Source organism: Ambystoma mexicanum, chromosome 7p (assembly GCF_040938575.1).
Source record: "Ambystoma mexicanum isolate Mex_15411 chromosome 7p, UKY_AmexF1_1, whole genome shotgun sequence".
Classification (NCBI taxonomy): domain Eukaryota; kingdom Metazoa; phylum Chordata; class Amphibia; order Caudata; family Ambystomatidae; genus Ambystoma; species Ambystoma mexicanum.
In genome coordinates, this window is record NC_090939.1 from 691292537 (window position 1) to 691364625 (window position 72089).

General features: G+C 47.7%; 1 long non-coding RNA gene across 1 annotated transcript; it reads right to left on the reverse strand.

Moving 5' to 3' along the window:
• Positions 1-3430: 3430 nt before the first annotated feature.
• Positions 3431-47341, reverse strand: LOC138526259 (uncharacterized). The gene is made up of 2 exons (XR_011283530.1): positions 46556-47341; positions 3431-3936 (listed from the first exon to the last, which is right to left on the reverse strand). It is a non-coding gene; the product is annotated as an uncharacterized lncRNA (long non-coding RNA).
• Between the last annotated feature and the right edge of the window lie 24748 nt (positions 47342-72089).

A 72089-nucleotide genomic window follows, 5' to 3' on the forward strand; every position in this document is an offset into this window, starting at 1 on the left:
CTCATCCGCCTCCAACTCCCTCAGGGTCAGCCGCTTCTCGAAGCAACGAGCTGGGGGTAGATCTCTCTCCGCGGCAGGGGCCTCCCTCTGGAACAGCCTTCCTGCCTCCCTGAAACTTGAGGAGAACCATCTCCGGTTCCGGAAGCACCTCAAAACCTTCCTCTTTGCTTCTGCTTTCTCTCTCCCTCTCCCCTGCTGAACAGCTAATATTCTTCACTGAAACTGCACTGATTCTGCAACTGGACCACTCTTAACGGCCTCGGTCCTGGGCCCAGCCACTCTCCACTTGCACTGATGCCCTGGAACCCCTCTGCACTGCGGGACTGTCTCTGTATCCCTACAGCCCCCCCCCCCTTTTCCAGCACTTGTTCTGCACTTACCTTGCACTTGCCACCAGCTGGCCCTATTTATTTATTACTTTACGCCACTTACCTTGTACTGCACTTCCCCCCCTCCCCTTCCCCTTGCACTTTTCCCCCTCCCCCACCCCTGCACTTGCGCGATCTGAATGACACCTGGCCTAGTAGGATCGTTGTCTGTCTCCCCTTGTTCCTCCCCTCCCTGCCTCGTCGCGCCTTGAAACACCTGTGTATAGGCGCGTTACAAATGCCATATCATATCATATCATATCTTCAAGTGCTCGTCTAAGGAAACTTCATATTTTAAGATACCTTTGGTGATACAATTTCTGAAGGCACTCATTAGTGTGTTCCCTCCAACTCTTTTAATGGGACCTTAATGTTGTGTTAAAGTTTCTTACATGTGCACCATTTGAACCACTCCATTCATGTCCTTTAAGGCTACTAACGTTGAAGACCATCTTGTTGGTAGCACTAAAATCAGCCTGTAAAGTGATTGAGTTGCAAGCACTATCCTCTAAACCATGTTTGCAGTATTTCATAAGGACAAGGTCGTCCTGAGGGTCAAACCTTCATTCCCCCCTAAGGTCATATCAGACTTTCATTTAAGACAAAAGCTTGTGTTACCCACTTTCTACCCTCCATCTCATCCTGGCAAGGAGGAGAAGAGGTTAAACAGGCTCGACTCACGAAGGGGTCTGAGTTTCTACATTTTAAGGTTGTCAAAACTTTGCCTGGATGACCAACTATTCATAGGATACACGTGTCATAGACTGGGACAGGCTGTAACAAAACAGACCTTGTCCAGATGGATTATTCTAGCTATTTCCGAATGCTGCAGGCTGTCCAACAAGGATCGCCCAGAAAACTTGAGAGCCCATTCCACTAGGGGCATGGCTACTTCGTCTGCTTTGCAAAGAGGTGCTCCTACTAAAAACATTTGTGAGGCAGCCACTTGGTCTACAATTCACACTTTTACTAAGCATTTGCTGCCTTGATTCCACCTTAAGTCAGGATGGAAGCTTTGGGTAGGCAGTCCTTCATTCCGTTCATGGAAACCATTGTTGACAACATTCTTACTCTGTCCTACAAAGCAAACACTGCTTTGGGAGTCTATCAAAGATGAGGAATACGTGGGAGGACACAATTCATTCGAATGAACAAGTTACTTAACCCTGGTAAAGTTCTTTTGACTAGATGTTCCTCCCACATACTCCTCATCGCCCCTCCCAGCATATCCCTCAGTAGAATTTTCCATGTTATTGCAGCTTTCGCTCCTTCACAGACTACTATGGTCAAATCGATTTGATGGGGGTAGTTCTACTTGAGAATGACACGAAAGAAACAGAACTGATGCCAACAGGTCCTGCGCATGCTATATATGCCTTCGAATATATCATGTTTTATTGCACGGTTTGTTACAATGTCCACCTTGGACACATCTTTGTTGACTGTCACTGTTTCTGCTCAGTACTCCCATTTTCTAAGCTGTGATCATACTCTATGTCTCTGTGAGGTCCTGTGACCCCATGTTACTCTGCACCCTTCCTTCCTTAACATACTGTATAACTCAAGTCAAGTGTATTTGATTGCTACAGTTACAATCATAAATATACACAGTAAAATGCAGCAAATACAACCAAGACTACACATATTTCACTTCTATTTTAAAAATTCTGAGATGAGACAAAACTAAATGACATACAACAATCTCATCACTCCCTACAAATTTGATAAATCACACCATTCAGATATATATATATTTTTTAATTATAATTAGGTTAATTGACACCATTAACCAAAAGAAAAGTACATTAAAAAATAAGTTAATAAATAGTTGATATATTTAATTACATGAAACGTAAAAATGATTATTATAAAAAACTAAATACATACTATAAAATTTACACATTTAATTAATTCACTAATATTAAGATACTCTTTCTTGGTCAATTGACAGATCTAATATACCAAATAGTATAACTTTAGAGTAGTTCTGGAAAAAAGATGGTCCCAAATTGATCTGTTAGCATACTTTTTAAGTCCATTACTAAATTAGTGCAGCCCTTGGTGTATATTCCTATTAGGTCAGGGCATAATGTTAATAAGTGACGTGCAGATTCAATATCTTTGTTGCAGATGCAGCAGAGTCTTTTGCCGTATGGAATATTCGCCTAGCCTCCGTGTCTTTTCAAGGTTGGCAATTGGTCAAATCGAATCCTCATAATGATGCGTCGAATTCTGCTGTCCCACAATTTTATTATATATTCAAAGGTGACTCCCCTCAGAAATCCTTGAGTACTATACTTTTGATATGAGGATTTGGTGGACAAATGGGCAATATTATTAACTATATCCCATTCAATAGCTTTTTTTAATCTGCTTTATTCCCAGGCCTACATTGGTTGAAGACTCAGCTATAAACCCTATATTTATATGGAATTTCCTTATGTCCATTAGCCATTTTCCCAATTCCCCAGTAGGGCCTTCCAAGTCCAGCTCTTTTCTAAAGAGGCCATATATGTTGTTGCTCTTTTCACTTAATTCAAGGATTTTCAGATAGTATATACTACATCAGATTTTGCAGGGGGCAGCATAGTTGTAAGTCCCTGTTCATTACAAATGGCCTCTACTGGAGTACTCGGGGAAACCTCAAGAATGTTAGGCCGGAGCTCACCTTCTAGTACCCTCAGCCAATCAAGTTTGTTATCCTGGAATATGTCTAAACCATATGCATGCATTAAAGATTTTAAGAAGCTCTTCCATCAAAAACTCACCATTGTATGATATGAAGTTTTTGGTTGCATAACGTTTTTTGTCACTTTGTTTGCAATATCATAAGCCTTCAATTTATAGTTAAATGTATCATAAATCGGTGTGGCAAGGTACATGTAGCGATTTACGGTTGCAATGGGAGTTCCATCAATTTTCCACACAAAGTTGTTTGATCTAATATCTTTCATACCATTGATAACCATTATTTTAGTTTTCCCCAAATTAATGCTTAATGAAGATTGTCCAGGCTTACAGCTCAGTCAGTCTTGATTCTATTAAAGACAAGGAGGCGAGCATTATGCTTTACTTCTTTATTACTGTCCCCAAAGCAATTTAAAGAAACTTTATATATAAGAAATTATTTATTTATTTATTTATTTATTTATTTAAACCTTGTAACATTTTGTTTCCTCCAAGGAGACTTGGAGGAGTAGTAAACAACATAAGGTTAACACGGTTTGAAAACATTTTCATAATACATCCAATCCTGAAAGAAAAATGTCTCTGGACTACTACCACCCATAGTCCACTGGGTCTTCTGTAGTCCTGTCTCCAGTACCTTAACCAATCCGGGCAAAGCTGCCCCTATAAGATAGTCTTGTCCCCTTCTCTACTCCTCTTTCTTTTGCCGCTAGTCTGTGCCTGAGAGTCTTTAACCGGTAACTTAAAACCATTGGAGCTCCATCTGCAACTGCGCATCACTCCAGAACTTCGGCTGTGCGTTGTCCTCTGACGAACTCCGCTATGCAACTTGTGACAATACGGATGCTTGACTGTACTCAAGACGTCTTCTGGTCATCTCCTGCAATAAATGGAGACGTGATTATAAGGGTGGGTCCTTACTTGACACATGGTCACCATAAGTAACATGATTGTCTTCTGTCCCGAGGGTGGGATATAATGCTCGCCTCCTTGTCTTTAATAGAATCAAGACTGCCTGAGCTGTAAGCCTGGACAATCTTCATTCTATGACAAGACGGAAGCGAGCATTATGCTTGTTCAAAGCTATGCATCACTCTGTTTGCAATCTGAGACACAGGGTTAAAATAGAAAGTTTTAAAAGTACATTCATTTGACCAATCGGCTGCTTTCATAATGTCCTGTAAGGGAACGCCTGCTGCAAATGCGCTGGATGCCATTGCGCCTCTCGCTGAATGTGCGCCAAATTGAGATAGATCTATCCCAGCCCACTGCATGACTTCTCTAACCCATCTTGCTATGGTGGCTGTCGCTACTGCATGGAAGGGTTTTCTACGCGCAATTAATTGCTGCGTTACTCCTGCGGGTCTAAGCAGTGCAGTGACTCTCTCATACTTTTTGATGCACTGCGCTACGCATAACTTTGCATTGTCTGGAAAGTATGGATAAGAAATCAGTGTCAAATCGGTTTTTGTCTTGTTAGTCACATTGAATGCAACCCGTTCGGGGTAGAACATTTTTCGATCTATTTCAAGGGCCTTGACATCCGACACTCTCCTACATGCTATGAGGCAGAGAAGCATAGCAAGCTTGCCAGACAACTGTGATCTAGAAAGGTCTTTGTTCTCTGGCCAGTCTGCGAATAGTTGAAAAACTTTGCGCACGTCCCATAGAAATGAATACTTGGCCTCGGGTGGCTTCCTTAACTTTATACCTCTTAATAGCCGGACCACGGCAGGGTGTTCTCCTATCGGGTGCCCCTCTAGCTTGTCATGTCCCGCTGAAATCGCGGATCTGTAGACTCCTATTGTCCTATAGGCACACCCGTCTTCGAATCTTTAGGCTAAGAAATTTAGCAAATGAACTAGAGGTGCAGAAACGGGATGAATACCGATGGACGTACAGTACGATTCCCATCGGTCCCAAGCGGCACCATAGCTCCTAATGGTGGAAGGCGCCCAGGAGCTCCTGATGCAATCTGCAGCAAGCTGCGAAATTCCTGGCAGCTCCCAACGTTGCCTGAAACCCGGCATGCTAGTAGGATGAGCGAGCCCTCCACTACGAGTGGGTGATACTGTCCGTCGGGGTTCTGTAGAATGTTCGTGTCGTGAGGAATCACTCTCGGAAAATCCGTAGAAAGTTCCATCACTACTGGAAACCACGGCTGGGACTTCCATAATGGGACTATGAGCACTAGCTCTGCTTGCTCTCTCCTCACTTTCGCTGCTGTCCTTGTCAACATGATGAATGGGGGAAAGGCATAGTGGAGAGCACCTGACCACTGCTGAAGGAACGCGTCCGTCCCTGCCGCCTCCGGGTCTATCCTCCAGCTGTAGAACTCGGGGAGCTGAGAATTGAGCCTGCTGGCGAATAAGTCGCGATGCAACGGCCCCCAAAGCTGTCGGTTGCGGTCGAAGATGCTCGGGAGAAGTCTCCAATCGCTGGAGTCTACCAGATAACGTGAATTCCAGTCCGCTATCGTATTCTGAACGGCTGCAAGTATTCTGCTGATACTGATATCTGTTGTTCCAAACAGTAATGCCAGAAGTCCTTGGCTAGTTCCGCGAGCCTCTTGGAGGACGTCCCTCCGAGTTTGTTCACATAGCGGACCGCTGAGATGTTGTCCATCTTGAGAAGGACACAGCAGGTCACCCTGTCTCTGGTGAATGCTTTCACTGTGAAGGAACCCGCCAAAAGCTCCAAGCAGTTTATGTGGAGTTTGAGCTCTGCTCGTGACCATTTCCCGCCTGTTTGCAGTCCTCCGCACCGGGCTCCCCAGCCTATTCTGCTGGCATCCGATTCTATCACCAGATCCGGAGTGTCTCCGAATATCGCCCTGCCATTCCAGGCCTCCATATTCTGTATCCACCACTGGAGCTCTGTAATGGCGTCTTGGTCTAGGGAAACCAATTGGTAATAACCCAGTCCGCCTCTCAAAAGTCTGATTTTTAATCTCTGCATGGCTCTGTAGTGTAGGGGCCCTGGAAATATTGCCTGAATAGAGGCTGCTAAGAGGGCCACTACGCGGGCCAGGTTGCGAAGGGAGATGACTCTCTTCACTAACACTGTCCTCAGCTCTTTCCGAATCTCTCGAACTTTCCGAGCTGGTGATTCTAGAGAGGCGTTTTTTGTGTCTATCACGAATCCCAGAAACTCTATTCGTTGAGCCGGATGCAAATCTAATTTTTCCTTGTTGATGATGAAGCCGAGGGAAGTTACTAGGTTGCTTACCCAGGCAGCTTGTTCCCGAAGGAGTGTTGCGCTCTGACCTAGAATCAGAATATCGTATAGGTAGATAATCATCCTTATTCCCCTTTCTCCGATAGCTGCCGCCACGGGCCTCATGAGCTTGGTGAAGGCCCAAGGGGCGGACGCTAGTCCGAAGGGAAGGCATGTGAATCTCCACATCTCTGCTCTCCATCTGAACCAAAGGTATTTTCGGTGATGTTCTGTGATAGGGATGGTAAGATAGGCATCTTTGAGATCTAGTCGGACCAGCCAGTCTCCCGTCCTGAGAAGATCGTGTAGAAGGTCAATCCCTTCCATCTTGAAGTGCCTGTATACCACCCATTCGTTCAGGCTTTTCAAGTTTATTACTGGCCTGACTTTGTCTCCTCTGTGTACCAGGAACATATTGCTGATGAATCCTGGATCGCTCAGCGTCTCTCGCTCTATCGCTCCTTTGATTGCTAAACTGTCTAACTCGCTGTGTAACAGTGTCTCCTCTCTCTGCGCCATATCGGAGTTGGCTCTACAGTTTGAGAGGGGGTACCGACAAACTCCAGAGTCAAGCCCGATACAGCTTGCAGGATCAACGCATCGCTGGATAAATCGCGCCATGCATGCAAAAAGTTGGCTGTCCTGCCCCCAATCTTGCGTGTTACTTTCTCTGTACTCACCAGTTGGGGCGTTTTGGTGCCTGTAGGCTCCTCTTCCTCTCCTGTTCCTTGGGAAGCGGCTGCGCGCTGGGAAGAAATTATCTTGTTGTCATGACTCCCAGTACTTGGATCTCGGGCCTTGGGGCCTTCTTTGATTGGGGAATCGACCGGACATCCGACCCCCTTGGCGCCTGGTCCCGGAAAAAACACGCCCGGGAAAATGTTTCCTGATGAAAGATTGGGCCTTCTCTAATGCGGAGTATGTGCCTACAAATTGGCTAATTTCTTTGGCAAACGCCTCTCCAAAGAGCATGCCCTTTGCGCCTTCCCCCGCCTCGTACGAGGCTAGGTCGCTTAGCTTGCTGTCGATTTTCAAAAGTACTCTGTGTCTCCTTTCTGATGAGAGGGCGCAATTCGCGTTCCCTAGAAGGCAGACTGCGCGTTGGGCCCAATTGGCCAATACCTGAGGATCTACTGGGGTGCCAGTATCGATCGCCCTTTCCGCCAAATCCATTATTTTAGCCAGGGGGCTGGAACGGTCTAAAAGCTTGTCTTGAGAGCCTCGCCAAGCTCTGTCCACCCCTTTTCTTATGTCTTTGGTGGTCTTCGTGACAAAGGTGACCATCTTAGGGTCCAGATCGGGAGTGTCCATGACTTTACCGGGCAATTCTGGCCTGGGGCATTCCACCCTCATTCTGGACCTGACCGCTCGGTCGAGTGGTTTTCTTATGTGGAGTGTCATATATTGGGCTACTCTGGGTGATGGTACCCAGTCCGTCAATCTTGGATGCCGGATCGCCTCCGGATCGAACATGTTTCCCAAGTTCTCTTCATCTGGAAATTCTACCGTCGGCTGGAGAGAGGGAAAATCTTCCTCCCCACTTTCTTCATCCGGTGTGTAACCGGCATCCAGTTCCTCCCCCACATTGTACACCCCTGGGGTCGGGGGTCGAGAGCCCGGCACTGTTGCCCTATTCAAGAAGGCTTCTTTTAGCCTGTTTACTGGGTCAACTGGCTCTTGGGGTCTTAAATTTACCCCTCCTGCTTGACTCGGGGGCGTCTTAGAGTCTGAACTCTTCCGAGTCTTCTTACAGCCCTTGGTATCAACCCTCTGCTCAGGGTGTCTTGCTGAGGTGCCCTCGCCAGGGCTGAGCGCCCTTTTCTTGGATTTCTCCTCTGCTCTCTGCGCATTCAGGATGGCCTCTAAGTGGTCAAGTCTCTGTGCAAGAGGAAACAATCCCTTGCGCCACAGCGTGCGAGAGCGAGTCTCCCAAGACCATCTTAAAACTCTGGGAGAGGTCTTGCTCATTGTGCGTGGGCTCTTCCACCCATTCCTCCAAACTCCATTCTGGGGTAGTAGACCTAGACCCCCTGGGCTCAGTATATTGTGCCATGTTTCCCAAAGGCTGGCTCCTCAGCTTTTTATTAACAAACTTTATTATTATTATTTTTTTTAATATATGCCCAGTTAGTGTGCCCTGTAATATGACCTCACCACCAACAAACGTATCTTTCTGCAGTCTGTGCGACCATGTGCAGTTTTCACTCCTAATAGGGGTGGGACCGCTGTGAAGGTCCGTGTGTGCTCACTGGAGCGAGTCCCTGTGATCAAAAAAAGTCTGCAGTGTCCGCTGCGGTCTTCTATCAAAAGGAAAAGCTTTGTTCGCTGCGCGCTCAACCGTATTCCAAATCGTCTGGAATGACGGTTATGCGCACGCAATGGCTTCTGCGGCGCGATCTGCGCCCGCCGGCTCCTGCTGAGTCCTAACCCCGCCGAGCGGGAGCCCGGCGGCTTATTCAGTTGCTGAAGAAGGAGAGAGGGCCGGGAGCCTAGCGCAAGTGCGTTCGCTCGTGGCTCCGGCCCTTCTCCTTAGTTTTTCCCGCTACCTGCCTGCCAATACCACAGACGTGGAGCGGAGACGCTCCTCAACGGTATACACGTGAGGGGATATGCTGTAATATTATTATTCAAATATAATCCGCGCGCGCTCACAACGCTGCACTACGCGCATAAAAACGCAATGAAATACACGCTAATGTAAATATGTAAACCTTATAATTAGACAATGAGATTACATCCCAATAATGCTAAGGCACTTATCTCTGTGAGGATCAGCAACAAAGAAAGAGGAGTAGAGAAGGGGACAAGACTATCTTATAGGGGCAGCTTTGCCCGGATTGGTTAAGGTACTGGAGACAGGACTACAGAAGATCCAGTGGACTATGGGTGGTAGTAGCCCAGAGACATTTTTCTTTCAGGATTGGATGTGTTATGAACATTTTTTCAAACCGTGTTAACCTTATGTTTATTACTCCTCCAAGTCTCCTTGGAGGAAACAAAATGTTACAAGGTTTTAAAAAAAAAAAAAAAATCTTATATATAAAGTTTCTTTAAATTGCTGTGGGGACAGTAATAAAGAAGTAAAGCATAATGCTCGCCTCTGTCTTGTCATAGAATTCCATTTTCCTTTGAGTAGTCTTGAAGAGCATTCAGACTTTGTTGTAGTCCTATGAGAGTACAGTCTAAAATGACTGTTTAATTCACAAAGGATAACCAGCTAGTGGAATGATTGCCTATTTTCGGGAGGAAATGTTGGCAATTGTTTAATGAGTCCTCTAGATCTGATACGTATAGGTTGAAGAGTACCAGGGCCAAGGTACACCCCTGCTTAAGGCCATAGTTCATAGGGATGGGATCCCCCATTAGACCATCCTGGTTGAATCTTACCTGGACCGATGTTTCAGAATATAATTCCATTATAAAATGCAGTGTAGTGGGATCCAATCCCCAACACTGTCGTTTCTGCCATAGCCTATTTCTGTCTACAGTGTCGAAAGCCTTGGTATAATCTCTCAAACAAATACATAAGGCTTTGCCTTTTTTGTAATGTGCAGATCGAATTAAATAGGTTAAACTCCATAGGTTAGCCAATGTGTTCATTCCCTGTCTAAATCCTATTTGATGTTTTTTCAATAAATTATTGGTAAAAGTACAATTATTAATTCTTTTAAAAAGAAATTGCCAGAAGATTTTAGAAAGGGAATCGGCCATTGCCAAAAGTCGATTATTTTCGGGTAGTCACCTAGGCACCTGTTTGTGAACCCGAACAAGAATGTACTTTTTTCCATGAAATTGGTATGTGTCCTGTGCTTAGTGTCTGAATAAAGATGTTTTCTTCTATAACTCTACACCATTCACTGGGGTTCGCTTTATATACTTTATTCGCCACTTTGTCTGGGCCTGGGGCTCTAGCGCCTCTCAGTTTTCTTTATACAAAATTAAATTTCTTCTGCATCATTGGCGAACTCATCGTCTAAGTTTTTCTTGGTTAGTTCTAATATTAATTACCCTAGTAGATGCACAATGGGAATTTAATTCTATGATATACTTTTCCCAATTTTCTGCAGAGATTGTTTTTATTTATTTATTTTATTACAAGTACCAAAGCATGCTGTTTGTAAATGGTCATAAATGTATGAGAGTTCATATGGCGCAATGTATTCTACATTAATCACCACTGGACTGGAACCATAGATTGCTTATGCTGTTTAAACCAATTTCTATAATCTGTCTTTAGTTTAGTTAAAGCCATTTTAGTAGGGTTATTAGGGAGCCTTTGTTTCTTTATATTAGACATGTTCCTTCTGAATTCCTTCTTTTTCAATGCTATTGCCATATTGTAGATTGTTCTGAGGTCTAATTCGATCATAGTTTCTTTTTTTTGTATTTTCACAGATCACATCGAAAATAATTCCAATTTTTTCAGAGTATTCACTAAGGTCTAGTTGGACAGTGTGAGAGAAGAACAAGTTACTTGCCAACTGTAACGTTCTTTCGACTGGATGTTCCTCCCACGTATTCCTCATCTTAGATATATTCATCAGCTTGCTGATTCTTTCGGAAATGTTTTCGCCAGAGGGCGCTGAGCTCGAGGCCGCGTAGCTTGGTCCCTCGTTAGCTGCCGTCTAGCATCAACGTCATCTGTCGTATAAAGGGCTCGAGCCGCGCCCCTTGGTTCAGTTCTGTTTTTTCAATGTTAATGGTCGCATCAGTTGTATTTTGTGTCGGCAGATGTCAGGCTCTTAAGGAAGTACAAGTGCAAAAAGCATAAGAACTGTGCAGAGGGGTAGGTTGGGAGGGTCAATGAGGAATACGTGGGAGGAACATCCAGTCGAATGAATGTTACAGTTGATAAGTAACTTGTTCTTCGAATGGATTGTGTCCTCCCACGTATTCCTCATCTTAGATAGACTCCCATAGCAGTTGTTATTTAGAGGAGGAGGGAGTACATTAGTTCTTCAATTATGCACAGAATGAAGGACGGCTTTTGCAAAAAGTCCTCCTTGGTAAGAAATGGTGTCTAAACAATAATGTTTTGCAAAAGTGTGCATTGATGACCAAGTGGCCGCAGCACAAATATCTTGCACTGGGAAGAGCCATGGAAGTTGCTATGCCCCTGCTTGAGTGAGCCCTTAAACCATCTGGAGGCTCCTTCCCAGCCAATTTGTAACATTCAGATATTGCTAGGATAATCCATCTGGATATAGTTTGTTTGGACACACCAAGGCCCAATTTGTGTCCAGCATACCCGACAAACAACTGATCTGTTTGTCTAAATCTTTCCAGTCTAGATATGTAGAAACTGAGAGCTCTTTTAGGGTCTAGCCTGTGAAATCTTTCCTCCTCTTTACTAGCGTGCAGAGGAGGATTAAAAGATGGTAAAGTGATTTTCTGTGACAGATGGAAATCCGAAACTATTTTAGGTAGGAAAAAAGGCTTGACCTTTAAAACAACATTATCTTTATGGAAAACCGTGTGAGGAGGCTTGCAAGAGAGCACCTGCAACTCACTCACCCTGCGGACTGAAGTTAGAGCCACTAGTAGAACCGTTTTTAAAGTTAGGAGTCTTAAAGGACAAGAATGTAAAGGCTCAAAAGGGGCACACATAAGAAACTTTCAAACTAAATGTAAATCCTGAATGGGAACTTGGAAAGGAGTAGGAAGGAACACATTTGTTAACCATTTAAGAAATTGGCTAACTAAAGGCATTTTGAAATATGAAACTTCTTCTGAGGAGCGCTTGAAGAAGGATAGCGCTGCCAAATATCCTTTAATAGTTCCAACTTGGAGCCCCGAGTTGGCTAAATGTAATAGAAAGGAAAGCGCCATGGGAGTGGTACATTGAAAAGGATCCACATTCTTATCCCTGCACCAGTTACTGAATTTCTTCCAACGACAATGGTATAACGATTTTGTTGCTGGCCTTCTGGCTGAAAGCAAAATCTCCATAACGTCTTCCGGGAGGTCCCAACCTTATATCTCAACCTCTCAGAAGCCAAGCGTGAAGTTTGAGTGTCTTGACCTCTGTATGGAGAACCCGACCTTCCTCTTGCGAGAGAAGATCCTCTCTTTGTGGAAGACGTATTGGAGGGCAGATAGATATGTGCAGAAGGTCCGGGTACCACGTTCTTCTGGCCCAGTCCGGGGCAATGAGGATCATGGTTTTCCTGAACTTTCTCAACCTCCTGATTACTTGAGGAATCACGGGGATTGGAGGAAACGCGTAAAGGAGTGGAAATATCCAGTCCACTACGAACGCGTCGCCTAGAGCTCCTCTCAGGGAAAATCCCTTGAGCGATACAGTTCACACTTGGCACCGGTCACGAACAGATCCACTTGAGGGGTTCCCCAAAGGGTGAAGATCTCCAGAAGGACTTCCTGAGCTAGTTCCCACTCGTGGGAGACTGTGCCCTGCCTGCTCAGAGGGTCCGCCGGTGTGTTTTGCTCTCCGGCTGGGTGAACTGCCGACAGAGAGATTCCTTCTTGCATTTCCCAGAACCAGAGTTGCATTGCCTCTCTGCACAGTGGGAGTGATCCTACGCCTCCTCGTTTGTTGAGGTAGTACATGGCCACTGTGTTGTCCGTCATTATCAGGACATTCTTTCCCTGTACAGAGGGCAGAAAGGCCTTCAGCGCCAGTCTGATTGCCCTCAGATGTGAAGTTTGGACTCCGATGGAGACCAACGACCGCTGATTGTCAGATCGTTGGTGTGGGCTCCCCACCCTGTGAGTGAGGTGTCCGTCACTACAGTTATCTTCGGTTATCTTCGGCCATGGTTGCCAAAAAGGTTCCCGTCTGAGGATATTTTCCTTGTGAGCCCACCAAAGGAGATCTTGAGCCACATTGGATGGGACTTGTAGAAGATCTGACATCTCCCCTGAAAACTGGGACCATTGAATCCTGAGGGCCCATTGAAGGGGTCTCATCCTCAGTCGAGCCTCTTGCACCAGAAAAATACAGGATGCCATGAGGCTTAGCAACCTTACGAAGTCGAACGCCGGTAGATATTGGGCATTCTGAAATGTTGTTACCATCTGCAGAATGTGGTGAGCTCTTTCCTCGGGAGGTGAGGCTTTCCCTGAGGTGGTATCCAGGACCGCTCCGATGAATTGGAGTCTTTGGCTCGGAATCATTTGTGACTTCTTGTTATTGAGGGAGAAGCCCAATTTGTGTAGGAAGTGACAGGCCATGGCCAGATGTTCTTGGGACAGTTTGGGTGAACTTGCCCTTATTGGCCAATCGTCCAGATAAGGGTAGATGTGAATCCCCTCTCTCCTGAGACTCGCTGCCACTACTGCCATTAGTTTGGTGAAGACCCTCGGGCGGAGGTCAGCCCAAATGGCAGAACTCGAAACTGATAGTGAGATCCGCCAATTGCGAACCTCAGGTACTTTCTGTTTTTGAGATGGATTGGCACATGAAAGTAAGCATCCTGAAGGTCCAATGAAACCAGCCAGTCCTGAAGCTGACAAGCCTGAAGGATCTGAGAAAGGGTCACCATCTTGAACATGTCCTTCCTGAGGAATTTGTTTAATTTCTCAAGTCCAAGATGGGTCTCAATTCTCCGTCCTTTTTGGGAATGAGAACATAAGGGGAGTACCAACCCTTGTTCCTCTCCGCTACAGGTACATGTTCTATTGCACCTTTCTCTAGCAGGGTTAAAATCTCCTGCACAAGGAGCGGGTCTGGAATGTTTACAGAGTTGGCTCCTGGTTGGTGATCTTGAGGCCTTTGATGAGAAGGAAGACAGTAACCATGGGTCACTATCTCTAGTGCCCAGGCATCCGACGTAATGCCCCGCCATTTGTCCAGATACCGAGTGATTCTGCCTCCCACCGGGGTCTTGTGGGTTAAGGCTTCAAAGTGGCTTTAAAGCGGCTGCAGCAGTGGCTGAGGAGGTAGTAGCCGCTGCTGTGTCTGATCTAGCACCTCTCCCTTTTCCACCACAAAAGGGTTTTCATTGTTGTCCCCTCTGACTGGCCTGCCCTCTCCCTTTTCCAAAAGAGGAATCAAGGCGAAAAGCGTGACTCTTCCAGGAAGATAACCCTGCCTAAAAGTGCTGTTGAGGTTGCCGTATAGCGGCGCTGAGTGACTTTGCTGCCGCTTTCGAGGTCTGCAGCTTCTCCAAGCTCTCGTCTGCCTTGCTGCCAAACAACCTCAAGCCGTCAAAGGGCATATTAAGTAACCTGGATTGAACATCAGATGCGAAACCAGATTTTCTTAGCCATGCGAATCTACGCAAGACTGCGCTAGATGCCATGGATCTGCTTATACTGTCTTGAGTCTCCAGTCCTGACTTGAGGCACTCCTCCATAGCCTCCTTCCCATCCTTTACTATCGCCAGGAAACCATCCCTCCCCTCACCCTCCGGATGTGATCAGCCGCTGCATCTAAACAGCTCCACAGGGTGTAAGTGAACCTAGCTAATGTACACGTCACATTAGTAGACTTCAGGGGCATACTACCAGAAGTAAAAGACTTCCTCGCCCAGGCATCAATCCTTTTATCGTCCCTGTCAGGGGGCATAGAGGGATAAGCCAACTGTCTATTCGGAGTTGCAGCTTGAATTACTAAACTTTCAGGCGAAGGATGCTTAGATAAATATTCTGGATCCGAGGGAGCAGGTCTATACTTCCTATACATTTCTTATTCACAGTTGGTAGAGATTCAGGTGTCTCCCAATTTGTCATAACTCTCTTTTGAAGAGCTTTGTGGAAGGGAAGGACTGGGTCTTTCTGAGGTCCTTCATCAATAATGTCTGTTAAGTCGTCCTGGACCTATCTTGGGGACACTGATTTCCACCCCATAAAATCTATCACTCTTCCTATACCCCGGTTCAGCATGGTCTGTGGGGTCAGGCCTTTCAAAATCTACCTCAGGTGAGGTATCTAGGCCACTGGCCGATTGTAGGCAGTCATAAAGGTCTGACATTTTTGAATTAGGATCTACCAGTTCCTCAGGGACTTCTCTTGTCCACCAGCTGATGTAATTTCCTCTTTGTTCCTCAAAAATAGCAGACATAGATTTTAAAAATTCCTGCCTGGGCTGAGGGTGGAAATTTTTTTCTGGTAAAGGTGGAACAGACCTAGCCTTAGCCATAGTTATCATCTTGGGAACCGGTATAAAAGATTCCCCAGATAAAGGCGTCGAAGGAATCGACACCGGCTCGACGTACTCAAAGGAATCTCCGAGGTCATCGAGGATTGCTTTAGTGTCGAGTAAGACTTCGACACTGAGGCCGAAGGTATCAACGCCATTTTTGGCTTTGGCGTCGTCGAAAGACGCGTCGAGTCGATAGTTGACTTCAACGATGAGGACGCCATTTTGTCCTCAGGCTACCTCGATTTATGCACCGAAGGTTTCTGTACAGTGTCATGAGGCGCTGGAGAATCATTGTCTGAGGACTCCCTTGAGATTTTGTCGGATTTAGTGTGAGACATTTTGGATTTCCCTCTGTCACCTTTAGAGTGGACAGGGGCATGCTCTTCATGCAGCTTTTTTGAGGGCGTCTGGCCGCCTTCTCAAATTTCTTTTGCATTGAAGCCGTAAAGGCCTCCCATTTCTTTGGGGAATCATGCTTTGAAGGACAAGAAATTAATCTTCTGTCGGGCGAGGAAGAAGAGGACGAAGATCTATGACGTCGCTTTTTTGATTTTTTCGAGGAAGAGGACTTCCTTGAGTGACTTTTCGACCTCGATTGCCTCGACTCATGACGAGATTTAGATTTCTATCTCGAGTCTTTTAGCCTTTTAGCTGACTTGAAAGACTCTTCCCCCACCGCTAGATTACCTTAGTGTTCCTTAAGAGCCTTGTTCGACATCACCTGACACAACACGCACTCGTTGACTCGGTGATCAGGACTAAGGCACCAAAGACAGTTGCGGTGAGGATCCGTAATGGACATCTTTCTTCCGCATTTGAGACACTTTTTAAAACCCGTCTTGGGTGTTGTCGGGGTTGTGGAAGAAGACATTTCTCGATGAGAAAAACTGACGTGCTGTTTTAGATACACGAAGCAGAAGCTCGGAAAAACAGAACTGAACGATCGGGCGCGGCTTGAACCCTTTATATGACGGATGACGTTGACGCTCGACGGTAGCCTTCGAGGGACCAAGCTACGCGGCCTCGAGCACAGTGCCCTCTGGTGAAAAAATTTCCGAAAGAAGCAGCAAGCTCACGAATATATCTAAGATGAGGAATACATGGGAGGACACAATCCATTCGAAGTAAGTCATTATCTGTTTGGTTTCTCTATTACATTTTTCAAAATGTTTATTTCCCCATATAATGCGATTGGCAGCATTGTTAGTACTATAGGTGCCTTGTAAATCATAACCACAGGAACTGACATTTTCAATTTACATGCACTATGAGCACTTGGGATATTCAAGATAAGATCGAAGTTATCTATGTACCTAAAGAAGTCCCCATGGAGCAGCATGCAATCAATCCAGGAGTAGTATTGGACATTATTCCATGTAAAAGAAAGTCTCTGAATTCTTCAGGTTAGTGTATAAGTACATTTGAAGTATATTCCAATTAGAAATAAAGTCTTCCCATTTATTAGTATCTCCATAGCTACAGGCCTCATTGAATTCGATGTCTAAAGTCACCACTTCATGTACATTTTTCTTGAAACAAACACAGCAGTCCTGTTCCAAGTTGATCGGCCTGGAGGGATACCTTTGGAAGTTAAGGTCACCCATTACTAGGTATGTGCCTCCCGGATTGATTAATAACCATTCGCTCAAAATGCGTTCCACATCAGAGATAATTTGTATAGTCATCCCATTAGCTAGAGGATCATATACATTGATCAATAGTGTCTTACCCTGGGGTAGTTTAGGTTTAATGGTTATAATTGCAGCTATAACGCGTTGGTTGGCCAAAGTAGGCTTAAATTCCACTAACGTGAGATCTTTTTCTGCTCCTATAATAAAGCCTCGATGTACTACCCCGATGCTTTAATAACGCGGGTCTCTGGACAATTTGGTATCCATCCAGACAATACTCGTGTTTCTTGGAGTAGGAACACATCAGAATCAAGTAACAGATTTTGATCAATGGGATTGGTTACAAATGAATTATAGGCCTGAGTATTCCAGGTACTTATCACTAAGGTTCTCATGGGGTACAATCACACCCCCTTTTGTACCTTTCCCTCTAAATGTGTCCATGATCCCTGTAATACCCTCTAAGGCCAGTGCAAGTTTTCCCATACTACCCTTCAGATCATTACTTTGAGTACTTTCTTGGCCCTTTGTCAACCCTTCTCCACTTACTGATTTCTTATTTATCTCCATTGGCCATTATAAGATTCCACTATTATTGGAGAAACAAAATATACAATGGCCCAGTTTGCATCATAATAATTAGGTGGAAGTTCTATTTGTAAGAGATCTTTGGTTGAGATAAGTTGCAATTTTGAAATGCTATGCAGTATCTCTAAAACACATTTGCGATTTAGAAATGCGCTATTATCAAAAGCTAGCACCTCATGTATTCTGATTTTATAACATGCAACAATTTGGAATTTGTCTTCTGCCATTTTTAACTCTGCTGCAGCATTTCTGTGGTAACTTGGTGTTACCTTTGTGTTCTCTGATGGTAAATTCGGTCTCTCCTTAGATAGATAAGCATCTAATGTTTCCTTTTGAGCCGTTTCCGTAGTTTGAATTTGGTTAGGACCGGGATAGCTGCAGACAAACTTTGGAAACAATTTGATTCATCGGTTAATGCAGGATATTGTGTTTCATTAACTAAATGGAAGCCTGGCGGGGGTTACAGTGTATGCTCATTCTTGGCTCCTCCTGTTTTAGTATTAATACGCTAACGTGTAAGTTCAGCTCTTCTCTGTTTTTGTACTGCCTTCTTGAACGACCCCGCTTTGTCGATGGAATCTCTTCAAGGCTGACCACCTCCAGGCTATTATCCTGTTCAACAGCCACAGTTCTATTCTTAGCTACAAGGGATTTTCCCTTAACCTCTTCTATAACCGCAAGCATACTGTCTTCAGTTAGGATTGTTTCTTTCCGGGTACTCGGTGCCACTAACCCAGTTAATGGCTTCACTTTCTTCAGACGCTCTTAGATCATTTATTAATTTGCGGGATTCTTGTGGGTGTGCTGCCAATACCACATCAACCAACTTAGTGAGGCCAGATTTCAACACCTGCTGATCTCTATATAAGTTGTGGTAAATAGAGAGAATAGTTTTCAGTATGATCAAAGTTTCAGCCAGTTCAGAGTTTTCGTCACTGGAAGAATCCATTGAACTGGCGTGAGGAAGTGTTGTATACTGGTAATAATGCATAGACACTTTGATATTCATACAATATCAGTAGATTTAGATAAATTAGACACATTTGCAATACCAATGATATTTCCGGATGGATTCGGGCATGGCATTTTAGATGCATGGAAATGTTCGCCTATAGATTCTCTTTGAAGGTTTAAACATAAATTGAGCAGCAAGTTACTGTACACCAGGTTAGACATTAGGGTTTCTCATGTACTGGTACGTTGTTGCTGTCTGCCGGCCTTTCTACTTGTGCCAGAGTTTCAAATGGTTTCATAAATGCAGTCATTTTACTTTGATCACTGCGTGGCTGGCACTGCGAGCGGGAGTCTTGCACCGTTGCTACAATGCCTAAAATGGCCATGGATAAATATCCTGCGTTATTTTATGCAGATGATGCTGTTTTATTGGCAACAACCCCTCCAGGCCTGGAAAAAGCGCTGGGAATATTTGCTGCTGTATGTAAAGAGTTGGAGCTGCATTTGAATATCCATAAATCGAAGACAATGGTATTCAAGCCCCAATTTGCGAAATCTAAACCCCTAGTGTTAAAGGTGAATGAAACCCAATTAGATCAAGTCAAAAATGTTGACTACCTAGGGATTCGCTTTCAAGAATCAGAGGGATGGACAGGCCAGGTGAAAAGATCCGTCATTACCCCCTTGTGGGGGGTCTATCCAGGCTTTCCATGCTAGTCATGGAAAAGGAGCTACCTCACCGGCATTAGATCTCTAAGGGAAACAGGCCGTTCTGGCTGCTTCATATGTGGTGGAATTATGGAGAACTGACAATGTGGCAAAATTATCATCTAGTGAACTAATATTTTTGAAAAGATCGGATTTGTTACCCAAAAGTACCCCGTTGGGACTGCTACTTCTGGAGCTCGAAATATCCCCACTAGCCACATCTATTGGCCCAGTTATTTACTGGTTAAGGCTTTGGAACCAGGAAGGGCTGTAGAAATACAGAGATGCTTTTATGCCATGTGTTTACATTGGATGGTGGGAAGACAATACACTGGTTATGTCACGTAAAAGAAACTCTCAATGAAATAGGAGGTGGTGATTTATGGGAAAATCCTCATAACCAGACGAGTGGAGTTAGGAGATGTTAAGCAAAGTTTGTATGCAGTACCCGTTGGGACCACTACACACAACTAGGACTACAGGTGTAAGCAAAAGCAACCTTTGGTATAAGTCTGTACTACACAGTTTTGTGGTGGCATTGCTGAGCAGCCAGGCTTATCTCAAGAGGTTTTGTGAGCTGTAAGGATGTTACACAGAGGTCTATAATTACAGGTATTCAAATAGACTCTTATACTCAATGTTTCCTGGTAAAACACTTATTAATTTATTTCACAGTCAGTTATAAAACATTCACTAGAAGGAGGCAATCTATATCACACACAAATATACTTCAGTACTTCACAATATCAGGTTCTCAGGCATAAGAAGCAAAAAGGCATAAGTTAATAAAACAAATATTACAGTTACTCTTAAACAGTGCAAATAGTTTGAGTTCTCCAGAGGAGGTGATTTAATGCAATAGGTTAGGCCAAAGTCAATAGGCCAAAGTCTTGTATAGGATAAAGCAGTTCTGGAGGTTAAACGGAAAAGTCTTTGCCAAAGTTCTCAGAAGTAGTTCATAAAATAAAGATTCATATGTTTGGTCACAAGCTGACTAGGCCTGCAAGTTGCCAAAGTTTCAAGCACTTTCGCAGTGAGAGGTAAGTTCTCTCGGTCACGTTTTTTCACAGTACCTCACAAGGAAGAAAAAGATGCAGCTGAAGACGTCTGTTCTGGCAGTTTCTGCAGATCTCGCTGTTCCTGATCCTCAGTCGTGGGGACAAGAGGGAGGACGTCGGGGGACTCCTGCACTGCCCGCGACTGGTCAAAAAAGCTCGCAAAGGCAAATCTTCAATTCCGGTAGCTGTAGTCAAGCACACAAACTGGTGTCCTTCTCCCTGGCTATTCGGTTTCCTGCAGCACTCTGAGGAAAATACAACCAGCTCCGAGAATGGTATCCAGGTGGCTTACGAGTTGATTGGTCCCACCAACTCAAAGGGAGAAGTCGTCCTTGAAGGGCTTCTCTGTTGAGATGAACTTGGCGATTCGGAGCTGCAGCAGGTCTTCCCCGGGCAAACCAACGGTCCAGGAGTTGCAGCAGCCGTCCTCTTCCAGCTCGTCTTCGGTTCTTTTGTTCCATCGGTCGACTCTGCCTTCCAAGCCCAGAGACTCGCCTTTTATCCAGTTTGCTCCCATTCATTCTAGCCTAGCTGCCACTCACCCAGCAGGGTCGCTGTCCTTGCCAGACAGTCAGCCAGCCAATCACGCCAGAGTGCATTTGGGTCTCCTAGGAGAATAAGGACAGGGAGTTTCGGGCACCTCCCTTACTTCCTGCCCACCCCAGACACTCGGGCGCCAGAGGCAGTCTTCGGTCCTGAAGCCCGCCAAAGACGGAGGAACAAAGGGACCAAACCCGGTTTGGTGCGCACAGACAAACTCTTGAAGGACTTTTCCAAAAAGAAATGGCGAAAAAAGAAGACCGGGACCTGTTCAAACAAAGGGGGTCCAGACGCTATCTTCAAAAACATGGCTCCTGTGATTTAACGCTACCAGTGTTCACGGTCGGGAAAAATCATGGTAGTTTGTTGTAAAACCACTGTCACCAGCCATTTCGAGAGGAAAGGGTAGCATTTGACTGCTACATGAGTTTCTAGACATAGGGGATACTAAGTAACCCCTCCAGCACTCTATGGTAAAATAGTGTGTGCTGGGTCTAGGAATTTGGAAAGACTAGTAAAGTTAATTTCACTTTCCTTTCTCTGGGAAACAGTAGTTTATCCCAGAGAAGGTATTTAAACCTTCGGAAAGCCTAAAAAGGTTTCCCTGTGCCACAGCACTGAGGGTGCTGTGCGACACACATGAAAAGATGATGCCTATGGAGTTGTCTAAAACTCCACAACCAAAGAAAACACACAGACACACAGTAATTTGAAAGGTTCAAAGTCCCAAAGTTTAGCAAAAGAGCTGGAGGGCTCTAAGGTGGGAGGAATTGGCACATTTATGAGAATTCTTCCTAACAGGAGAGAGCAAAGGGCGCGAGCGGCACAAAGAGCAAAAGACCAGTTGATGACAGGTGCCCTGAAGTTACAACTAGGCCCTGCATACCTTGAATTGATGACCCCCGGTAGGAAAGTATATTTAGACGTAATAAATCCCCCGTATGAAAAGTCGCTATACATGCAGGTGAGACAGGGAACTCGTCCAGTGGCAGGTTTTAAACAAACCTGTAAAGAATCATCCTGACACCTATGTATGATGTGCAGGAAAAAGACTGAATCAATGGTGCATTTTATGTTGACGTGTGAAAAAACAAAGCATTTGCGCCATATGTACCTGAGGCCAGTCTTGAGGGAAGCAGGAGTGAGAGATACAAGAACAGCAATGTTATTTTTGCAACAGAGCACCCTACTGCATGTAGTTTACGCTGTGGCCGATACACACATAGGGCTTGGTTACTGAGAAAGAAGATGTCGAATTTCATGATAACAAATTAATTGGGTTATAATTAGCACAGAGGCTGCGAGCTGAGCTCTCCTCTGTGCTTTGTTCTTAAAAGATTGTCTGTTGGCTTAAGTTATGTTTTAGGATCTATGTGATTATTGCGGCGGCCGAAAATGTTGATTTTTTTTTTTTACCCTTTACACCATACATAGCCCACTCTGCATTCCCCCCATATCAATATTATACTCTAAACCCCCCCCCCACATATATATGTGGTGTAAGGGGGGGGGTTTAAAAAAAAGGAAAAGTCGGCATTTTCGGCCGTCGCATGTCCAAGGTCGACATTTTTGTACGATTCCATGTTTTATACACTGTCAACTTTGATTCCCTTTATATGAATTTTATGTACTGTATTGTATTTATGTATTGGCTTGAAGATTTTAAATCGAATAACAGTGTGATTACTGACTGACAATGCCTTCCGCTGTTACATTCGCATGTAGTTTACTATGTACACGCTTTTTGAAGCTCCTGCTGGTGTCAGTTGTACGTTTTCCCCTGGCATTGTTGTCACTACGCAGTTGATATAGTTTCTGTTCTGGCGGCATTATTTAGTACAAGGGTGGTAAATAATCACCAAAGTTTCAGACTACATAACTGAAGACTAGGGACTGTCTCAATGCTGGAATTTGCCAGACTTACACAGGGCGTTACTTGTCTCTGGAGTTACAGAAACAAAAAGCTGTTGGCACACTAGTGCAGTTAGTGTAATAGATTCAATTACAGTAGTACTTATTCTTCCATAACTTTCATTGGACACCCTGGACTCAATAAAATTGAGGTTTTCTGCTTTTGTTCTGCCTTATTTTCAAGTTTGTACAAAGGGCTCAACAACAACCACACTTACAGCTGGCAAGTGTTAAGCCCCCCAGCCGCAGGAAATACTGGAGGCAATAGCAGCACGCAATATCAGTACACCTATCAGCTGAATGGTGGTGCCCAAGCTGCTTCACACTGTTTTATGCTGTGCACTAACACAAAGTATAACAGACCAAGATCAATGCCTGCTACCAATAACGATGTGCGTAATTAGTAAACACTTTGCTACAGCTTATAAAGATTTCACTGAGCTAGACCAGTGGCCCGCTCCATCTCACCGCTTCACATTGGGGACCAGAATAGGTCAATATGATGTTCGCTTCCCACACTTTTTACTCTGCAGGAGGAACAGGGGCTCACTACACTTCGGTGCTGTGTAATGGGTACAGAGCCGATCCTGGTTCATAGTTGCCAGCCAGCGTTACAATCCTCAGCCCGCAAAAGCTGTGCGTCTCCTGTCCACCACTGTAGCCCGTTTGCTTTCGCAGAAGCTTTGCACTAGAGGAATGGACCTCGTGCCATGCCGTCAAGCCGCACTGCTTGTCTCAGCATCTCACAGAAGCCACCTCCAACAGCCCACCACAATGCTCCACAATACATAGGATATTATACAAATCAAATAATGAAATACACGACAAATGTGTGTACTACTATAGTTAAAAATCCTCCATGTACAAATAGTCTTATTCTGGCCTACAGAGATCCTTCATGAGACTTTCCCTGTTACTCAATCCCCTTATATTGGCCCAATGCCTATGAAATGGTATTGTCTTGCATCACTAGGCAATAATACAGGACAGGCCTCCACTGAGAAAGCCCTCTTTGTCTCAAATCTGGTATTATGGTTTTCATACAAATGTGTTCATAGATAGAGCGGAAAAGAAGGAAGTGACCAAAAGATTCAAGCTCCATTGGGCCGGAGGCCAGAAACCACTCTCGCTCCTTGACCCCTTCCGGCTACAGACAACTGTATTTAATATTATAAGGTTGAATCTCATTAGGACCAAGTTCTTGTGCTAACCGGTGTTAGAAATCACTGCCGCTGCCTTGTAACCTGGTCTCTATGGCAACGTTGGCAACTACATTGCCCAACACAGCATGGCGGGCCCGAAGTACACACTGGGCCTCATTCCGAGTATGGAGGTAGCCATGCTGCGTTTAGCGGCATGGCTACCCCCAAACCGGGTACCGGGTCCGGGTTCCCTGAATGGGGAAATACTGGGCCATTCCGACCTTGGAGGGCCCAGTATATCCCCTTTCAGGGAACCCAGACTCGGTGCATCCCCATTCCCATTTGAGCCCCCATAGGGCTCAATGGGAATGGAGGATGCTAACAACGAGCCCATTAATGACAGGCCCGTTGTTAGCATCCTGGTCCACTCGCGGGACCCGCTAAGGACGTCTGGTAAAACCAGGCGTCCTTAGCGGGTCCCGCGAGTGGACCTCGTAATGGTGTGGTATGGGGTTAACGGTGCCGCCAGCTCTACCGGGGCCGTTAACCCCCTACCGCACTCCTTGTAATGAGGCCCACTGTCCTTTTTCACATAATAGCCTTCCCTCTCGATGACGTCATCGACATCCCCGAACAAGGAATGGTATTTGCAGCTGCCCGTACCTATATGGGAGAGTCTGGTGAGTCAGTAAGTCGCAACGATCTTGTGGCCCTGGTGCTACTGTCTTGCAGTGCTTCCCTTGCGCCTTGCTTATTGCGCCTTCCTTCCTCCTTCCTCCTGGCTCCTCTAACACCTGCCTTATCTCTCCTCCTTTTGCTTTGGACCTCCCTTCATTGATACCTCACTAAGAGTCCAAGTCGGACTCTACCTTCAGCTTCTCTTTTTCCACGGAGTTCCCGCAATCCTACTCTGCTGGCAGGTTTTTTCCCCCCAAATGTTTTTTTTTCTTGCATTTTTCTACGCCGCCTGGACAGAACAGAACCAAGGCCTAGTACTGCTCTATAGGCTGCGGTGGCCAGCCAGGGGGAGGGATGCCATTTACACCCACACCTCGCCTCTTTCAGTGCAAAGGTAAGGCATGATTCTGACAGTTTGCGACGCCTTGTTCAGAATGAAAACGTGAACCAACTACAGGAGTTGGTAGCTGGCGTCCAAGGACTGACCACTGAGGTCCAGCGGTTAAAGGCTGAAAATGTCTATTTACACGAGGTGCTCATAAATCGAGATTCTGCACCCTTACCAAGCCTTTCAGGACATTCCACCATTGATAAATTCCACAGTGATCCCAAGAAGCTAAAGGAATTGCTGAACGCATGCATTGTATTATTTTCATTTCGACAAGCAGCCTTCCCCAATAACAGTGCTAATGTGGGCTTCCTTCTTACACACATGGCCGGAATCGCCCTGGCCTGGGCAACTGCATTGGTAACCACATAAGATCCACTTTTAGGTAATTACCAAGGATTTACCACAGCCTTCAAAGGGATTTTTGATCGACCAGAACTCACATACATCTTACAAGATACACTTCTGGACTTTGTCCAGGGTGGTATTGTATCGCACTTTCTTGGCAGATGAGAACCCCAAGGAGATTAACTTTATCACTGAGGCTTCCTGGGGCCAACACGTTGTGAATTCATACTGGAATTATATCCTGCCCTGACCGAGATTTGTGTGGATACTTATATGCATGATCAGGGTTCCCTGGTATTTCACCTAGATGACATTGTAACCATCATTGGCAAGCTAAAAGCGGCAACAGCCCGGGGTCGACGTCCTATCAAATGTAGTCATTAAAGGCATGGTCTAGTAAAAACGTTATTAAAAAAATAGATAGGCAACATAAAAAAAAAAATACTAGCATTCTCTTTTTTTAAACTTCCTATGTAAAATTTTGAGCTATTCAAGCTCAAAATTCGCAAAAGCAAGCACATGGGCGCATCCATTTTGTGAAATGGATGCCCTCCTGTGCTGGCTTTTGCTTTTGTGGCACTAATGAAGGAAAAGCCAGCCAGCTGTAGTAAACAAAAGCTACCGCTGGGTGGCTTTCCCTTCATTAGTGCTGTACGCGGAGGACGGGGACCGGAGACCAGAGCAGGAAAGCTGCAGCTGAATCTCGGTAAGTGCTATTTATTTTTTTAAAAAAATAAGCACTAGCTGCGGTTTTTTTTCTAAGTTTTCCGGGCTGGAGGAGCCCGGAAAACTTAGAAATAAAACCGCAGCTTTAAAAACGTTGTATTTATGTTTGCGGTCGCTTTTGAAAGCAGATTCAGTCAGAAACAACGCGGCATTGCGGAAAACAACCGCGTTGTTTCTGCCTGAATCTGCTTTCCCATTTGGGGCTCTCGGGCTCCCCACGGGGAGCCCGAGAGCCCCAAATGGGAAATCAGCTGTAGGCAGAAACACTACGTGGCATGTAACGCTGCGGTTTTTCTTTCCGAGTTTCTCAGGCTCCTCCGAGCCGGAGGAGCCTGAGAAACTTGGAAAGACAAACCGCAGCGTTTTCCAACACAATAACGTTGTATTTATGTTTGCGGTTGCTTCAAAAGCGACCGCAAACATAAATACAACGTTTTTAAAGCTGCAGTTTTATTTCTAAGTTTTCCGGGCTCCTCCAGCCCAGAAAACTTTTAAAAAAAACCGCAGCTAGTGCTTATTTAAAAAAAAAAAAAAAATAGCACTTACCGAGATTCAGTTGCAGCTTTCCTGCTCTGGTCTCCGGTCCCCGTCCTCCGCGTACAGCACTAATGAAGGGAAAGTCACCCAGCAGTAGCTACGGCTGGCTTTTCCTTCATTAGTGCCGCAAAAGCAAAAGCCAGCACAGGAGGGCATCCATTTCACAAAATGGATGCGCCCATGTGCTTGCTTTTGCGAATTTTGAGCTTGAATAGCTCAAAATTTTACATAGGAAGTTTTAAAAAAGAGAATGCTAGTATTTTTTTTTTATGTTGCCTATCTATTTTTTTAAATAAAATGTTTTACTAGTCCATGCCTTTAAGAACAATCCCAGCTTCTGGGCTCCTCTGCTGTATGAATTATTCACATATGTCATAATACGTGGTGAGATTCCCAGGAGTTCGCGAGAATCTATATTTATCCCCGGTTTTAAAAAAGGGCCACGCTCCAAGCCCAGCAACTATCGCTTGCTGCCCATGTTAGACTCAAGTGGTAAAATATGTTGCACCCTTCTACTAAATTATCTAAGTTAGTGGATTGAAGCCTCCAATCTAATCAAATATCAGCAAACAGGTTTTAGAAAAGGATTAGGCACCATACATAGTATATGGACGCTACAGTACCTTATTGCAGATACCCTTCATATTTCAGGCTGCCACCTTTCCCTGTGCTTCATAGATTATTCAGTGGCTTTTGACTGTGTGTCGCATTCTAGGCTCTGGGGGAACTGGCCTCTTGGGGCATAGACCCCTTGCTATTGCTTTTTATTAGGCAATTCCACACGGATACCTCGTGGCCATCCGATTATCACAAGAAGGTTATATATCTAAATGGTTTGCCACTTACACCGGTCTAAAGTAAGGATGTGTGATGGCCCGTTCACTTTTTAACTTGTATGCGGCTGATATGGACGAGAGGCTTCGCTCTTGTCAAACTCAGCAGTGAGAGCATTGTTTGGCACTCATATGCCGACACACAGTGTCAAACACCTTTGGGCCTGCAGTGTTGCATGGATGCTCTTTGTAGTACATACGCGACTGCTAGCAACTTAAAGATAAACCAGAGCAAAACAGAAATCATGATAATTGGCAAAAAACGCACAGTATAAAGTAATACCCATGGCAAATGTGGGGCAAACATCTCAAAATGTTTAATTATTATATCTTCCTGGGATTGCACATGAGGAACTTTCCCACCATTGCCTTTTACATGGAGGCTTTCCCCGCCAAGACTATTAGGAAGTGGTAGGTTATTAAAAACGTAATGTCCAGGAAGGGTGGATACTCTGTGCAAGGCCTGCTTGAAGTTTTCAACAAGTGTGTAATTCCAGGCATATTATACAGTCTAGAGGTTCTGCCAGGCAGAGAGCAGACTCTAATGGGGCGTATTACCAAGCATGAATGCCTTAAGCATGGGAATCGGGCTTATAGTGACCTGGTTGACACAGCAAGAGGCCACTTAGAGGCTATTGGAATGGACTTGCCGGCTGACGGGGAAGCCCTGATGTTCCCTATTAAGTTGACGGCAAAAACACTTGTATGGGATCGTTCACAATCGATTTCGAAATTGTCTTTAAAAAAGAGGTATGTGAAATATGCCACGCTGTACTTCTGCGCAGCTATCTTACTAAACCGTGCAGCCTTGACCTTAGACGATTCATTTTATCTTCGATTTAACATCCTCCCGCCCTTGGAATACTGTGGAGCATGGAAGGAAATCCCCCTGGAAGCCAGGCTCTGCCGTATTTGCAGTAAAGACACTGAAACTGCAAGGTATATTTTGGCTAGCTTCCCCAGTCTAACGGAACAACATCTAAAGGGATATGGGAAATGTGTATGCTCAGCAGACAGCATCGGTAAAGATCAATACTGGGCCACTGTTTATTCTGCTCAATCCATGGTGGTTGTTACGTTCCGCCCTGCGTCCCGCTACGCGGTGACGCAGGGCGTCCTAATAAAAGCCCCGCCCCCGCGTTCGGGAGGCAGTTCCGGGGCAGACCTGACATCAGCGTGGGTGTATGTTATTTCAGCTCCCGCTGGAGCTGCGCCACAGGCCGCGCGGCCTAATCGCATTACGCCAGCCCCCGCGCGCAGGCCGCGGGCCCTCAACTTAACAATGGCGACGAGGAGAGACGAACTCCACGACAGGCTCGGTGCTCTGAAAGCACCATAACGCCACACAGCCATCGCGGCTAAATTTTTGGACACCCGGTGGGGGTGCCATCACACACGTGACCCCCCACCCCAAAAAAAAAAAAAAAAAAAAAAAAAAAAAGATTTTTTTTTTTTCTCTACCTCATCCATTCATGCTCTCTGCCACTAAGACCGTAGTTCTTCCCTCCGGAAACGGGAGAACCAGGTGGCATCGGACATCCAACACAAGAGAGCAGCATCACGGCGTGTGGGGAGTGCCAGGCCCTGAGTCGTAACACGGTGCCTGGATACGGCGGCACCTCCAAGGTAGGCCCAACGTCGCAGCATTGGTGGCCGTCAGAGGCACCTACGACAACACGGATCAGGTCCACGCCAACATGGCGGCCGGCACATCCACGCCTGGGCCCTCCACGCCGTCCAGAATTGCGGCAAACCTGTCCATGACGCCACCTCCACCTCGAACACAAGGCACTTCGTCGACACTGGTCCAGCCGTTTGACCCTTTCACGGATCCGTCGTCATGCGGACCCAGATGGCAGCTGTGGATCCAGAAGTTCGAGATGGCGATGGAGTGCAAAGAGATCACAGCGCCCAGGAAACTGAAGGCACACCTTCTACTCAGCGTGGGTGACGAGGTACTGCGCATTTTCAATTCCCTGAACGTTGATGATGGCCAGGATGGGTACCGAAGCGCGAAAGAGGCCCTCACTGATCACTTCCTCCCTCAACTAAACCCAGACTATGAGACGTTTCTCTTCTGCACCACCTCACAGGCAGCGGATGAAACCCTTGATGCGTACCACACCCGCCTGAGAAAGTTAGCCATGTCCTGTGAATTCACGAACGTGGAGAAGGAAATCAGGAGGCAGATCATCAACGGGATTCATTCGGAAAAATTGAGGCGCCTGATACTTAGTGAGAAGGGTATCCCCCTACAGCGGATCCTTGAACTGGGACGTCAGAGGGAACTGGCACACACCAGAGCGGCCAACATGGAGGCTACGCTACACAGGCTGCAACCTGCTCTCAACACGGCTATGGTGGCCCGCATCACCAACAAACAATCCTCGAGAGATGACAACAGTGGTGGATACGGCCAAAACAGGTGGCAACCGCGCATTCCGGGACCCACAGAGTGTGGCTGGTGCGGTGGCCCTCGACATGGCCGTCGCAACTGTCCTGCTCAAGGCACCACATGTGGAGCATGTGGCCGGAAGGACCATTACGCGAAGGTATGCCGATCAACGGACACCCCCATACAGCCCCCGCAGAACTAGCCGGAGAAGGTCGCGACTAAGAAAAAGAAGCAAGCCAGTGCCAGAAGGGTCGCAGTGGCCAGCTCTTCCACGGAGGATGAAGGGGATGATATCTCGGCGATGCTGCAGGCCCCCTCCAAGGACACAGACGGGAAAGGAAGGAAGGTATACCTGGTGTCTGCACTATGCCAAGACCGAGGACCTCGAAGAAAAGCCGCCCGAAGGCGCAAATGCATGGTAACCATCCAAAACCAGTGCATTCTGATGACCATCGACACAGGCGCTTCGGTGAACGTCATGCCTGAAAGCATTTTCCTGACTCTAAGTCCTACACCAGAGCTGAAAAGCACCGACACTCTGTTATATGCATACGGCTGTCGAAAGCCCCTGCCGGTAATTGGCAGGTTCCGCACCACGCTGGAACACGGAAAAAACAGACTATGGTCCAAAGTCTATGTTGTGAAGGCAGATGTTGAGAGCCTCCTGAGTGGGGACGCAGCGGAGGACTTGGGAGTGGTCCAATTTATCTGCCATGTCAACGAAGAAAAGGAAGTGGAGCAGATGCTGAACCAATACCCTGACTTGCAAGAAGGCATAGGCTGTCTAAAAGGCAAAACCATCAAACTTCATATTGATGAGACAGTGCAGCCGAAAGCCGTCCGGCACCGGAGAACGCCGTTCCACATGAGAGAACAAGTGGAGCAGGAACTCAAGGCACTGGAAGAAGCGGGTATCATTGAGGAGGTCACAGGGCCCACACCGTGGGTCTCTCCAATGGTGGTAACACGGAAGCCCAAGCAGCCTGGAAAGGTACGGATCTGCATAGACATGCGCCTCCCCAACACTGCCATCAAAAGAGAACGCCACATAACCCCAACAATCGACGAGATTGTGGCTGACCTCACAGGGTCGAGTATATTTTCAAAGATTGATCTCAAGGCGGGGTATCATCAACTCAAACTCCACAGAGACTCTCGATACATAACAACGTTCTCTACACATTTGGGGCTGCGGAGATACAAACGCCTAAGTTTCGGAATATCGTCTGCCGCGGAGGTGTTCCAGCAAACCATCCAGGAGGTCATCCGGGGCATCCCTGGTGTCCTCAACGTGAGCGATGATATTCTGATTCACGCCCCCGACAAAGAAACACACGTCAAGAGGCTTCACGCCCTACTGGGCCGACTACAAGAGGTTGGGCTCACAATACACCGGGAAAAGTGCGAGTTCCTCAAATCCGAGATCACTTTTTTCGCATACAAGTTTGGCAGCACAGGCATCTCCCCTGACCCGCAGAAGGTCGCAGACATCCAGGCGGCAAGCCCACCGATGACCCCCACAGAAGTGCGCAGTTTTTTAGGCATGGCCACTTACTGCGGGAGGTTCATCCGAAACCTGGCCACACTATCTGAGCCGCTGCGGGAACTCACGAAGGCCAACGTCAAGTGGGAATGGGGGCCAACATGCCAGGACTCGTTCGAGAGCATCAAGGACTCCCTCTCAGCTGACACCAAGATGGCCTACTACAACACTGAACTGCCCACAGAACTATTCGTAGATGCCAGCCCCGTGGGGCTCGGAGCCATCTTAATGCAAGTCACGAAGGAAGGGGAGAAGAGACCGATTGCATATGCATCGAGAGCCCTCACAGAGACCGAACAAAGGTACTCACACATCGAAAAGGAGGCCATCGCCGTGCTGTGGGGGTGCCGACATTTTCACCTCTACCTATATGGGCGTCACTTCACGACGATCACGGACCACAAGCCCCTACTACCAATCTTCATGGGAACATCAGCACCCCCTCCGGCACGAATCACGAAATGGTTACTGCACCTCCAGCAATATGACTTTACTCTCGCCTATCAACCAGGCAGCGGAAACCCAGCGGACTATCTCTCCAGGCATCCGCGAGAGGCCACTCAACAAGAGATCCAAGTAGCGGCAGAGACAGAGGAACATATATGCCAGGTAGTGCGCGCAATGAGGCCCAAGGCGGTGAGCATCGAGGAAATCGAGGCGGAAACGCACCAGGACCCGTGTTGTGACTTAGTGAAAGATGCCATCCTTTCCGGTGATTGGAAGACTTTCATGAGACACACACACAACAGAACAGCGGAAGCGAAAGGGTTTTTGTCCGGCATATTCACAGTGCGGCAAGACTTGTCAGTCACGGAAGGTGGACTGTTACTACGGGGAAACCGCATCGTGATCCCTCTCAAACTACAGGACAGGATAGTGGCCCTAGCACATGAAGGACACCAAGGACTGGTAAGGACGAAAGCCCGCATTCGGCACCGAGTATGGTTTCCCCAGATCGAGGAGCGGGTCGAGACACTCGTTGCCACGTGCCTATCCTGTCAGATAACGGGGGCCCCGCCAGACCCGGAACCCATCATATCAGCAGAACGGGGCCGCTCTCGCTGGGAGGCCATCAGCATTGACTTCTGCAAGCTCCGAGAGGGCCTCCACCTGTTGGTGGCCGTCGATGATCACTCTCGATACCCGGAAGTTGAGGTAGTTGAGTCCACAGCAGCTGAAGTGGTCATTCCGGCCCTAGAGAAAATGTTCGCAACCCACGGGCTACCTATCTCAATCAAAAGCGACAATGGGCCGCCGTTCACAGGGGAGGACTTCAAAAAGTATCTCCAGGAACTCAATGTGAAGTATCATCACATCACTCCAAGACACCCCCAGGCAAATGGGGACGTAGAACGATTTATGAGGACTATCAATAAGGTGCTCAGAGTATCTAAGGCTAACGCCAGCCCCTGGAAGGTTGACCTCTTCCGATTCCTCCGAAATTACCGGGTCACGCCTCACAGCACAACCGGCGTTCCGCCAGCGGACCTCATGTTCGGCACCGTTATCAGATCCTCGATCCCGCATCACCCAAGCAGAACCCCGGACACAGTGAACGAGGAACGCACAGAGAGAAGGAGAAGGGATGCCAACGAACACATGAGTGGCAAGCGGAGAGCGAGGCCGTCCCATCATCAAGTGGGTGACCAGGTCATCATGCTACGAAACCCCTCCAAGTCAAAACTTGACACCAGGTACGAGGAACTCCCATGGACCGTCAGCAACCGGCATGGAACCATGGTAACTGTGACACGAGGAAGACGCCAAGTGACGAGGAACGCGTCATGGTTCAAGGCCGTACCACGTACCCTGTGGACCGATAAGGAGGGCCATCGGGAAGGCGAGGACACTCCTCCCAGTGAAGAAGAGCCGGAGGCCATCCCTGAGGAGAATGGAGCGCGGGATGGAGACTGGGAGCCGGTGGATGAACCCGGCCGCGAGGGCCCGAACAGCGAAGACGGGACAGAGCCGGAAGCAAGGGGGAATGACCCCCGCAAAGGACGATACAGACTGAGAACAACGACGAGACCGCCAGCCAAGCTAAGTGACTATGTGTGGTAGCCGGTGCACTGGTGCCATGAACCCCAATGGCAGGGTGGCTGAGTGTTGAAGACTGAAAGTTTGTTGGACTTCGCCGTTGTTTGGCAGTTAGAGTTATGTGTTTTGCTTTGTTTTATAATAAAGGAGGAATGTTACGTTCCGCCCTGCGTCCCGCTACGCGGTGACGCAGGGCGTCCTAATAAAAGCCCCGCCCCCGCGTTCGGGAGGCAGTTCCGGGGCAGACCTGACATCAGCGTGGGTGTATGTTATTTCAGCTCCCGCTGGAGCTGCGCCACAGGCCGCGCGGCCTAATCGCATTACGCCAGCCCCCGCGCGCAGGCCGCGGGCCCTCAACTTAACAGTGGTCACGGCAGCATCCTTTTACATTTTCGAACGGGTCCTTAAAGATTTTCCTACGGTATCTGCTGTTTGGCCCTACTAAACGGCCATAGCCTGGGGCTTGTATAAATGAAGGCCATTTTGATACTGTGGGACTGTCACTTTAATGTATTTTATTGTACTTTTTACAGACATTGTATTGGTAATGTATTATAATGTCTATTTAATTGGATGAACATTGTTTTGTAATATGTGTTAGTGCAAAAGGCTTATTCTGTTAGCCAGAGGCACTTAATAAAAAAATAAAAATACAAAAAAAAATATTCACTTATTCCACCACATTTAAACAGCTTGCTCAAACCAATGCATGACCCGAAGAGGCCTGTTTCACCTTGTTTAGACGAGGTCTCAACGACAAGCTGAAGGTCAAATTAACCTGTGTACACCGTCCCCGGTCCTTGGGGGAATTGATAAACAATGGTGCTTCAAATCGATTATCAATTACAGGAAAGGAGACATGAAAGAAGAAAAGGAAGAGGAACCTGTCCGCGGGACTCCCATGTACCCATTTCTCCATCCTTGGAGACTAATACCTCCAAACCTATGCATATTGGTGCAGCAAGGGCACCTTTGTCAGAAGTGGAGAGAAGTCAGGAGCCCACCTAAAACACTTGTGTATAGGCGCATTATAAATGCCATATCATACCTAGCCACACAAAACATTCACATCCACCAACACGCCGCCGATACACAGCTATACCTCAAGATCAACTGCATCGAGGTCATTCACAAGCTCAAAACCTGAGTCTCACTGCTCCAGTCTTGGACATCCAGTGCCTACTTGAAGCTCAACCGAATTCCTACTCCTCACCAACAACACTGAATACCCATACTTACAGACCTGGCTATAAACCATGAACCCTGAGGGCTTCACACGCGTGCTCGCCTCCTGCGCCAAGTCCCTCGGGCCCCACATCAACAAACACCTCTCCTTCAAGACACAGCCAAGAAAACTCGAGACAGCTCGTCAAGCCCTTCCTCTCACAGATCCCCTTTTTGGTAAGATCGAGACCCCAGTCCTTTTCAAGCCATTCGTCCCTCCCAGACAACTCCGATCTACCATTCAAGCACTGGTTCTATCTCACCTAGATGGGGATAATGCTGTCCTCCAAAGCCTCCTGTCATCCTCCCTTGTGCCCCTCAGAAGTGTCCTACATACGGCTGCATGCCTCATCAAGGATCTACGCAGATATGACCACATTACCCTGGCCCTCATCGACATTCACTGGCCCTCACTGCACACACAAATCACCTTCAAGTCTTGCTGCATCATCTATAAGCCAGTCACCCTCAAGTTACCCAGCTACCTCGGAGAGAAACTCAGCATCTCCAGCGGATCATGCACCACCAGAAGCTAGGACATGTGCAGTCTTGAAATCTGCCACTGCAAAAACGAAAGGACCAAAAAACAAGCCTTCTCTGCCTACGCTTTAAGACTATGGAACCTCCTCCCCGTCAGTATCAGACTCGCCCGACGCTTATACAATTCAGAAAAGAACTCAAGACCCACCTCTTCAAGGAGTCTCTCTTCCTCAACACTTAGGTCACCATGTACCCCGTCCCACCTCACTTGCTAAATGCCATCCGCCCCTCGATTCCCCGCCACCCTGTAAAGTTGTACCCCTCCTCTGTGCACCTTTGTATCCTAACCCCGCTGTATCTCTATTCTGTTGTTACCTCTGACAAGCACTCTGTTATGCATCTGTACTGTTGTATATCTATGTAAAGCGCTCTGTTGTGTATCTGTATTGCTGTATACCTCTGTAAAGCGATCTGTTGCTTCTTTAAGCTATGTCCGCGCTCAATAAATACAATAATAATAAAAACCAAAGGACTATGTATGTACTGTGGCTCTGCAGATCATTTGGCTAGGGCCTGTCCCTTGGCACGACCCAGGAGGTCGGGAAACACCCGTTCTCAACCCTAAAGGGAACGATGGTTTGGGAGATAGTACGAAGTCCCCTACCAGCCTCTAGAGGTAAGCAAGAACACACAAGTACCACAATATTGGTGTTGAAAATCATTCTTACGGATCCCCTTTTTGGTAACATCGAGACCCCATTCCTTGTCGACTCAGTAGCAGCGGGGATGTTCATGGATAGTTCCCGGGTTAAAAAGAATGGTATACCTATCCAGCAGAACGATATGGCCCAACTTGTAGAGGGGGTCGACGGACAACCTTTACCAGCCGTCATAGAGTACACTGTGCCTTTGCAAATGAGGGTAAACCACCTGGCTGAAATTTAGTTTTTCGACTTGATTCAAGCAGCCCATTTTCCAGTCATATTAGGGATGCTGTGGTTGGTGAAACATAATATATACATTAACTGTAAGGCCCACAGCCTTTGTTGAGCTCCGAGAATTGTATCTCAAACTGCCTGTCGACTGGCAATGTCGACAATTGAGTTTTTGACATATCAGGGGAAACAATCAACAGCCCCCTCTTTGTACTATTCCAGTTCAATACCAGGAGTTTGAGCAGATGTTTACCAACGACAGAGAAGGTCTTGCCGCTGTCATGGCCACAAGACAATGGCCATTATCTTTTTCACCTAAAGGGTCCAAATGGACCCAGTCCTGGCGCCTTTGGCGCCAGGCTCATGTGAAAGTGTGCTCTGCACACTTTGTGTCGAGGGCACGTGCATCCTGGCCGGGCATGGCCATTAGGGAGCACGTGCAGCAGTCCCTGGGAGTGGGAAGGTGGGGCCACTAGGCGGGGCCAAAGGGGAGTGGCTGGGGCCAGGCTATTTAATCCAGCCCCACCCGCATACAAGCGCTTCGCGTTAGTCTGCTTTCTGCAGCATAAAGCGCTCTTACCTGTTTCCAGCTCATCATCTCAGCACGTATCTCATCAGGTTCCAGAACATCTTCTTCAGCGCACACCTACCTGACTCCAGCCACGCCATCGCTTGAAGCGCAGCTTACCTGATTCCAACACTGCTTCATCAGCGCGCATCTTGACAGCCTCCAGCAATATCATCGCTCGACGCACAGCTTACCTGACTCCAGCGACTCCACCGCCGGACGCGCATCTTACCTGTCTCTGCAAGCTCATCGCCTGCAGCGCATCGCTTCTTACCCGATTCCCATCGTCATCGGAGTCGGGCCGCATCCTCACCTGTTCCGGGCATCTAGCTACGCGGGAGCCTTCTTCTCGCCCAGCATTCTCACGGATCCATCCATCCAGCAACCCCTGGCAGTTCTTCGGATAGCCGCTCACCATCTGACGCCGCCAGACCATCCCGGCAAGAGAAAAGGAACACACAAGTTTGGAGACTGCATAAATACCTTACGCTTGGCGGCGCTACACATAAGCCTTGCATACAACCTTGAAACCCTATTTACTTTCTAAGTGGGAACCCCACAAACCCCTCTGGCACCATTTGGACTCGCTTCCAACACTGCGACTCCACGTTGCCATCTTCACACCTATTGGGGAGAGAAAAGACATTGCAAGGGTTACAGACAATAATCATTGGAAAAAGACTTAGCAAAATGATACTAACAATCATTGCAAACAGATACGGAACAATAATCATTGCTAAGAACACTTACCTTCAAAGTGGCACGGTCACAGCCGGTCTGGGCCGCCACACGTACGGACCAGTGAAGCAACTAGGTCCATCAGAGGCGCCCCTGCTGATGAGAAGCAGGACGGAAAGCTCATCCATGAAAGAAAACAGGCGAGGCTATATGGGTAAACGCATGCTCACTTCATTCTGGAACGAAGGGTTAGAGGGAAATCACAATCCAACCACAGCATTCTCATTGCCTCTCGTATTCTCTCAGGGGCAGTGTCAGCGACCCGAACAGCCCACATCACAGCAGCTGGGGAAGGACTTCATTACAGGGGAGCCAAGTCGAAGGAGGGCTCCAACCGTGCCCCAACGTCCCCACAGAGACCAGTTAAGCGTAACAGCCAACTCACAGACCACAGGACTGCGTCTTAGAACTACTTCTCAATACCGAAGTTCCCTTTAATCGGATGTTCCTTGTATCACCAACCGAAAAAGAGGTACTTGGAAACTATCTACATGTGAATTAAAAAAACAGGCTAATAACTGAGTCTAAATCTTCTGCAGAAGCATCTCTCTTCTTCATCTCCAAGAAGGAGACAGCAGAATTAAAACCTTGTATAGACTATTGTGGATTGAGCTGCATTACGAAGAAGGACACATATCCACTTCCCCTCATTCAAGACAGACTAGAAGCAGTGCAAACTGTGCAGGTCTTCACAAAACTGGACCTGAGGCGAACTTACAAGGATCAGATAGGGTGAACATTGGAAAACGGCCTTCCGCACACCCTTTGGCCACTATGAATATTGGGTGATGCCATTAGGTGGGCCAACACTTCTGTGTTTTCTTTGACCTGCTCTTACATACGATAATCGTCTACCGTGACAACATTTAAGTGTTCTATCAAAATTAAGAAGAACATCAAGGGCATGTCAGCGACATCCTCCAGTACGTGCAAAAACATAATCTTAAAGCTAAACTGGAAAAATATGTGAATGGAAGTGGCTTACCTAGAGTAAAAACTCTTGTGCAAAGTCATTTCTATGGGCTGCAGAAAGGTGAAGGCTGTCTTAGAATGGAAGGTCCCCCAATCCACTAAAGAAGTCCAGAGGTTTTTAGGTCTGGCCAACTTCTATCGAAAATTAATACCTTGTTGTTTGCAAATAGTTCTTCCTGTTACCGCTTTACTCAAGAAGGAGGCAATTTTTTTCTGGTCTAAAAACGGTGATCATGCCTTCAGTGAGCTAAAAGAGAGGTTCACATCTGCACCCATACTGTGTCAATCCAAAACAGATTGTGCCTTCATTCTAAAAGCCAATGCTTCAGACTATGCAGACGGTGCCGTATTAAAACAAGAACAGGAAGACGAACAGGAACATTCCATAGCCTTTTATTCCAAGATCTTGTCCTCTGTGGAAAATAACTATTCAGTTCTAGGAAAAGAAATTCTAGAAATCAAGTTGGCCTGCCAAGAGTGGTGTGACATTTTCTGATGGAGACAACATATCCCACTCTGGTCTGCACAGACCATCAAAACCTTCAATACCTTCAGGATTCTGAATGCCGAAACAGTAATTTCTTCAACCACTATGATTTGTTTCCCACGCTTATCTAGGGTTCACAAAACGTGATAGCGGATGTCTTATCACAAAGTGAGTGGACTCCAAAGTATGTTACTCTCCCGGAAGAAAAGATGTTCACACAATCCTCATTCGTTGTAACAATAGATACTTTTCACCAGCATGTTTAGAAGGCTTGAATTGACAACACAGTAAACTCATCCATTATCGACAACACATTTACAGAAAAAACAAATCTCCTTTTTCATGGAAACCAACTATATCTACCCACCAAAAAATATAGCATGAAGGCCTGGAACTATGCCATGACTCCTACGTCGCCGGACATCAGGGTCCCGACTGACTATGTCGAGACCATGATACTACAGGAAATCGGGGGAGGTGCCCTCACCCAAGGGTTTGCGGTTGAGACAGCACATAGAGCCCTGGTCAGGAGGCCACTGCCGGTAGCCCTCCCGACCCCCACACCCAGTCATCGTCAAAATACTGAATTATAAGGACAGGGAGAAGATCCTGGAGCACTTTCGAAAAGGGGGAACAATAAACAGAGCGTCAGCGACCATCACAGCGTATCCGGACTACACCTTCCTGGTACAAAGACGGCGACTGAACTACGGGGCGATTAAAAGGAGGTTGCGGGAAGCAGGCTACAAATACATGTTGATGTACCCAGCGAAACTCAAGGTGTTTCACAAGAATAAGGCCCTTTTTTTTAGACTCCGGAGGACGTGGCAGAGTGGTTGGACGCACAGAACTACCCAGCAGGAGCGGATAGCCAGACGGATAGTGGAACTGATAAGTGAATCTGTACTTTCTTGCGCTGTAATGTTGTATAAGAAATAGACTTTGGGACTTGATTATAGTACAGCATATAACGAGTCGGGGAAAGATGTTACGAATAGAGATGTAAACTGAGCGACATACTGTTAGCACAATTCGGGAGACACACGTGTGGCGTTATACACGCAGTGCCAAGAGACACACTATCACCCCCCCCTTAGGTAGTTTAGTCGAGATACTGGTAGTACTGTATGCTCCTGCTGAGCTCCGAGTAGCGGTAATTCCAAGAAAAGGGCTAGATGCGGGATAGCCTGAGATCCAGGGATGGAGCTGGGCGACAGTTAGGGGAAGTTGGGACAGGAGTGGGGCTAGTTCAAGCAGGGGGGTGGGATGGGGTTCGGGGAGTTAAGGGGAACAGGGGGTCTGGGGAGTTGTTGAAGGGCGAGCCTACAACCACAATGCACGGGGCAAGAAGAGGTCAGGAGAAGAAGCGGGCAGTGTAGGAAATGGATAACATGGGAGACCTTAGGAAAGTGACCTGGAATGTCCGGGGGCTCAATAATTACTTGAAACGGAATAAGGTCATGATGTACCTGAAGAGACAGAAAATAGGCACCGCCCTGTTACAAGAAACTCACTTGACCAAAGATAAACAGGAGGTAGTGGCGAGGAAATGGAAAGGGACCACCATAGGAGCGACGTATTCAGCATACACCAGAGGGGTCATAACGTGGATAGCACCACATGTCCCGTTTAAGCTATTACAGTCCACCATAGAATTGGACGGGAGGGGGGCGTTTGTGAGAGGGATGGTAGAAAACAAGGAGGTGAGCATCATTAACGCGTATGCCACGAATCAGGATGCCACGGGCTACTTCAGGACCTTATACGCCAAGGTTAGTCTGTATATGGAGGGGGCAGTTATATGGGGGGACTTCAACTGCACACTGGACCCCAAGCTAGACAGGTCAGATGAGAAAATTGAGAGACCTACCCCAGTGGCTAGGGCGTTGAGAGCCCTATTAAGAGATTTTCGATTAGTGGATGTGTGGAGAATGCACCATCCACAGAACAGAGAATATTCCTACTACTCTGCCCCACAAAATCTACACACCCGACTAGACTACATATTTGCTGCTTCGGAGTTAACAGGAGAAATTATGAAAGCTGAATACAAGGCTGCAGTCCTCTCGGACCACGTGCCATTAAGAGTGATATGGCAGTACCTGGCTCCTAGGGCGAAGATCCCGACATGGAGATTAAGAGCCGAGGCACGGAAAGATACCGGATTCAGGGAAGACTTCAGGAAAGAAATACGAGAGTATTTTGAACACAATACTGGGAGCGTTGAATCGGCTGGTACACTATGGGAAGCATTAAAAGTGGTAGTGAGGGGAGCTGCTATATCTAAGTCCAAAGGGTTCCTGAGCAGCATAACACAGAAATTGCGTGATGCAGAGAAGAGAATAGAGTCTAAGATGAGGGAGAGGGCGAATTCCCCAGAGGAGACAGAGACCATACGCCAACTACAACAGAAGTGTAGGGATCACTGGGAAAGACTATGCAACCTAACCACTACAGGAAATATGTAGAGAGGCAACATGCAGAAGGAGACAAGCCAGGAAGATTATTAGCCTGGCTATATAAAAGCGAGACCCCCCGACAAACTATCAGAGCAGTGCATGGGATAGATGGGCAGATATCGGACACGCAGGAAGGGGTGAATTAATGTTTCTTGGAGTATTACCAGCGACTGTACACGAATGCTACCAGGGGGTGGGGGGGTGGATGCGCTGGAGACATTGGCAGAGATTAGTCTTCCCAAACTGAAGGTTGTGGAAAAAGAGAATTTAGAGGCCCCAGTTACGTTAGAAGAATTAGAGGAAGTGATCAAGCTACTGCCCACTAATAAGGCCCCAGGGGCGGATGGACTCCCAAGTCCCAAACATACAGGTCAGACTTGCTACCACGATGCTCGCAATGTTGAACGAGGCGTTCGACAGCCAGGGTCCCTTAGGGAGGCGATTATCATTCCGCTACTTAAGCCCAATAAACCAAGCACAGACTGCGGATCCTACAGACCACTATCAATGGTTAATCACGACAGCAAAATACTTACAGCAGTGATGGCCAACAGGTTGCGACCAATGAACAATAGACTTATACATCCTGATCAGACGGGGTACGTTCCGCACAGGAGTATATCGACAACCTTAGGAGACTCCATCATGTCATAGAACAGACGGAAGGAAGCTCCCAAGAGGTAACAGTAGTCTCATTATATGCAGTGAAGGCCTTCGACTTGGTCAAGTGGCCCTAGTTAGTGGCGCCTTGAAGGAATATGGTGTCAGGCCCTCATATTTGAAATGGGTCCAACTGTTGTATAGCAGTCCATTGGCTCGAGTTAGGACAGGAGCGACCATCTCAGAACAGTGGAAACTTAGTAGGGGCCCTAGACAAGGATGCCCATGGGCCCCGATGCTTTTTATACTAGCACTCAAACCCCAGGTGATATACTTGAGGCAGGCGTACGGGGAAGTAGGGATCAGCACGAACGGAGGACAACATCTGATATCAATGTATGCGGATGACATGCTGCTGTAGTTGAAGTACCCCGAGGAAAACCTCCACTATATATTGGAAGTTATCGAGCGATACGCAGAACTGTCTGGCATAACAGTGAGCCCCAAGAAATCGTGTATATTGCCCCAGGGTAGATACATGGGGTTACCACGGGAAGAACTTCCGGTATTGCAGATAAAATGGCAAACCAAGACCTTTAGATATTTGGGGATGGATGTGCACAATAATGTTGAGGCTGAACACAGGCAAAACACAGAGAAGGCGCTGTCTAAAATTGAAAATAGCATAGTGTTTTGGGCCAAGCTCCCCCTGACCATGATGGGAAGAGTGGCACTGTTGAAGATGGTGGTACTGCCCAGGCTATTACACTTTTTTGCGAACATACAATTCTTTGCCAAAGTCCAGAGTATATGTAGGGGGTTCATTTGGCACAAATCCAGAAATAGAAAAGCATTATGGAAATTACAGAACCCATACGACCAAGGAGGCATTAGATTACCCATTTTTGAGGTATATTATTTAGCTAGCCAACTCCAATATGTAGCAAGGTGGCTATCACAGGACCCTACACCAGAGTCTACACTGCTGAATTCTGGATGTACCCCATATTTCCTGAACAAGTGGATATGGCTGTCAAAAGTGCAGCGGGGAGAAGGGACGAGATTGCTAGACTTGGGCTGGAAAATGTGGCCAAGAGCCTGCCATGTAATGGAAAACCTGTGCCTGTGTTCTCCACAGATGCCGCTGATGGCATTCACAGGGGCTGACAAGCAAATGAGAAAGGTGATCAGGAGACAGTGGGAACGGATGGGTATAGCAACCCTGGGAGATGTGTGGCTAGATGGCAAGGCGGTGGAGTTTGACACACTGGTGGAAGACACCGGCTTACACCACGGGCAATATATCACATATGCTAGGTTGGTAAAGAGGATAAAAGGCATATGGCCAGAGACAGTGTTGACCCAACAGCTTGATACGGCCATTGAAACATTTCAGGATGTGTCTGAAGGAGAGCACGAGGTCTCTCGCATATATATGAACTGTTGATGTCTTGAATTGTGAAGGAGGTGATCCAGACAAGGAGAGATTGGGAGGAGGAAGCCAGGGAAGCAATGGGTGATGGGCAGTGGTGGGCGAGAGCTCAAGGATACACAAGAAGTATCAAGGAATGTGAGACTACAAGAGATTCAGTTATATGTTACCCACAGAGCATATATGACCCCCAAGAAGATAGCCAAGTATAAAAATGCGGGCACACAAACATGCCCAAAATGTGGGGAGATGAACGCAGGTATGATACATATGTTCTGGGCATGCCCTGAAATACAGAGATTTTGGCGGGTGGTAGCCCACCGTATGGCGGAGAGAGAGATAAATCTGGATGTCGCCTCCCTGTGGGCGTGCATGTTGGTGGGGTTCCCCAGGCAGCGCAAACTGAAACACCTGAGTAAACTCAAGGATCTGGCTTATATATTAGCGAAGCGCAGAATAGCTATGAGCTGTAAAGGTAACAAAAGACCGAAAGTTGAAGTTTGGTGGCAGGATCGGCAAAAATGGGCAGACGGCGAAACTGTAGTGTGGAATGAAGCGGTGAACAGAGGGGGGAGGAAGAAGGGGACACGTTGGTATCCTGGAGGCAAATAGTTGCTACACTATCGGGGCATGACCAGACAAGCCCAGAGGAAGATAGCTCTTCAGAGGGAGAAGCGGGAGAAGCACCAGTGGAAAAGGTTATGGAAAGGCGTGATGTGAGGTAGGCTCGATAGGGGCGGGGGATAGCGGTTGGGGATGGGAGAAAACAACATGAAACTGTACTGAAGGCGGAAAGGCATACTTGTTGTTATATTGTATGGTTTTTTGTTCTCTTAAGTTGGAACTAATAAAAATTGTTTAAAAAGAAAAAAGACGAAAACGAACTGGCAAACACTTGGGTGCATTTTCGTATACACTCCTTCCCCAAGTCGACAGTAAAATAAATACAGTCATCTGTGGCACAGCCTTGGCTGCCATGCAGTCACTAGCCCTGTATTTAAAGTGCATATAATGTCCTCCTGCCGCCAAACTTCACCCCTTATAAAATATATACTGTACATGATACAATAATGAAGCCAGGAACACAGCAATCTGGTATTACTCCAATGCGGATAGACAGCAAAGTTTCTGTGAATAGACCAAGACAATAATCCCAGAAACGCCACGACCGCCGTCGGGTAGAGGGGAAAGCAAGCATTGTGGATAGAACCAAACACCCTAGGCCACATACAACAAAAGCAAACAAGATGGATCAAATAAAGAAACTGTAGTTGTTGAGATAGAACAAAAGGATTTGACAAAAAATCCTCCCCGACTTCACTGCTAGAAAATGCATAGAATGTCGGATGACATATATAGCTATCGTATAGATATAGTAGTTCCTACCCGATCACAGGAGCACCCTTCCAGCACAACCTACCTGGCTGCCATCTTTGCAATGATTGTCAAAATGTGTAGAAAGTTCTAATGCAATACAAGAAAATGTACTCGCTCTGAAGGTGTGAAAGTGGTGCCAAGGAGGCACTGATTCCCTATCCATATGCAGCCTGTACATCCCATGCTCAATTACACTTAAAACCAGAAATGGTTTAGTTAATCAATCAAAACTGAAATAACTTCGGGTTTTGACCACTATTGTGGGGCCGGCGGCAGTCACGCGGGTGGCCTCACTGCTACTGGGGGGCCCAGCACCATGTTGGTGTGCCAGGGTCACCCGGATTTATAGCTGTTGCAGGGCCCTATGAGGCTGTGGGGACACATCCTGGGTGCCGTAGCACCTTGGATGCCGGCAGAATCCTGGATGGTGGGTGCCTGGGCTGGACCCAGGGCACCAGGCTGGTCTGGGAGGCCCAGGCCAGCAGGGACCTGCAGGGCCATGATCACACGGCGTGGGCCTACAGGCCCAGAATGAGAGACAGAGACAACAGATGTTCTATGGTTGGAGTCTGCAGCCATTCTGAGGCACGGCCCTGAAGTTGCTCCTTTTATTAGGTTGGGACATGACATAGTCACCCCCTTTTATTAGCCATGCTCCCCAGGCAGGAGTGTCACGCTACTGCAGTGGCACAGGAGGGCGCACAAGCACTCATGTAGAGCTGCAACCCTCACTTGCCCATTGCACTACTTCTTGGTGGTGGGTGTCAGGGCTGCATGACATTGGTTGGCTGGACATAGGTTGGCAAGGTGTCTGGGCCACCTCTTCTCCCCCAAACGGGAGTGCTGCTCTCTTTTTCCTTTTCCCACAACCACTGTCGCAGGGTGTCACTGGGGACAGGGAGTCTCTGGTGGCAGGGTGTTGGGGCCACTTGCTGTGCAGGCATGGTGACACTAGTGGCAAGGTGCCAGGGCCACCTGTAGGGCAGGCAGGGCAACACCAGAGCAGGACATTGAGGCCACTTGCTGTTTAGTCCTCTCCCCCAGACAGGAGTGTAGGCAGGAAGCTGCCAGCAGCATAGGGTGCACACCAGTGGTAGGGTGATACTAGTGGTATTACTGTGGGCACAGCGCTGCCCGTAGCAGAGGGCGTACACCAGTAGCAGGGTGTTAGGGCCACTTCTTTATTCAGCTCCAACCCTCACGTACCAGTGATTCTTCTTTGCGGGTATGTAGCCAGGCCTGACATGTGTCAATCTAATCTTTTTCCCCATTTAAACACAGCTGGTATGCTTTGTTTGCTCTGATGACAGGAGCACTATACATTTCACCGCCAAAGGCCCGGGATTTCCCCCTTTCAGCTACAATGCCGCGTCATCCACAATATTTGCCACCTCATGGCCTGGGGTCTGCAGGGGGCCATTGCGCCATCCTGGAGCAATTCTTTCTTTCACCGCCAGCAGCCCGGGATCTGTGAGGGCACTCTACATTTCTCCATTGCTCCGACACAGAGCTCTTTCTATTTTCACCACCACATTGGCCCAGGGATCTGTAGGGGGCTATCTCCTCCTGCTCCGACGTGGTGCATACTGCTGTGGAGCCCTGGGATATGTCACCCCTTGCTCCACTGATGGGAGCTTCTCACCGCCGAGGCTAGGGAACACTGCAGGGCTATGCCTTCCTGTTTTCATTGTACGACATGGAGCACTTTAATTTTCACTGCAGAGGCCTGAGAACACTGCGCTACCTCTTTGAATCTTTGCTCCGACACCGGAGCACTTCAAGGTAGTCACTGCTCCCCAGCCCGGGATACTACTTTCTCCCACACACGCTCTGGTGCCCGGAGCACACTGCTGGGAATCTCTCTGGAGGGCGGCAGCGGGCGGGCACTCACCTTCCCTTTTCCCCGGCGGGCTTCAGCTTATGCTGGGGGTGGGGCGCAGCTCCTTTCTCGCTCTTGCAGTGGATGCTGCATTCCCTCTGGTGTCCACATGCGGCAGCTGCTGCCCGGTTCTCCCTTCTTTTCTGGGCAGTTAACGCTGCCAGGGCTTCAGGGCCCACAGGGACTGCAGGCCGACCCTCGCCTGGCCGCACAAGCACTCTCCTCACAAAGGCCCGTGGCCACGGAGGATCTGCCGGCAGGACTCTGGTCTCCCAGCGATGGATGCCGCTCCTCCTCCTTTCTCCCTCCTTGCCCTATCTCCTTCCTCTTTTTTTAAAAGAAAGAAAATAAAATGAGGGACAGCAGGGATGCCCGGTGTTGTATGCTATCCTGCCTCCCATGGTAGATTACAACAGGTGTTGTATGCTATCCTGCCTCCCATGGTAGATTGTGGGAGGCAGTGTTCGGCAATCTTCGGAGTCACGCCCACTTGATGGCTCCAGCCATACATGCAGCACGAAAAGAAAAGCTAATGTCATAGCCCGCCTACAGCCCGCCCTCCAACATCTCTATTGAGGGATTGGCCAGAGCTACCAGGTGGGCGTTGTTGCAGGGCCTTCACTCTGTCATGGGAAGCCGAATATCATACAGTATGGTATAATATACGGCTTCCCATGTTTTTTTTTTTTTTTTTTAATACTGTGGAAAGTCTGGGAGCCTAGCATTCGTTCAGTTGTATTAACCTTTCTATATTTTATTCCAACATCACACTACAGTCAAAATAAGAAAGGTTGTACTGTGACAGCACATAGGGCGCACATGTTATTATTTTAAATGGTATAATTATAAGAAAGGTTATACTGTTACAGTAGATGGTGCGCTTAAACATGTTTTATGGCATAATTAACCTTTCTATATTTTATTCCAACATCACACTACAGGCAAAATAAGAAAGGCTGTACTGTGACAGGCGCACGTATTATTTTAAATGGTATAATAATAAGAAAGTTTGTACTGTTACAGTAGATGGGGCGCTTAAACATTTTTTAATTTTTTATGGCATAATTAACCTTTCTATATTTGATTCCAACATCAAAGCACGAGGAATCACTGCCGGAGCCTCTCTTAAGGATAAAGGGGCAGGTTGGGCTCAGTCACACAACTCTGTCATAATGCAGGGGGGTGCACGGTAGGGTCTCCCTTCAGCATGTGTTATTGGGAAGGGAAGTCAACAGTATTTTACGTAATTGGTGTTAAGCTCCCTGTTCACCCGCGGCTTGGTAAACTGCACACTATTACACACTGCTGCAAGTGACTGGTATGGGCTGCGCTATGTCATGGATACAACACCACTGGGTTAATGAGGCTCAAGCCCCCTACCTAAAGTTTGGGCTGTTTGTATGGGGATGAAATGCAGACTAGTGAGAGTCTTTGTAATTCCTTTCCTTTTTTCCTCAGCAGTGCTGTTCTTCAGCATGCATTCAGCCATCACACACTACAATGGGGCATTTCCAACCGAAAGATGCCCTTCCATTTACAGCTACAACTATCAATTCTGTGTCTGCTTCCAAGACGGATCTATGTGATTACTGTGCCCCAATTACTATGACCCCCAAAATGTTGACTTTTTTATTTCAACCCCATTTTCACCTCATATATATGCTGGGAGAGACACCATCAGCACCCCTACATGTATTATGGTAATTCGCATCCCCTGTCTCCCTGGGGTTAACTCACAATGACACAAGTCGTCATCCTGTTTAACGTTTAATCTGGTCCCTACCAATGTATGGGCACCACCTACCTCCTCCCTTGACACCCCCATACCTTTTCATTGTTGGGGTGCATGATATCATGGCCTGAACGCAACTATGGTAATTCACAAAACCTGTAACACACATCCTGTTTTATGTTTACTCTGGTCCCAAATGATGTAGAGGCACCACCTAGCCCTTCCCTGGATACCTCCATACCCTTTGATTGTGGGGGTGCAAGATATCATGGCCTGAACACACCTATGGTAATTTGCATCCCCTATTTCTCTTGGGGCTATTCACACTAGCGCAAGTGGTCATCCTGTTTTATGTTTGATCTGGTCCCAACAAATGTAGAGGCACCATCTACCTCCTCCCGGAACACCCCCATACCTTTTGATTGTGGGGGGCGCAAGATATCATGTCCTGAACACACCTATGGTAATTTGCATCCCCTATTTCTCTTGGGGCTATTGACACTAGCGCAAGTGGCCATCCTGGTTTATGTTTACTGTGATCCTAACCAATGTAGAGGCGTCCCCCTAGCCCGTCCTGGAACACCGCCATACCTTTTCACTGTGGGGGGTGCAAGATATCATGGCCTGAATGCACCTATGGTAGTTCGCATCCCCTACCCCCCTGGGGTTAACTCACACTAGCGCACGTGGTCATCCGGCTGTATGTTTAATCTGGTCCCAATCAATGTAGAGGCACCATCTAACCCCTCCCTGGAGACCCCCATGCCTATTGATTGTGGGGGGTGCCAGATATCACGGCCTGAATTTACCTATGGTAATTTGCATCCCCTATTTCTCTTGGGGTAATTCACACAAGCGCAAGCGGTCGTCCTGTTTTATGTTTACTCTGGTCCTAACCAATATAGAGGCATCCCCCTAGCCCCTCCCTGGACACCCCCATAGCTTTTGATTGTGGGGGGTGCAAGGTGTCATGGCCTGAACACACCTATGGTAGTTCGCATCCCCTACCTCCCTGGGGTAAACTCACACTAGCGCATGTGGTCATCCTGTTTTATGTTTAATCTGGTCCCAATCAATGTAGATGCACCATCTAACCCCTCCCTGGAGACCCCCCATGCCTATTGATTGTGGGGGGTGCCAGATATCACGGCCTGAATTTACCTATGGTGATTTGCATCCCCTATTTCTCTTGGGGCTATTCACACTAGTGCAAGTGGTCATCCTACTTTATGTTTACTCTGGTCCCAATCAATGTAGATGCACCATCTAACCCCTTCCCGGAGACCCCCATGCCTTTTGATTGCGGGGGGTGCAAGATAACAAGGCCTGAATGCACCTATGGTAATTTGCATCCCCTACCTCCCTGGGGTTAACTCACACTGACGCAAGTGGTCATCCTGTTTTATGTTTAATCTGGTCCCAACCAATGTAGATGCACCATCTAACCCCTCCCTGGAGACCACCATGCCTATTGATTGAGGGGGGTGCAAGATATCATGGCCTGAATGCACCTATGGTAATTTGCATCCCCTATTTCTCTTGCGGCTATTCACACTAGCGCATGTGGTCACCCTGTTTTATGTTTAATCTGGTCCCAATCAATGTAGATGCACCATCTAACCCCTCCCTGGAGACCCCCATACCTTTTGATTGTGGGGGGTGCAAGATATCATGGCCTGAATGCACCTATGGTAATTTGCATCCCCTATTTCTCTTGGGGTAATTCACACAAGTGCAAGCGGGCATCCTGTTTTATGTTTACTCTGGTCCTAACCAATATAGAGGCGTCCCCCTAGCCCCTCCTGGAATACCGCCATACCTTTTCACTGTGGGGGGTGCAAGATGTCATGGCCTGAACACACCTATGGTAGTTCGCATCCCCTACCTCCCTGGGGTTAACTCACACTAGCGCATGTGGTCATCCTGTTTTATGTTTAATCTGGTCCCAATCAATGTAGATGCATCATCTAACCCCTCCCTGGAGACCCCCATGCCTTTTGATTGTGGGGGGGGTGCAAGATATCATGGCCTGAATGGACCTAAGGTAATTTGCATCCCCTATTTCTCTTGGGGCTATTCACACTAGTGCATGTGGTCATCCTGTTTTATGTTTACTCTGGTCCCAGTCAATGTAGATGCACCATCTAACCCCTTCCTGGAGACCCCCATGCCTTTTGATTGTGGGGGGTGCAAGATGTCATGGCCTGAACACACCTATGGTAGTTCGCATCCCCTACCTCCCTGGGGTAAACTCACACTAGCGCATGTGGTCATCCTGTTTTATGTTTAATCTGGTCCCAATCAATGTAGATGCACCATCTAACCCCTCCCTGGAGACCCCCATGCCTTTTGATTATAGGGGGTGCAAGATATCACGGCCTGAATGGACCTATGGTGATTTGCATCCCCTATTTCTCTTGGGGCTATTCACACTAGTGCAAGTGGTCATCCTGTTTTATGTTTACTCTGGTCCCAATCAATGTATATGCACCATCTAACCCCTTCCTGGAGACCCCCATGCCTTTTGATTTTGGGGGGTGCAAGATAACATGGCCTGAATGCACCTATGGTACTTCGCATCCCCTACCTCCCTGGGGTAAACTCACACTAGCGCATGTGGTCATCCTGTTTTATGTTTAATCTGGTCCCAATCAATGTAGATGCACCATCTAACCCCTCCCTGGAGACCCCCATGCCTTTTGATTGTGGGGGGGGGTGCAAGATATCACGGCCTGAATGGACCTATGGTAATTTGCATCCCCTATTTCTCTTGGGGCTATTCACACTAGTGCAAGTGGTCATCCTGTTTTATGTTTACTCTGGTCCCAGTCAATGTAGATGCACCATCTAACCCCTTCCTGGAGACCCCCATGCCTTTTGATTGTGGGGGGTGCAAGATGTCATGGCCTGAACACACCTATGGTAGTTCGCATCCCCTACCTCCCTGGGGTAAACTCACACTAGCGCATGTGGTCATCCTGTTTTATGTTTAATCTGGTCCCAATCAATGTAGATGCACCATCTAACCCCTCCCTGGAGACCCCCATGCCTTTTGATTATAGGGGGTGCAAGATATCACGGCCTGAATGGACCTATGGTAATTTGCATCCCCTATTTCTCTTGGGGCTATTCACACTAGTGCAAGTGGTCATCCTGTTTTATGTTTACTCTGGTCCCAATCAATGTAGATGCACCATCTAACCCCTCCCTGGAGACCCCCATGCCTTTTGATTGTGGGGGGTGCAAGATATCAGGGCCTGAATGGACCTATGGTAATTTGCATCCCCTATTTCTCTTGGGGCTATTCACACTAGTGCAAGTGGTCATCCTGTTTTATGTTTACTCTGGTCCCAGTCAATGTAGATGCACCATCTAACCCCTTCCTGGAGACCCCCATGCCTTTTGATTGTGGGGGGTGCAAGATGTCATGGCCTGAACACACCTATGGTAGTTCGCATCCCCTACCTCCCTGGGGTAAACTCACACTAGCGCATGTGCTCATCCTGTTTTATGATTAATCTGGTCCCAATCAATGTAGATGCACAATCTAACCCCTCCCTGGACGCCCAGATACCTTTTGATAGTGGGGGTGCAAGATATCATGGCCCAAACACACCTATTTCAAATTTAATTCTATCCGCCGCTCCCCACAGGAAACCCTGTGATCTTCCGGCTAATGGCGGACGATGCCCGATCGTCCGAAACTCTGGAGACAAACTTGTTTGGATCTTTTTCAATCATCCGCACCGCTACCACGTGAGCATATGGCTCTTTAGTAACGTGCATGCAATGGATGGGGTTGCAGAATAATTCTGAGTCCAAATAATGGAACCAACTCGGGAAGATGGCAAAGGTACTGTTTTATTAACAATTATCCAAAACAGGGAGGTTACAACGAACATCAACGGACGTTCGCTCAGGCTCTTGACGATTTTCTCATAAAAACATCCTTATATGCAAAGAACACGTCAGACGTGATGTCATACTGCAAGGCAAATAATAGGAAACCTATCAAAGGCTGTGATAGGCTTAAGGGGAACAATTAAGTATACATTGCATAGGGACTAGGATTGGGATTTGCTGCCCACTGTCAGGTGGAAAACTTATGCCTACCTCTTAAAACTTGTAGAGTACACAGTTTATCATTGGTCTTCAAACTATAAGGCCCTTCACTATATGGCCCTCTACAATTGGTTCGCACGCTCGTGCCATGTCTGGAACATTCGGTTCACTTACAAGCACGTAAACTCAAACCCAGGTGCCAGGAGGTGGACTGGACATTACCTCCCCACCCAATTAGCCCAGCATCTCTCATCAACCATGGCTTCTGCCATGAAGATTGTTTTACAAATTGGCCTTGCAAAGTATCCTTGTCTGTGGGAATATATGGGAGTGCAGGCTCTCACTATCGTTGTTCTAGGACTCCAAGCTGAACTCTATTTCCATCCTAGGCTCACATGACAGGAGACCATGAATTGGCCCATTTTGCAGCAGCCAACATGACCTCTGACCCTTTCAGTACAACTCACACAAAGGGAACTGATGTATGTGTTATTATTGTGTTACAATGCAAAAATACTATCATGTCTGTGGCACTAAATCATGGATATGTACTGCAAATCATTTTAAATTCCAATCCAAAGCATATGTGATTGTGCACTTCTAACAGGCAGGGGACCTGGGTAATTGGCGTGCAGGCCAATGGTGATATGTGGGTGGGAGCATATCTATTCTCTGTCTTTGCATCAGGTGGTGTGGGTTTTCTTGACTGTGTTTGTGCTTCTTTTTGTCACTTTGGTTGGGTGCATTCTGGTACATGTAGTGATTTTCGTATTGGTGTACGGAATGGATGTTGTTACGCATGCACTGGATCATTTTCTTCAATTGAGACACACTTGTCAAGCCCCTGCACTCACGCATGCTATTACTGTGTTGCACCTTGATTTCCCCCTCTACACTTGCACGTTCAATGCACTCACTAGCAATAGTAAGTTTGTCTCCCCTTACCTTTTTTATCATTACTTGTACTATTGTAGCAATTATTGACCCTGGCTCTAATTCATGGTCTACCTTCCCCTTTACCCACCCTGTCTGCCCTCTGTGCGCTTTCAGGGTGTTTTGCTAATTGCCTGAGCGCAGAATATTTGAACAACAAATATAATGCATACACTGCGCACAGCCACTGCTGATCGGTGTTATACATGCCCATAATTCAACAGTGCACATGCCCTTGTAGTTACATTCACCCAGCATCCAGTTACACAGTCCACTGTGACGTGCCATGTACCCAGGCAGCGTGGAGTTGCGCAGCAGCGTGGAGTCGTGGGTTGAACCAGGACATCTGGCACAGCAGTGGGTGATGAGGTGGCAGGCATCACATACCATCTGCATGTTGAGTGAGTGATAGTTTTCTGTTCCGGTAGACTGCCTCCACAGCATGCCTGGCCACCAGCTCCACATGTGTTCCGGCCAATACACCTATGATATAATATGGGATTTACAAGGCGCCTATACACTAGTGTTTCAAGGCGCGATGAGGCAAGGGAGGGGAAACAAAGGGAAGACAAAGACAAAGGTCTTACTAGGCCAGGTGACATTGAGATCGCGCAAGTGCAGGGGAGGGGGTAAAGGGAAAAGTGCGGCGGAGGAGGTGGCTGTGCAATACATAGGATCAATAGTAAAAAATAAATTAAATTAAAAAAAAAAGGTAAAAGTGCAGCCATCTTGTGGCAAGTGCAGGGGTAAGTGCAGACATCAAGTGTCAAGAGCTTGTAGGGGACTTTAGGGATACAGAAACAGCCACCCAAGTGCAGCTGTTGCCTGGGAGGCAGTGCAGGTGAGCAACTGGCGGGGGAGGGGAACTGGGCCCAAGATCAGAGGGTAGCCAGGTGACCAACGCAGTTTCAGTCAGGAGTTCAGCAGGGGAAAGGGGGAGAAAAGAATCAAAGAGGAAGGTCTTGAGGTCCTTCCGGAACTGGAGATCTTTCTCCTCAAGTTTCAGGGAGGCTGTTCCAGAGGGAGGCCCCAGCCGAAGGAAGAGATTTACCACAAACTCGTTGCGTGGAGAAGCGACTGACCCTGAGGGAGTTCGAGGCGGATGAGCGAAGAGCTCGACAAGGAAGATATTTAGGAAGAGAGAGTTGAAGGTATTGAGGCCCCAAGCCTCAGAAGGCCTTGTGGACAATGCAGAGGGTTTTCAACTTAATCCTCGCAGCCACTGGGAGCCATTGCAGAGATTTCACTCCTGGAGAGATACGATCCTGGGCTTGAGGCCAAAGACAAGTCTTGCAGTCCTGTTATGGATGAGTTGCAGAGGGCGCAGAGTAAAAGCAGGCAGTTTAAGAAAGAGGCAGTAGTGCAGCCTAGAGAGAACCAGAGCTCTAGAGACAGTGAACTTCTGGAGGAAGGAGAGGAAAGGAAGAATACCTCTGAGGAGGTGCAGCTGGTAGTGTGACTTCTTAGAGATGTCAGAGATGTCAGGAGAGAAGGAGAGTGGGGAGTCGAAGATGACCCAGAGGTTTTTAGCCTCACAGCTGGGAGCAGAAAGAGGGCCAAGAGAGGCTGGCCAGAGAGCGACAGTAAAGGAGGGAGCAGGTGTGCCGATGAGGAGAATCTCCGTCTTACTGGCATTAAGGCAGATGTCGTTGGCGACGCACCACTCCTGGATAGCGGACAGTCAGTCAGAGATGAGAAAGGGAGAAGACGTGGCAGAAGGGAGCCTGAAATGAGTGTCATCCACACAGCACTGAAAGTTCGGGCAGAGAGCAGCAATGCGGTGGCCAAGAAGTGCCAGGTATTAATTGAACAGCCAGGGAGAGAGGTTAGACCCCTGGGGAACACCACAGGTAGAGATAGAGGAGAGCAAGGATCCTAGTTGGACCTGGGAGTGTCGATCGGAGAGGAGAGAGGTCATCCAAGCCAGGGCCTGATCAGTGATACACAGGTTATCACGGAGACAGTTGAGCAGGATGGCATGGTTGACCATGTCAAAGGCAGAAGAGAGATCCAGTCATGCCTGCAAGGGCACAAACACAGAGTCCCTAGTAGAACCCAAGCGCTTTTCTCCAGATTTACTTGTTGGGAATTCTTGTGTTTTGTGTACCTACCTCTGGACTGCAGCAACCACAATCTGTTGGTGGCAACTGTTGGTCTGCGCTCCTTGGAATCGCCCCCTGTGAAGGCAATTTTAGTGGCATTGACCTGGTCAGCAGTCCTGGGTAGGATGATGTGGTCTCCAACCTGAAACAGGACATGCAAAAAACAGGGTTGCACTATCCCAAGCAGTTCACTCAGTGTGTTGGTATGTGCCTGTGGCTATGAAGTGTAGCACAGACACTACCTTGAGTAAGAGGGGGGTATGGCTGTACGGATATGGATCAGGCTGACCAAGTCGTCCTGGATCAGGTTCGCTATGGAAGTGATGTGTCCTTGTCTAGCCTGTTCAGGGTGTGGATCTGGCTTTGGCTGAAAGGTGTGGCCCTTATGCATGGAATTGGTGGTTGCTTCAGCTTCCTGCAGCATATTTCATTCCCTTCACAGGGCGTGATTCCAAGGAGTGCAGACCATCAGTTGCCACCAACAGATTGTGGTTGCTGCAGTCCAGAGGTAGGTGCACAAAACACAAGAATTCCCAACAAGTAAATCTGGAGAAAAGCGCTTGGGTTCTACTAGGGACTCTGTTTTTGTTAAAAACTCCTTCTCCGTTTAGCACAGGCTTGAAAAGTCTGCGTGCGGAATTTCATTTGGAGTTCCCTGGTCTTGGTTAACTAATAAGCCCAATTTATGCGGTTCTGGCAGGTTCTCAATGTTCTCAAAAGCAAAGAAAGTAGTTATCTTTGCATACAACGCTGTCACAGTTCCTGCGATTGGTGTCCTGGGCCCTTATGCATCCTCGGGGCCCTGATCTCCCACAGCAATCTGCCAAGCTCCTGTCTCTCCACAGCACTTGCATCTGCACACGAGGTTCACACTCCTGCGGCCCCAGTCCGTGTAGCACTCAACATGCCTAGCACTTCATTGGTGGCTCACCCATGAGCTCGGACTCCCCAGCACTTAAATCCCTTTTCCCTCTTCCTTGCTGCACTTGCACATTCTGAATACTCACAGGGCATAGTAGGTTTGTTCTTTCTACCTCCCCCCTGCTCTTAAATACTGTGTTTTTTTTATTGTATTTCCCACCCTTGCTCCCTCCCTGCCCTGGGGGCGCTTTGAAACAGTATTTTCTTACTGTATAAACACCTAACAGTCAAAAAATAAATAAATACGTCACTGTCACAGTGACAGTTAATGAGGCAAGTCCCTTAGCACGGGTAAGACAAGCCTGTTTGGCTGCCATGGCGTTACTCAGCAATTTTGGAGTCGATACTGTAAGGGGTGTGGAAAACTTGGTCTCCCCCCCCCATTCCCGGGGAATTTTTTTTACAAGTGGCCAGAGAAGGGCCACCACTGTTGAATCCCGACGCAGGGGGTGGACGAGCGAGGGAGGATCACCTGGGTGGAGGGTCCTTTGGGATTGGGGAGGGATTCCCTGAGGGCGAGACATGGTGCACCCTTTTTTCCAATGGCCCCCTAACCGACATTCCCTGCTAATACATGACCGCAGACTTTTCCCTTTGACAAAACTCCCCGCTCTGCTAGAACACAGCGAAAACCAACTGAGTCACTTTTTAATTTCTATCCATGTCCAATTAAGAAGGACAGGCAAGGTCAGGCACTGAATTCAGAACAAGCACACCTGAGAACTGTTAGCATACCACAGGTGTATAAAAGGAGTGAGCCAAAGAAACAGAATGAGTGAGCTGGGGCCTGAGCTACAGGAGTCTGAGTACGAGAGCACAGGCGAACTGGGATGCCCAGAGAACCCGAGGCCTGCTGAGAGTGAACTGAGGCCGATATGTTGGGAGCCTATGGTGTTAAAGGGCTAACTAAAGCGTGGCAAGGGAGCCGGATCTTCAAGGAGCCAGGAGGGGGTTGAGTGCAACACTGTTCTCCAGCGTGAAGTCTGTGATGGGTGTTCGTTTTCTTGGGCCAGCTAGGCCGTCTGGGCCTGAGGAGTACTGGGTGTTGTCAAAAGGCTCTGATAACCCAATACACCAACCTGTTGTGAACTAAAAAAAAGTCTTGTGAATTAATGAGAAGTAGCAGACTTCCTGAGGAGAGGTGACACAGAGGAATTGTTGCCTAAATTAACTTTGAACTTGTGCGACCAGAACTGTTTTAACTTTGGAAAAGGAACTTCATGCAGTGCTTTTGAAAGCCAAGGGGCGCATGCTAAATCCCAAGTGGCTCAAGACCTGGGGAAGGGAGCTTTGGACCAGCTCCACTACTATCCTGACCTTTACTTTGAAGCACCCTTTTTATTTAGTCCAATCCGATGCACATTATTGTATTAAAGAGTGTGAGGGCAAGCATAGGTTTAACACAGACACTTTTTTGTTTTGACTAACTTGACTGACTTTGGACTTATATTTTAGTTGATGGTCGAGAATACTCCCATTATAGACGTAGGGCTAGTAAGCAGTCTCCAAACCCCTTTCTTTACAAAATAAATGTTTTCATAAACTTGAATCTTTGTGTCTGTGTCTCTCTCATGATACCTTGCCTGTCTCACAGAGGTCAGAAATGAAAACCAGGCACAACGTTTCTTTTTTAAAACAATTTTAATAAATGTTTCCAAACAAAATAACATACAGACTTTATTAATAGCTTCTGATGATACGTCACATTGTTGTCTGTTCAACCACCCCACACCCTTCCTCCCTCCCCTCTGCCTATTACACTTGCAATGTCTACCAAGGTATATAGCTGCTTGCTTGAACTTCTCTCCATATCTCTATTCCCCCCTTTGTGTGTTGGTGCGGGTGTCTGAGTCTGAGTGTCTTCCTGTGCAGAGGGCATCAATTCCTTTATCATATGTTTCCAGGCCGTTAAGTCCCTGTCCTGCTTTTCCTGACCCTGACGTGGACGCCTCTTGCCACACCGTTGTTTCTGCCAGTGACCATTTCAGGAGGTCCCTCAACCACAGACGTATGACTGGGCCGCTGTGTGATTTCCACCCCATTGCAATCCTATGCTTCGCCAAGATGTACGCTAGATCTCTCAATTTGCTGACGTGTCTTGCCTGCTTTGGTCTCTGAAACATACCCAGCAGGCACGCCCCTGGGGAAACCGAGTCGGACGATAGGCCAATCCTGGTTAAGGTCTGGGCCACTTCATCCCAAAATCAGCGTATTTCCTCGCAGGCCCAGAACATATGTACCAGATCTGCATTGATCAGGCCACATTTCGGACAAGTTTGTTCTGTTGCCTTACTAAATTTTTCGATTTCCTTCGGAGTTAAATATGAACTGTGTGTGACATATAATTGGATCAACTATTTTCGCATTTCTGGATACTTATGATACCTCATGGTTCCACTCCAGGCTGCGTCCAACAGTGGCTCTTGCAAGTCTGTTTCCCAGCCCTGCCTAATCTGTATCGAAACCAGACACAAAGTTGTCATGTTTTTGGTTAAAGACTTGTATTTAAAGGAAAATGGGTTTGGAAAATGCCTCGCTGGCCCTATTCTAAAGAGGAGTTTCCCTACCTAAAGACCACAAACTGTCTGTGTAAGGGTGTCAGAAACTAAAAAGCTGTCCTTGTTTCCAAAACGTCCTATCCTGACTCTCACAGTATAAACAAAATAACAAAGTGAGAAAGGAAATGTCTTCAACCTGATATTGGCAAAAAGAGTTAATGAATGAAAATTAAAATGGCGCCAGCAAAAATGTTCTCCAAGGTGAAAAGAACTTTGATCCAGAAGGTGGTTTCCTTCCCCTGGATTCTTAAATGGGATGGCAATGTCTCTTTACTGACAGTTAGTTTGTGTCTTTCCTTGATTAACAATACTCCTGTTGGGCAACAAGTTCTGTAACCGACTTTCTTTAACACAAGTTTCTAATTTGTCTAACAAACACTGCCCTTCTTTAGCATTTCTTGTAGCTTTGCAAATCGCCTGGTATACTCACCTGCCAGGACTCCACTTGTGTTTCAATTGCCTGGTATCCTTCCCATGCCAGGACTTACAATGTGTTTTCAAGTGGCTAGTATCCTTTTCTTGCCAGAACCTCTTATGGGATCTAGTGATTATTGCAGCGTGGCAAGTTTCGAATCCGAAAATATTAAATTCGAAAACTGCATGTTGCAATAATCACATAGATCGCCCTTGCCAGCATTCCCGCTACCCACCACCCCTAAACCCCTCAGTGCCTCTACTGTCTCCATCCGGACCACAGCGAAGCATATTGTGAAATCTGCCTTGGGTTCTCCAAGCGAACCATCAAGGACAGTCACAGTAGGTTGGCGGGATGGCTTAAAGCCAAGGCCTCTACCCTGTGCGGCAAGCAGGCGCATGCCTTACCCAGGACCGGCCGGTCCGAAGAGCTGGCTTCTAAGTCCTTTGAGGGTGCTCGATCCGCGGGGGCCCAAGACAAGGCCAAGTACCGCAAGTCTGTTTCCATCTGGGTTTCCACTCAAGTGGGTCCCACGATACGCAGCGCACGTTCATCTTCACCATCTGCCTTCATCGCCCGTCATCGCTCCAGCTCCTCCTCGAAGAGGAAATCGGTTAACCCAGGGAAGCTGCGGGAAAAGCCGGAGAAGACCAAGGCGCAGGGAAAGGTGTCCGACCTGCCCCTGAAGGCCCAGGTGGTCCAGACTAAGTCATCCTTCAGGATCGAGCTGGTGGCGGCCACCCTCTCGAAGGCAAAACATGCTGACCTGGTCCACGAGTGGGAAAAGATCTCAACCGACCGATGGGTGCTGGGCGCTCCCACCCACGGACACTCTCTAGAGTTCCAGCAGAAGTGTCCGCGGATACCACTGGTGGCCCGGCAGGAGGAGCAAATCCCTCCACTCCTGCGGGAAGTACGGGCCGTATTAAAAAAGGGGGCCATAGAGCTGGTTCCAATGTGACTGCGGGCTCTGCAGTCTACTGCAGATACTTCTTGGTGAAGAAGACTGGGGGCTGAAGGCCCATTCTAGACCTGCGGCTCCTTAACAAATACCTCAAGTCCCAAAAATTCATGATGGTCATGTTGCAGCACGTGCTCGGCCAACTGGAGGAAGGGGACTTCTTGTCGTCGCTGGATCTGGAGGATGCATACTTCCACATCCCCATTCACGAGAAGCATCGGAAGGTCCTGTGCTTCGTAGTACAGGGAAGGCACTACCAGTTCAAGGCCCTTCCCTTTAGACTGTATTCGGCACCCAGGGTGTTCACAAAAGTGCATGGCACCAGTGGCGGCCCATCTGCACCTACAAGGGATACATGTGTACACGTACCTTGATGACTGACTCATCCGCGCCAAGTGCAGGGAAGTAGCAGTTCAACACATGGAGAGGACCGTCCAGCTGCTGACAGATCTGGGGTTCTCCGTCAACTATCCAAAGTCCTGCTTGATTCTATCGCAGAACGTGCTATTTCTGGGGGCCAGGCTCAACTTGGTCTCCTGCCTGACCACCCCCTTGGAAGAGAGGATAGTGGCCATGCTGGGCAAGGTGCAATGGCTGTTGACACTGAAGACTGCCACGGTGCGGACCATCAAGTCAGATGGGGCATGCTTGTATTCAGTGTTCTCCAAATAAAACTATAACAATTCTCTTTGGGTATCGACCTCCTGGCCCAGCACAGGCTTTCCTGGAGAAATTAGAATTATTTCTGGCAGACACAGGGAATAAGCATGACGAGCTGTTATGTTTGGGGGACTTCAATGTATGGGCTGAGGAGGTGACATCTGGGGATGGGAGAGAATTAAAGAAGACCCTGGAAGCCCATGCTTTGGAACTTCTAGCATCATCCCCCTCACATTGCCAGGACCATTGTCTTGATGTCCTGCTATATCGAGGGAAGATAATTTGTTATGTTGGGACAATCGCATTATCATGGACAGACCACTATGCCATAGTATTTGAACTGAGAATACATAAGAAAACTCTGGAAGTGCACATGGAAAATTGGATGGGGCAGTTCCGCAAGCTGAAAGATTTTTTGAAAATATCAGGGGAAACTCTGAAACATGCTTTGGCACAGATTGAAGAGGCTCTTCCATGTGAGGAGTTCTTCAATAAAGGCATGTAAATCATGGCTATGATATGTAATGTATAGGCCCCTCTCCAACAAAACAAGGCCATGTAACCCCTGGTTTTCGCCAGATTTGGCCAAGAAAAGGGTACAGGTGAGATCTTTAGAGAAAAAAATGGAGAAGACATCGTACAGAGGGCATTTTAGAACAGGTCAAGAGCACCTGAAGAGAATATGGGAAAGCCATTTTTGATGCCAAAGCTAAATTTATAACGGGGACAATTGACAAAGTCATGAACAGGCCACGGGAATTGTACGCTGCTATTTCCCAGTTAGCAAATCCTGGGTGTGCGTCAGCAGCACCTGAATCATCACAAGCACAGGTGGATGTTTTAATAATTACTTTATAAATAAAATAGTGCTAATACAAGGAAAGATTATGGAAATTAAACCATTACATCCCCAAGAGGATCTGGAAGTAACAGAGGAGATTAGCCCAGAATGCATATCTCATGATGAAGACACTGGGGCGGATCAGAAGCTATTTATGTTTATGAAAGTATCTGAGGAAAGGGTCTGCACCTTGCTCTCTGCATTGAAGGCTACTAATGATGTACTCTGTTATTCCATCTTCAGTAGCTAAACTAATAGCTCCAGATATTACCCCATTTATCACAAAATTTGTTAACAAATCTCTTACATCAGGGGTAGTACCAATGATTCAGAAGAAATCTGTGGTCACGCCACTGCTAAAAAAAACTAATTTAGACCCTAAGAATTTCCAGAATTACAGGCCAATGGCAGGATTGTCATGGCCATCGAAAATTCTGGAAAACATTGTGACAGCTCAGCTGCAGGAACATCTGTATCAGGAGAATCTGCAATCCGGATTCCGACCAGGTTTTGGGACGGAGATGGCGTTGCTGACGTTCTGGGACGATCTATTGGAGACGGCGGATCAGGGGGGTGTGTCCCTGTTGGTCATGTTGGACCTGTCCGCCGTCTTTGATACGGTTGTCCATGGGACCCTGCTGAAACATCTGAGAGAAGTGGGTGGAGTAGGGAAACAAGCTGTTCAATGGTTTGAATCTTTTCTCTCTAGAAGAGAACAAAGAGTAGGATTTGGAGATTTCTTGTTAGACTCAGGATTACAAAGCTGTGGAGTCCCGCAGGGATCGTCCCTTGTCACAGGTTTCCCCCTTTCTCACCTGCTTTCGCTGCTTAATGGAATCCAGGGGAGTTTTCTTCCATACGGATCGGGTCTTGTACAAGCCTGCTCTGCCGTCTTCGGCTTCCAGTGTTCGTTCAGCTTTAACGTCCGTGAAAAAATGAGGAAACTCCAGGAAGACCAGGAAAGGAGAAGTGCACTCGGAGGCGGGTGCACAGAATCCGGTAAGAAGGCTAAGTAGGAGGAGGGAGGATAGAAGGGAAAGCGAAGGGTCCAGGAATCAGGAAACTACAGAGTTCCGCAAGGTGAACTTCGGAGCACACGTCTAGCCACAGCAACAGAAGCGCTGAGATGCGCTGGGCCGCGGGGGCATGGTCATTTTATAGATCATGCTGCCTCAGACGTAAAGACTGATAGGCAGCGTTCTGTGTGTATGGCCATGTTGGAAGTAGTACAGAGTGTAAGCTCTGACGCGTCAAGGACCAGGAGGTCCAGAAGGGGCATGTCCGATGGTTCATGACATCCCTCTCCTCACTGCTTTTTAATTTATATGTTAAACTACTCATGGACATTCTGAGGGAGCACGGCATACAGTTTCACTCATACGCAGGTGTTCTTGAGGATACAGAATCTAGAGTAGACGTACGAAATAGTTGACCGGTGCCTACAAGAAATACAGGCTTGGATGTGTGCGATCCAGCTACTGCTGAATGCCAGCAAAACAGAAGTGACTCTATTCGCTTCAAAGCACAATCTGCAGAGGGAGCATTTACACTCCCTATGTTTCCTGGGGACACAGCTGAATTTCTCCAAGAAAATAAAAAATGTAGGCTCTGTCTGGGAGGATAACATGGGAAGTGGAGCTCAGGTTAGTGCGAAGGTACAAGCAGCTTTACACTCACTACGCCTATTGAAACATATCCTACCATTCATTGCAAATGAGGACAGAGCGGTAGTCATTGGCACTCTGGTCAACTCGAAGTTAGACTATGGAAATGTATTGCTGTCGGGTATACCAGCCTATCAGTTGCGAAGACTGCAGGCGGCCCAAAATGCAGCAGTTAGGCTGGCGTATAGGTAAAAAATCAGCTCCAACCTCTAACTGAAGAAGAGCCGTACATTGGCTGGCAGTAAAGGAGATAATTGAGTTTAAGGTACTCTGATTGGTTTATAGGTGTGTTAACAAGACAGGAACAAGATATCTATCAGATAAAATCAGGAGACATGTTCCTACCTGTCAAGTTCAGGTGTTCCCTTCACCCCTTCCGAGTCACTCCAATCCCCTTCCTCCTCACCTGTGAGTTCTGAGTGTAAGGATCCTCCGAACCGCTTCTTCCACAGCTCTTCTTTCTTCTTTCCTTTTTTTTTGTGGAAGGGATATGCTACGAAGGGAAGCCACCCTGACCTCAAAATAGAAGGTCTGGGGGGGCCCCTCCTCCGGTTCAGACCAGAGGGGAAAAAGCCGTAGGCATAAAAAACCCCTGGGTGATGATCAGTGATGGTCTTCCACTTGAAATAGCAGAAGGTACGTTCTTCGATGGGATGCCGGCAGGAAAGTAGCATACGATAAGAGTGGAATGGAGTGGAATGGTGAGCCTAGAGAGGAAACCGGGGGCAAGCCTCAGAGACAGACCGCGAAACACTGCAGCAAGAGGGGGAAAGCTGGAGGAAAAATGAAGGGAAAAAGAAATAAGCTCCCTGTGAAAACCTGGCGAGAGCCTGCAAGTCCCAGGAGGGAGGACACAAGAAAGACAGGAGGAAGGGCGCCAGCGGAAGAGAAGAGGAGCCGGCGCCGAGAAACAGCTCAAGGCAGCACACAAAGGGAGAAAACTTACGAGCGCTCCAACCCGAAAGCCTGACGCGAGTAGGTTGCAACGCGCAGACTTCCGGGTTGGAGCAGCTAAAAAGCGGTCCCTCCCGGCGGCCGGCCGAAAGACTAGACCGCAACTGCGCGTTGCATGGGGACGTGGTGGAACGGCTAATGGCCGCTCCAACGCCATCGGCTCCATGCACGCCAGTCGCGGCGGTGTGTGACACTACCCGACAATTGTGCTCAGCAGATCAAACTCTGCTTCATATACACCACACCAGGTATATGAGCAAAGGGGACCGCAGATTCGGCGTCTACGGTCCAAGAGAAAAGAAATAAACTACCCAGAGAAATCTGTGAGATTATAACCTTTCCGGCATTCCGGAAGGCCGTGAAGCCCTATCTGTTTTGTTAGAACTCTCCTAGTCCTTAACTGGTGTATTTCCATCTCATATGATTACGTGGATTAAGACATGGGGCTCATTACGAGAATGGAGGTAGCCATGCCGCTTTTAGCGGTATGGCTACCGCCATACCGGGTCCGGGTTCCTGGAATGGGGAAATACCGGGCCATTCCGACCTTGGAGGGCCCAGTATTCCCCCATTCCAGGAACCCGGACCCAGTACATCCCGATTCCCATTTGAGCCCCCATAGGGCTCAATGGGAATAGGGAGTATGCTAACCACGGGCCCGTTAATGACGGGCCTGTTGTAAACATCCTGGTCTGCTAGTGGGTCCCACTAAGGACACCTGGTTTTACCAGACGTCCTTAGCGGGACTCACGAGCAGACCTTGTAATGAGGCGGTAGAGGGTTAACAGCGCCGGCAGCTCTACCAGCGCCGTTAACCTGATCCGACTCTGCAGGTTGCGGATAGGACCCCTTCAGGAATTCCTGGACGCTTGGTGGATCCAGGTGTCTGGAAGCTTTTCAGACAAGATTGTTCTCGACGAGGAGTTCCATCGAGCGTTAAGGTGATGGGGCGTGTGCTCCAGCATTGCCGGAGCACGTATTTCCAGAGCCCCCATACCAAGAGACAGTCACCACAGACGCGTCCCTGGAGGGCTGGGGACCCCACACCGGACGTCTCCACGCCAGAGGCCTGTGGCTACCATAGGAGAGGGCTCTCCACATCAAAGTCCTGGAGCTGCGGGCAGTGTTCTGGGTCCTCAAGTCTTTCCTTCTGTCACTCAAGGGCAAGGTGGTGAGGGTCTTCACGCACAATACCACCATGATGTTGTACATCAGGAAGCAAGGAGGTACCAGATACCCGGCGCTCTCCAGAGAGGCGCAGGACTTGTGGCACTGGGCCGTCAGCCAAGAGATGTTCCTCATTCCTTTTCACCTGGCTGGAGTCAAGAACACCATCACCGACTCCCTCAGCAGGGAGCTCCGCTCTTGCCACGAGTGGGAACTTCAACATGATCAAGTGAACAGCCTCTTCCTCAAATGAGGCAGACCCCAGATCGATCTGTTTGCGACAGCGATGAATTTCAAATGCCAGAGATTCACCAGAAGGTTCCACCAGCCGAGGAGCATGGGGGACGCATTTTCCTTTCTGTGGGAAGGCCTGTTCTGCCAGCATTCCCCTTCCCCGTTGCCTCTCCTGCTGCGAGTCATCAATCAACTCAAACGGTGGCGATGCAAGATGATCCTCATCGCCCCTGTGTGGCCGAGTCAGATTTGGTAGCCGGACCTTCTCAGCCTGTCAGTGTTACCCCAGGTCAAGCTGCCGGTGGTTAGGATCTGCTTGCCAGAGAAGCAAGCGCAGTTCTACATCACGACACAGGATCGCTGAACCTGAAGGCCTGGCTCCTGCAGCCTTAGGGTTTGGAGTGTATGAGCTGCCGGCAGACAGCAGGGAGGTCATACTGCCACTTTATGGGCTATTAAATCTGAAGATGGCTGCCAGAGGAGGGGCTTAGGGAGAAGGGCAGTCATTGGCTGGGGGCAGTATTATCCAGAGCTCAGTGATTGGTTTATCGGAGAAAGACAGTTTGTAAGTGAAAGTGAAACTGTTTTTTCTTTTTGATTCCCGGCCTGATGACGGGGAATATTCATGAGCATGTGAATCCATGCCAGAACCATTCTGGAGAACAATAGTTCCAGGTAAGTGACTTGTTCCTTCTGATTCTGTTTGTATCCGAGGTACTCATTGCTACCAATGTACTCTCAGATCATGCAGCAGTTGAGTGTACACTTTCAGTTGATAGGTTGTTCCCCGTTAGCAGGCCCCCATGAAAGCTGCACAACCCGGCCCTCTCAGATTTGGTGTTGAAAGGACTCCATAACTAAGGCAATAACTGATTTCTTTAGGGAAAATAGCACTGATACCGTTCCGACTGCCAAGGTATGCGACCCTATGAAGGCAGTGATTAGATGGGAACTGATTGCTCACATGACTGCTTGCACTTATAGGAATAGAACCCTAAGGTAGGCACTTTAGGGGGAGATGCGCGCTTCAGAAATGGTTCATAAGCATTTAAATTCTGTCATGGCCAGGAAGGGCCTACGGGTAGCGCAAAATAAACTAGAAGCACACTTGGCAGGACATACGGCCAAACCGATTATTCGTGCTAAGCAATCTTATTATGCCATGGGTAATATGGTGAATACATTTCTGGTTCATAAATTGAAGGTCATACATACAACGAATACTATAGCAGTGCTGGTAGACTCGGACATAAATATTCAGTACAGGGAATCGGCGAAAAGGAAGGTTTCTGAATGATATTTACTCACAGAATCTGCAGCAGGCCCGCCCCCCCCCCCCAGCTCTGCGACTTACGCCAGACTACCAAATCAGGCTCTCGTCTACTGGTCAGGAGACCTTAGACACTCCCGTAACCACGGAAGAGGTGGCAATAGCAATAGTTTCTCTTAAACACAGGACCCCTAGTCCGGATAGTTTCTCAGCATCGTTTATACGATTTTTCAACCACAACTACTCAAACCTTTGACTAACTTATTCAACTTGTTCCCGGAATTTAGGGAGGGTTACTCCTTCAATGGAGTCAACTACAATTTTAATACTTAAGCTGGGGAATCCCACACATGATTGTCACCCGTACAGGCCAATTTCTTTGAACCTGGATGCCAAGTTGTACTCTAAGCACTGGCGTAACAGGGGCCCCCGCAGCCCCCGCGGGGCGGGGGGCCTGCGGTGTGGGGGGCCCCACCAGCACATGGCTGGGAGGGGGCCCCAGTAAAAAAAAAAAAAAAATGAAAATTTTTTTTCTAAAAAAGAAAAGTTTCTTTTGAAATTCACTCTGCATTCATAAAGAACATTTCTGTAACAGAAATAATTTCTTTATGAAGGCAGAGTGACTGCAAAAAGAAACTTTCTTTTTGAAGTCTGAGGGCCCCGTACCCCATGACATGGAAGACCCTAGGCTGGAGGCCTCCATGTCATGGGGTGGGGGGGGCCTATGCCTTCAAAAAGAAATTGCTTGTTTTTGAAGCCACTCAGCCATCATAAAGAAATTATTTTGATTATGGTTCGGTCCTTAACTGAAATAATTTCTTAATGAAGTTATAGTGACTTAAAAAAGAAACAATGGGGCTCATTCTGACCATGCCGGTCCGGAAACAACGGTGCTGGTAAGCTTACAGGCACTGTTGTTTCCGGACCGGCATATTACGGGTCTGCCTGGTGGGGCTGCCGTGCCCGACAGGTCTGACCCTGCCAGGCACAGCAGCCACGGTATGCAGATCTGTCACGGAAGCACCGGCGCCGTTAACAATGGTGCAGGTGCTTCTGTGTCCCCATTCCCGTGGAGTCTGGGGTTTAACGAAATTACCGGCACCTGATTTCCCAGCCGCCGAACTTGAAATAGCACGGTGGCACTGGGAAGTCAGGCCATAGTAATTTTTTATGGGTCCAGCGGCAACCCGCCGGTAGCACCGGCACGGATACCGCTGGACCCGTAATGAGCCCCAATTTCTTTTTGAAGTAATAGGGCCCCCCCCAACTCCATGAGGTGTGCGTGTATGAGTCTATGGTGAAAGGGTGCACACTCAAATGAATAGCTGGCTGCCTGTGTGTGTATGGTGAAAGGGTGCACACTTAAATGTATGGGTGGCTGTGTAGGTGTGCCTGCATGGTGAAAGGGTGCACACTTAATGTATGGGTGGCTGTGTAGGTGTGCCTGCATGGTGAAAGGGTGCACACTTAATGTATATGTGGCTACCTGTGTGAGTGTATGGTGAAAGGGTGCACACTTAAATGTGGGGATGACTGGGTGTGTATAAGGTGAATGGTGTGTGTGCTTGTGTACAGGGGCACAACAAAACCTTCATTTCGGGGGGGCTAACCCTTCAAATGTTGGGAGAGGCGCTAACTTCACATGCGGTGGGGAGGGGGAAACTTATTTGTGTGGGCACATCCAAATTATTTACGCATTTTAATGAGACTATTCTAGTGCAGATTCAATGTTACAAGCAGTTAACTCTCTCCTATAAGTCTCCTGTTCCCTCTCTACCCTTCCAATCACTCCCCTGGCATGCAAGTACTAAACCTACATCACGATTTCAATTGCCTAAACAATGTGGCATTTGAATGCAGGTACTAACAGTGCAATGCTTTACGTTGGTAATTGCTGGGTTCTTGTTAACAGCAAAACCCAGGTGCCGTTTAAAATCTGTGTCCTGTTCGGTCTGGCAACTGCTCTAAAGGTTAGCCAAGTTGAGTCAATATAGCCCAAAATGTCGGGGGGGTAGTGCTGAAGCCCAGTCAACTCAATGGTGTTGCGCTACTACTTGTGTTTAATGCCTTGCTTACTCCTAGCCCTATTCTTCCTCGTCCCAGTACTTATATATGAGGTAGTACGTGTGTTTGAGGCACTCTTCCTCATACACAAGTACTGGGAAGAGGTAGAGGTACATGGAGGTAATGCCTGATCTAGCTACCTGTAATCTTCATCACTCCTAGTCCCACTGTTCCTCATCCCAGTACTTACCTATGAGACAAGGAGCCTCATACGTAAACTCTGGGACAAGGAAGAGGGACGCAGAGGTAATTCTGGGCCAAGGAGCTGACTGCGGAGGTTGGGGTAGTGGGTGGGAGGGAGAGTGGATGTGTGGGGGGGCAGGATTGTGTGATAAATCATAATGGTTGTCCATGTCCAGGCTAAGCAGGCATGATATGTGGAATTAGTGGCTAGAGAGGCATTTTGATGCAGCCAGTCTAGTCATTGCTCAGTTTGGTATGACTTTCTTTTAACTGGACATTTCTGATAAAGTAGTCCTGCTAACTTTAATTACCTGGCTAGATTGGCATTTGGGTGCTGCCAGTCTAGCCATTTCTTACTGCGGCATTGTATATTTTTCTGGGCATCTGTGATAAAATGATATGATGTGATTCAAGTCATTTATAACGCGCCTGTACACAAGTGTACACAAGGGAGGGATGATGGAGGGAGGACAAGACAAACGATCTCACTAGGCCTTGTGTCATTGCGAGAACGAGAAGTGGAAGGGAAAAGGGAGCAGGGAAGTGCAAGTGAGAGGGGAGGGGAAAACAGGGCAGCAATGCTCTCAGTAAGTGCAGCCAGGGCAGAGCAGCTATCGGTTGTGCAAGGAGAACAATGGACTGCAGGGTTACAGTTACAGCCCCTAAGTGCATGGTAGGCCCGGAGGCAGTGCAAGGGTGACCAATCAAGAAAGAGCCTGGACTCAGAGAGACTCTAAGGGTAGCCAAGCAGCCAGTCAGTACAGCAGACAGGTAGGTCAGGTAGGTCAGCAGGGGGGGAGAGAGAGCAAAAGCAGCAGAGAAGAGGAAAGCTTTTAGCTGCTTCCGAAACTTCAGGTTGTCCGCCTCAAGTTTGAGAGGGGCAGGGAGGCCATTCCAGTTGGAGGCACCAGCAGAGGAGAGAGGTCTACCCCCACTCTCTGCCTGGAGAAGTGTCTAAGCCTTAGAGAGTTGGAGGTAGCTGAGTGAAGGGTTAGAGAAAGAAGGTATTTTGGAAGAGAGCATTGGATTTAGTGTGGGCACTGGCCCCAGAAAGCCTTGTGGGCAATGCAAAGGTTCTTGAACTTGATCCTTGCAGCCAGTGAAGAGATTTCAGGGCTGGAGAAATACAATCCCAGGGCTTGAGGCCAAGGCTAAGTCTTGCAGTCCTGTTCTGGATTATTTGCAGATGACGGAGACTAGAGGAAGACAGATTGAGAAAGTGGCTGTTGGAGTAGTCCAGCCTAGAGACAGTGAGCTTCTGGTGGAGAGTGAGAAAGGAAAGAGTCCCTTTGAGGAGGAGCAGCTTGTAGTGGGACTTCTTGGTTATGTCCGAGATGTTAGGAGAGAAAGAGAGTGTGGCGTTGAAGATGACAGCAAGGTTTTTTGCCTCACAGGAAGGCAAAGGAAGAGGGCCCAAGGTGGTGTGCTATAGTGAGAGAGGAAACGCAGTGGCAAGGGTCCCTATGAGAAGGATCTCTGTCTTACTGGCATTAAGGCAGAGATCGTTGGAGGTGCACCAATCCTGAATCGTGGATAGACAGTCAGGAATGAGCAAGAGAGGAGAGGAGGATGAGGGGAGCCTGAAGGAAAGCTGAGTCATCCGCACAACAATGAAAGTTAGAGGAGAAGGTAGAGATCAGGGAGGCCAAAGTGGCCAAGTAGAGGTTGAAAAACCAGCGTGAGAGGATAGAGCCCTGGGGAATGCCACAGGTAGAGAGAGGTGGCGGAGAGAATGGGACCACGATCGACCTGGGAGCGGAGTGGAGGTCCAAGTGGAAGTAGGTCAGTCACTCTAGGGTTTGATCTGGATGCCCAGGTTCTCACAGAGTCGATTGATCAGGATGGCGATGTTGACCCTGTCGAAATCAGAGGAAAGATGAAGGATGAGAATAGAAGGAATGCTGGAATCAGGAATCAAGGTTAGAGAGCAGCACGGGTGTTAAGGAGAGCAGTTTCCATGCCACTGGCAGCTCTGAAGCCAGACTGATGGTCATGGAGACAACCAACAGATTCAGTGTGGAGAGTAAGCTGGGAGATGGCAAGCTTTTCCAAGAGTTTGCTCAGGAAAGGTGGAGATTGAGCGATAGTTTTCCGGGCAGGTAGGATCAGCAGACTGCTTCTTGAGGAGTGGGTGCACAAGGGAGTGCTCAAGGGGAGAGGGGAACATTGCAGTGGCGAAAGAGTGATTACAGAAATCGGCTAAGGCTGGAGCGAGGGTGTCAATATGGGCTTTGATGGTTCTGGAGGAGCAGCGGAGCACCTGTTTGGACAACACTTTCATAGATCGGACTTGTCTAGAAACCTCGTCAGGTGTTGTCAGAGAGAAAGAGGAAAAAGGAGGAGGAGAGAAGAGATGGCCAAAATGGGCCGAGAGAGGAAGAGGACATAGAGGACAGGATGTCCTGAGATTTAGCAGAGAAATGAGAGGCCAGAGCTGTACAGAGGGCATGGGAGGGAACAGAAGAGGTATAGACCACAACAGGATTGACCAGTTCCTTGCAGATTTTAAAGAGTTTGGCCATGTTGTTCGAGGCCATGGAGACACATGCTTTATTGTGTGCTCTCTTCTTGATGAGTGTTATTGCTTTGACTGGCATTTTGCTGAAAACAGTCTAGGTATGTCTAAATGTGGCCTTGCATTCTGTACTATAATGTTATTACGTGTTTACACTGGTCTACATTGTGCAGCCAGATGGAAGCATTAATGTTCCTGTGCACTGTTGGTGACTTGCATGTATTGGATTGTGTTACCCTACAAAACAATTGCAAACACTCTTTATCTCAGAAAGTGTGCTGTATATTGCATTAAAACACATATTTATATC